The sequence below is a fragment of the Nicotiana tomentosiformis genome, chromosome 5 (assembly GCF_000390325.3).
Source record: "Nicotiana tomentosiformis chromosome 5, ASM39032v3, whole genome shotgun sequence".
NCBI classification, from domain to species: Eukaryota; Viridiplantae; Streptophyta; class Magnoliopsida; order Solanales; family Solanaceae; genus Nicotiana; species Nicotiana tomentosiformis.
Window position 1 is genome coordinate 97,874,094 of NC_090816.1, and position 72,089 is coordinate 97,946,182.

A 72,089-nucleotide genomic window follows, 5' to 3' on the forward strand; every position below is an offset into this window, starting at 1 on the left:
CCTGCAAATTCATCCTTGCACTCCTACGCGCCCAAATGTGCATATGTGACTCCGCAGGTGCGCTCTGCATCCGCATCTGCGCTTATCGCATTTGCATAAAATTTCTGCATCTGCGTGTGTACACTCGTGCCTCTTCTGCGGCTCTGTGGGTGCGCTCAAAATCTAGCATCTGTGTAGATAGCCCAACTCCGACCACTTCACATGTGTGACCCTAGAACCGCTTCTACGACCACCGCACTTGAGTAATACCATCTTCAGATGCGGTAACACCAGAACCCAACCCAAATCGGCAATAATCAACATGTTCCAAAATTATCCGAATCACGTCTGAAACTCACTCGAGCCCTCCAGGACCTCATTCGAACATACCAACAAGTGCCAAAATGTAACACAGACCTACTCAAAGGCTTCAAACTACACATAACAACATCAAAACCATGAATTACACCTCAAATCAAACTTAATGAACTTAATCAACTCGGAATAGCCTCAAATGGCATAACGAACCTATTCCAACTCTCGGAACAATAACCCGAATCCGATATCATCAAAGTCAATTTTCGGTCAAACTTATGAACATTTCAAACCTTTAAATTGTCAACTTTCGCCGATTAACACCAAAACCTTCAAGAATATCCAAATGAAAATTTGTGCATACGCCCAAGTCCAAAATCACCACTCGGACCTACGAAACCGTCAAAACTCCGATCCGAGGTCAAATACACAAAAGTCAAACTTGGTCAACTCTTCCAACTTAAAGTTTCTAAAATGAGATTATTCTTTCAAATAAATTCGGAATCACCCGAAAACCAAAATTGATGTTACAGATAAATCATAATACACCATACGAAACTATTCGTGATCTCAAACCACCGAACTGAATGCAAATGCTCAGAACAACCGATTGGGTCGTTACATGTACTATATAAGCAAATGACACATAAACACATACATGATCTATTTTAAATAAAACTTTATTAATTAGAATAAATAAATAAATAATTACTCCATAAAGAATACTATAATAAAATACAGGATTTATAATATATTTTAACAATCTCCCACTTAGACCACGTGTCTACAACTTTAACACTCATTTTCTCTATATGCGTATAAAAATATTTATGTGGCAAGTTATTTATAAACGGGGCTGTCAAGTTATTATGTGACACAATCTTAGTAACTAGCACATAACCTCTATGCATTGTGTCTCGAATTAAATAATAGTTACGCTCAATGTGCTTAGCGGGAGCAATATTTGGCTTAGATATGAGAAACAAATATTAGTTTCTAAAAGTTCCTCCTGACACGGGGGTGCCCTGGAACATGTTCATGAGGCTGCAAGCTAAATTTTGATATGTATTCGTGCAATGCAAAATATAAAAGGAAAAGTATGGGAAAGAGATTTAATTCCTAAAACTGAAATCCATGACGTCTTCCTCAATCCCAAACCCCTCGATCCCAAATGAACTAGACCAATCCCCATCATTCAAGATCAGTTTTCTATAAGGGATGTAAGATAAAAATGTTAGATTAGCATTATTTAACACTTTAAAACTTCAAAATCCTTGATTTTTAGCAAGGATACAAAGTACCTTTCAAGAACTCAAAACCTAGGGTTTCTGAGAACGACGTTAATATACTTTCTCTACATCCTATGTCACGCCCCAAAACTGGGGTGGGACATGATAACGCTCAAACTACCTTACTCGTTGAGCAAGTCTTGTTCTAACTAACTGAAAATTTTAAACAGAATATCTTTTCCATGAAAAATTATTAAAATTCTTAAGACAATAACGGTATGAAAGTTAAATCATAATGTAAAACTCAGCATGTCTGACAACTAAACCCACTTGTAAAGTCATAAGCCTCTAACTGATGTCTGAATACATAAATCTTCGAGGCATTCCCCTGAAATAATATAAATATCTACTAACAGCTAAAGGTCTGGAAGGACATTGACACCGCTGGAAAGAATCAACGGCTCCCCACTGAGTCAGTTGAACTCGTCTCTAGTCACGTGCTTTGTCACCTACAAACTAAATCTCTGTCACACAGCGTGGAAGGCCCAATCAGGCTAAGTACCACCAAAGAATACCTAGAAAGTCTCGTTAACAACCCCCTAAGCGAAGGACAAGACCTGCATGGGCTAAATATATAAATATAATAAAATACAACAATTAAGGCATGCAATTCACATAGGCACATAATAAGTAGTCTCAAAACTAAAACTCATTCTAGAAATTTTATTCAGCAGTTATAACTTAAACTGAAAACTAAATATGTATATAATAACTGAAAGATAAAGTTTAAAACTGAATTTTGTATCTGGTAACTGAGATAAAAATAGATAGCTGAGTCAAACTGATAGTTGAAACTAAAGCTGAAAATTGAGTTATTTTTAAAGAATTACTTTTCTGAAAACTTTACACATAGTGACCCTGTGTACGTGAGCATTTGAAAACATGCACGAGAGACTGTCGGTCTATCTCCCTAACATACAATTTGGCCTTACGTACGCAAGCATCTGGGAACACGCACGGGGAGTGTCAGCCTATCTCCCCAGCAAACAATTGGCATCTGAAAGTATGGGGTAGCTAACCCTGGCCACCATAGAACTCATACTCGAGGAGGTTGACTACTTCTCTTTTTCTTAATGGGATCATATTTATCTGAATCAAAACTGAAAGTTTGAGCCGTACCAGCAATTGCTCAAAAAGAAGCAATCACAGCACATTAAAAATTAATCATCTTTTGTTCTAAATCTGAATTGAAGGTCTGAGAAATACATGTAACTTCACATAATCAAACATTTGTACGGAAGCAAATAATGGCAACAAGTAATGAAGTCTCATCATTCTCTGTCATATAGGTATTCAAGTTGTATGTATAGTTTTTATTCTAAAAACAAGGCAAGTAAACAAACAACTACTTTGCACATTCTAATCTAGCCCTTAACTTAGAGAAGAAGCCTCAACTCACCTTGAAGCAACTGTCTAAATCTTCTCTCAGCGACCTCGCGTAGTCAACTCTTCAAAACCTACCATTTAAGGGGTTAAAATCATTAGTCCAAATATGTTCATAAGATTCTATCTTTTACTACTCCTGTATCAAAGTCTTATTTAGCTATCTTGGGCATAAATTTAATTTTTACCTCTAACTCCATTAATTCTTATATTCTATGATCCTAATATGTTCATAAGATTCTTTACTTTAATACGAAGGAGTAGTAAAATTTACCTTTGGCGAAGTTCCCACAAAATTCTAGGTATTTTTCTCTCTTTGAGTTCTTGGAGATGTGTTTTTTAAATCTAAAAATTTGCCAAGTGATTTGATGTTATGAGTATGATTACATGATGAGAATCCATGTATTTACCCATTAATTACTTACCTTTGAGTGTGGAAGTTTTCCCAACTTCGTACTTGCTATGCGGAGAAGACCCAATACTCAAACAACAACAACAACCCAGTATATTCTTACTAGTGGGGTCTGGGAAGGGTAGTGTGTACGCAGACTTTACCCCTATCCTGGGGTAGAGAGGCTGCTTTCGATAAACTCTCGGCTCCCTCCCTCCAAGAACTCTCACCTTGCTCTTGGAATGACTTGAACTCACAACCTCTTGGTTGGAAATGAAGAGTGCTTACCACTAAAGCAATTCACTCTTGTCGAAGACCCAATATAAAATGTATAACGATATTTGGATGGTAAGAATGATGCAGTTTATGTGTGAAAACGACATGAAACCATTAATAGCCAAGTAAAACCTAAGTTGAGGGATTAGATTGAGTTAGTAGTTACCGCTTATTATAGATCTCAAAGGGATTAAATCTGCAAATTCGTGCTAGAGATTATTGACAGTTGATTGAGGTAAGTTGAGGTTTATTTCTAAGTCAAGATCTAGATTGGAATGTACATATTAATTGCTTGTTTTCTTGTGTTATATTTTCAAAATAGATTTTATACATAATAAAGTTATGTGCATTTGTTTATTAGACACTCAGAATGATAAAAAATAATTTTATGCGTAGAAATTATTTGTTTATGTGCAAGTGCTTTTACTACTCAGATTTAAATTCAGAAAGGGAGAAGTGACCAACTTTTCTATGTGTGAGTGTGATGGAGGACAATACTAGCAACCCCACACTCATGACCCTATAGTAACTTTGACAGTCCCCCAGTATATAGCAGCATGCTATCTACTTTCATTAGTTGTATTCATGATTTCAGATTTCATGAGTTAGTTTCAGTTTCAACTTTCGTTCTTGACCTAATTTTCAGATTCACTTTCAGTTTATAGATTTTCAATATTTTGTTATGTGAATTGCCTGCTTTACTTTGTGCATTTCATTATATTTATTTATAGCGTCGACTAGTCTTGTCCTCTGTTTAAGGGTTTGTCAATGGGATTTACTGGGTATCCTTTGAGATACTTAACTGGTATTGCGTGTGACAGGCGTTGAGTGTTTAGGTAACGAAATACGTGGATAGAGGCATTTTCCTAGACTCAAATTGTGCAAGCTCAGTTGATTCGTTCTAGTGGTAGCAATATTCATCAGTCTTTAATTTGTTTTAGATATTTTTGTTTATCCCTGGGGAATGCCCCAAAGCCTCGCGTACTCAAATTTCAAGTAGAGGCATACGACTTGGCAATATGTTAGTTTATAGGCGTTTTAAAATCAAATTCCTCGTTTAGTTTACTAGCAAAAAATTAGTAAAGACTTTGTTAATATTATTATAATTATTGAGAACAGCTTGGACCTTGTATTAGTTAGTAAAAGGTTCGCTCAACGGGTAATAACAGTTGAATACCTATCACGTCTCACCCCATTTTGATGGCATGACAGCTATATCGAATAGCCTATGCCAAAAATAAGTAAACGAATAACTTTTTCTTTTGGGATTGATTTCAAATGAACCTATTGTTAAACTATGTTTTGAGCTTATGTATAAGTTTGTATAACTGTTGGCTCGCGAGTTTAAGGGAGTTTGTACTCGGCAATAGCAAAGCTAATACCATAAAAACGAAGCATTTATTAGGTCTGTCTCTGCAATTGCTAGAAGAGTGCCGCAATCGTAATATAAATAGATCATTTTTTTACCTTTTATGTATTTGAATGGTAACACTTACCTTTTACTGTCCAGTGGGCAAGTAGTATCCTGCAGCAATTTGAAAAACACCAATTTTAAGTTTGCCTGATGTATTTTTCTACCGATCAAAAGGGATTTTTATCAATATTTGAAAAGGCCATCTTCATTCCATCCAGTAGACACGAAACCAAATACTTTGAGTGAAAACTAAAAAGGTGCAGTGTCTTTGTTTTTCCATGATCACCATATACATTAGTGTCACCGATGTTTCTAACAAGGGATGTCATCGAGCTACAAATTCATTACCAAATTACACAAAGTAATCATTAGTGTTTTAAGATTACAATATTGAAAGATTATTTTTATATGTTATTTTAAGACCACAAGATTCAAATATTTTCTTTATATTTAAACGTTGTGCTTAATTAAACTAGAACACATAAAATTTAACGGAAGGAGTAAATTTAACTCCAAATCCGAATTTAACCTTGCAATTAAATCAGTTCTTAGTCATTAGGAACAACTATTCTTGAACACTGCTATATCTAAGAGCAAGGCCTATGAGAAAGGGTAATACAAACAAAAAATGAATTTGTTTCACTCCTTATTGCGATTAGACAGTAAGTAGAAAATGCTGCTGGACAACATCCTTAGCTTCAACCACCCCCACCCCCACCCCCCACCCCAGTTGAGTAATACGGGAAACAGAACCAGTGACACTGCTATTCCCATTATTTCAATTTATGTGAACCAATTTAATTGGGTTTGAATTTTTAAAAAAAACGACTTTCGAAATTTATAATTTTATCTCTTTGCAAGACTACAAAAACATATCATCAAGGTTAAATGACAAGTTTGAGTTAAAATGTTTACAAATTTAGAATAGGATCATTCCTTTTCAAGTGGATTAAAAAAGTTCACCAAAATTGAAACTGATGGCGCATTACCACTGATTATAGATAAATTAAAAAAGGGAAGCTGGAATACGTTAAACTGCACAAATTACTAATATACATAAGTTAAACCGCAACATTTATAGGTATGATTCTAGATATAATGTTGACGAAAATGAGCTCATAGTGGTTTGGCATCTCTGCGAAAAATGCAAAAGCTGCGTACCAAAAAACCAACTTCGCAACGAAAACAGAAAACCATTTAACAAAGATTATGTTCGCCAGCACACAGATGTAATTTCATATATTTAACAGTTTAACATCATAGCTGCTTTTTCCTTATAAAAAAAAAACATCATAGCTGCTTTTTTGTGGGAAAAGGGAATGTGAACTTTCAAGCGAATGTTAAGGGCTAACACGGATGAAACATAAATGATGAGGAATGAATTCATTTGAGGAAATCTTTATCCTACCATTCTTGAACAAAAGTCGTATATTTCTTCATACGTGAATAACAAGCAGAAAAACAGTTTTTCTGAAAGTGATATCTGCACTGTAATGGCATGTCCTCTCCAGAAATTAGAGGTAACAATAAAGTTTATACCTGAATTGAATCTCAATGAAAGGAGGTGTCCACCTTTCTTAATATACTTCCCCTATTAGTCTTTGCTTCTCTAGTCTATACTAGTAATCAGAGTGGATAAATTCGTAGCACAAAGGTTGCGCCACTGAAAGGAAAAATGGAGAGCATCTTGGTGGAAATAATAACGGTGATTTCCTATATCTGTAGAAAATTTACAAAATTTATACATGAACGCAAGCTCCCTTCCTCAAGGACTATTCAATTTCAATAATACACAACTACAAAAGGTAACGGGAAAAGCAACAATCCACTCGGTGTCAAAATTTGGCAAATATGAAACTCATCCTTATTTGCTTACGCATCTATGTATGTATGTGATGGTTGCTGTAAATATCAAATCTCAAGCAAAATTTCCGCTTCTAACTTCTTTGCCTCACTGACCTTAAGGTTAAAGTAATTTGAAGGCAAAAAAGTGCTGAACAGTCATAAGCTTGTCAGCCACTTGAGGTGTCATTGTCGCTATCTCCACTGTCATCACTGCATCAACAGGAAAACAGCCAGAATATCACGAGCCAGTTAATGGCGCAGCTAACCAACTACAAGAAGATAAAATAAATGCCAAAAGGTGCGCACAGAATAAATAAGCTGAGACAAGAACGACAAAAATGCCCCCGGGATTTGGTTCAACGTCAAGAGCCAAAAAACGTTATGTGTGTGCCTAGTACATCACAAGTTCAAATCTTGTTCTGGACTAAAAGCCTAGTATTTAAGTGGAAAAGGGTACAGGAGCGGGGCATTACTAGCGAGTTTTGAACGATTCGCAGTTGGATGATTTCTTGATTATAAAAAAAAATGACACAATTTTCACTCTGGATTAGAAGCAAAGGAAAATCAATAGATTGGTCTGTAAGGGTTGAGATAGGAACATTATACCGCCCCAAATAGTTAACACTAACTGCAATCCAGAGGAGAGCGGACATCAAATCCAGGAGAGATCCACTGGAAAATACATTACCTTAAACCAACGAAAGTCTAATCATTGTCTCTTGTACCACAAGATGCGAGCTATGTCAAATATTATTTCCTTACAGTCCAGGAAACACTACATGAAACATAAGTAAATAATATACCGATGGAGTGATTGTGAGAGCTTCTGAGAAATCATTTTAGATGTTTAAAGGTAACCTAGAAGAACTTGCAAAAACAGGGTATCCTAGAAGCACCTTTTAAACGAACATAAATAAAATTCTAACATTGACAGGCAAGCAATTCTTGCACAGGACTTCAGCAGAAAGATTTTCCAAAATCTAAAACTATACTAAATGCTCTCAGGTTGTCCTGATGAGCTAAAAATCTTTGATAAATTCTTGGCCAAATACATAAGCAGGCACCGAAACTTGGCACCGCTTAAAGTTGGGCTTGTTCCTATTAGACACTTCCAAGTATATTCAATGTGTCTATTGAACACCTCATTGACCATCACGAGGAAAAACAAAGTGAGTGTAATCCACTCACGGATGACATGGCAAATCAACGAATGAAATGAAGCGTGTTATTTTGACCCTAAATCACTATTAAAATTTGTTTTGAGAAAAAAAATATTTTCACTAAAATTCCTCCTCCCCCCTCGGGAACAAAACCCAGTTGCATCCCAATTATTCTTCCTTCACCATTGTTGTCAGACCACCAAAAAACCCATAGAGAATCACCAACACCACCACCATTTCACATACCCACCAGAAACAAAAATCTTCAACCAGTTATAACCTTAGCACTTCCTTCACATATTGATTTCAATAGACAAATTTAAAAACCCGCTATAAAATGCTTTTACAACCAGAGAAGAACCAGCAGTAGTGAGCGAGCAGCAAAAAAAAAAGTCCGACTAACAGCAACTGCCGGAAAACCTCGATCTTGGCTGAAAAGTTATTCTCCGACGATCTTGTACTACAACCTCCGACAATCTCTCTCCTTCCATTCTTATTTCCTCATTTCAGAAACACCTTAAAAATTACATCCTCCTTCAAAAATCAAATCAGATAACCACCGAGTTTGATGGGAAAATCTTGCCGACGATTTCATTTCTATCAATGACAATGAGAGCCTTGGCAGCGCTACGACCAAGAAAATTTGAGAGTAAGCAAAGGAAATTTTTAAAAAGTGATTCTTTGCAATTGTTCCCTTGGATCTTCTGTAAAGAATGGAATTGGAGATTTTAAGAAGTGGCCGTGGTGGATTTTTGATGAAGAATAGCTAAAAAATAAAATTTTAGTTAAAACTATTTAACTAAAATATTCTTTGACTCTTCACGCGCTCAAGAGAAGTATTGTTCACACAATATGACATGTCAGCTGTCTGTTAAATAGACACTTAAGAAGTAATTCGAGTGTCTAATAGGAACAGGCCTAAGTTTAAGTATCTAAGTGAAAAACGGTGCCAAGTTTAGGTGCCTGCTTATGTATTTGGCCTAACTTTACAGCTTACCATTTTTTCTCTCCTAGACATCATCAGAATAGAACAAAAAGAGCCCTCACAGGGGGAGAGGGGATTAAAAGAACAAAAATTCATTCAGCTTCCTCGATGCTTTTATTATCAGACTAACGAGCTGTTTCAATAACATAAAATGAACAGACTAACTCACCTTTTACATGTAAATAAAAACGTGTTAGTATATGCATTGGAATTTGGAAATTTCTCACAAAAAGAAAAAGGGTTTCAAACTTACTGTTGTTATTTGTTAGTCAAATACGAGCTTGATTTAATCTTTTTCATATAAAGATTCTCTAGATTCAATCTTCGAAGATGCAGAATAATATTTAAGAAACATTACTTTAGATGACCAGAGTGACATTCCTGGAGGATTATTTAAACAAATCCTCTCTTCTGAACTGTGGGATTTGAAGAGAGAAAGAGAGGCCAGCATAGCACAACACTTAATAAAATGGATAAATCAGTTAATAGCTGGATTATTGAGATTTATGCAGGATAAATCACAATGAATCTCAATAATACAGAGATGTTGTACTTGCAATGGTAAGACATTAAACCATAATGCAACAGATAAATTCAGAATAGCATCTCCAAAGCAACAATCTGCAAACAGTAGGCTACAGATCTGGAGTAATTAAAAACACTTCACCTGTGTTCAGGGAGCTTTGCTATTCGTCTAGCATCCAAGCCTGTCATAAACTTCTGCGCAGCTTGAACATTTTCTGTACCTGCAAACACCAAGAAAGGAACGTTGAGACGCTTACCATGGCAGCTCCAGAGAACTATTAAATTGAAAAGGATTAGCAAGCACTTGAAGCAGCAGATTTCTAAGCGTTACAACGAAAATGCCAAACACATGTAAAAGAATTAAAGTTTTGTACATCGTCAGTGTAAAGATTTTTTTACACTATCAAGTCACCCAAAGAATATCTACATACTACAGGTAAGCCTCCTTAAAATATAGGATTTGCTACAACACGTAAAGGTGACCTATTAATGTAAAAATTTCGTACACTGACGGTATACATTACTTAAAATCTATGTGAAAAGGATTAGCAAGTACCAGAAACAGCTTAACAAGCATTCCAGCAAAATATATGACCAAGAACAGGTATGAAGAGAGATTCATATTAAAATCAGAAAAGGACTACAGTTATCTCAATTTGAGATGCAACAGAACAGAAAATACAGAGGTAATACCCTTTGCCAACTGAAAGGCATGCAGTGCGCATCTCTCTGCAGCAAGTCTCACAGGTGTATTTCCATCCTTCAAGCAGTCAGCCAGAACAGGGCCAAATTTTGAAACATGGATGGCAATGGCACCAGGATTAGCCTGTAAGGCGGAAACCTCAATGTTTACTTCAAAAAAATTAAGGTTGAGCCTACTTAAGAATATATGAATGAAGTATGTCAGTTATTACAGAAGCACGAACTTTCGAAACTGCCTTCAATGCAGACAAAGCCCGTCTTCTGACTTCACTTGAATCATCCTGCATGGCCAACACTATGGATCCCAGAGTTTCCACATGTGAAGTAGAATTTGACGGGTCACTCTGGATTTGTTGACGTAGAAGCAATCCCAACGCTCTCGTTGATGTTTCACGAACAGGAAACTAACAAATAAAGAAGCAACCACAGAGAAAACCATCAGATTTCCAAATAAATTAACTTTTGCTCTTTCTGAAAAACTATACTAATCAAGCTTTTCCAGTTCTATTGCTTTCATCTGCAATTTACACTAGAATTGCTGGTCAGCTTAGAACTTTACATTTCTATCCTTAGAAATCTGAGTAGCACAGTTGAGAGGGGAGAACTGGGAATTTAGGTGATTAGTTTTTTCTTTTTGTTTCTTGCTGTTATAAGTCGGGGTCCTGTCCAACTTATGGTTTTTCTGTTTTGTCTGTACCTACATTTTCCCCTGGTAAATGAAATTTTAATTACCAAAAGAAAATAAGAACATGAAAATCTGAATCCTCTCGTGGATGTTTTCCGTACAGAAAATGGAAGAGTAGAGAAGTATCTCAATGGGAAAGAGATACTTCAGATAAAAAAAAATAAAAATAAAAAGGCATCTAAATGTTTCTGTTGGTGTATAACACTGATTTATTGATTTACTTAATAGAAAAAAGCACAGGTTCATAGATTTCCAGTTCAAACACCTTCCCTTCGGAAAAGGCAATATAAAATATGGAGAAAATGCAATGAAAAGTGGAATTCGTTTTGTTTCCACAATTGGATAAAACATATATATATGAAACAACATTTTTAAGTTTCTACAACAATCAGAATGCAGTTTTGTCCAAAACAAATTACATAAAGTAAAATAACTTATGTCAGACGTACCTTTTCATCATTTAAGGTGCTTTTGAGGCAGTTCACAATCAATGTGAATGATGAAGACGCACAAATTATGTCAGGATTGTGCTTAAGCATTGAACAAATGGTAAGTACTGCCCCATGCCTTGAGCACCAGTTAGATGATGAAGCTGATTTTGACAGCTCATCAAGTACTTCAACAACTTGTCCGTCTTCTAGGTACTGTAGAATAATAAAATGCAGGATAAATCACAATAAATCTCAATAATACAGTTTTAGGTCCATGAGACTGCCTCAAAATCAATCTAATAAGAAAATCAAGCCGTCCATAAAAGAATTTGGTTAATGATTTTCACAATCAGTTTGTCGTATATAAAGCTGTAAATTCAGATTCTCTTTCAAGAAAGCCATGAAACATTATCATCCACAGTATTGGTGCTTTATGTTTTCCCGCAGCAATCCACAATCACTTTTTCCCTCATTTGTCATTATTTAAATTTTACTCCCACCGTTTCAATTTATGTGACGTAGTTTGATCCGGCGCGGACTTTAAGAGAAAATGGAAGAGTTTTGAAACTTGTCACCTTAACAGCTTAAAAGATAAAAGCTTTTGTGGAGCCTTCAATTTGTGTGGCTATAAAAGCTTCTCATTAAGGGTAAAATGGGTAAAAGGGAAAGTTTAAAGTTAAATTGTTTCTAAATATAGAAATGTGTCAATTCTTTTTGAATCGGACTAAAAAGTGTCACATAAAGTGAAAAGGAGGGAGTACTAATAAAGGTCGGCAGAAAAGAAGACAAACAGATCCACTAAAAGTTAGCTCAGCTAAGGTGATGTTATGAAAGAAACCCATTGATTCAGATCAATTCCGATATACAAACACAACTTCATCTGGAAAAAAATCTCACAATATTTTCTCATTTTATCCTCAATTTGAACTACTTGCAATCTTTGCTTGACGTGGTCATTTCTAATCTTGTCCAATCTTGTATGACCAATGAAAAAGAATTCTGAAATAAAGAATACTAGAGAGAAACTTGAGAGGGTGATGCACCCCAACCAATTAGACAAGAGTTCCTCTACTAAAACATCTGAATTACAGGGTAGAAAAGCAATAGATTGAGCATTATCCCCTAGAGGAACATAAGAATATGCAAGACGCCACTTCAAAATGAAGCAGCCTGCTTTGGAACAAAAAAGGAGGCAATCTGCTATGATCTACACCCTGCTTTGTTCTGAACAAAACCCCACATCAAATAAATCACCAAATAACCTTTACCAGCACCTCAGTGATGATTAAAAACATGCTAAATACAGGACATAAAATCTTGATATAAAGGAAAAGAAATGTTTCCTGGGTAGAATGACCCTAACCTGCGAAATAATTCCAAATATGCTTGCAGCAGAACTTCTTATCTGATCATCATCGTTGTGTATTAAATCCTTCAGGAGGGTGTACACGCGTGTTCTAGAAGCAATGCTGACACTTCCACCAGCATGCTTAATCACACCTTTCAAAGCAGTCAGAGTAGCCTCGCGAATTCCAACATCTGATGTCTGTTGAACCATAACTCAATAGAATAACTCTGCTTCTTAAAAAGAGGCGAATTGCGACAATAGAGAAGTAGAATAAAGTACAACTATCACCTGCACACCAGATAACAGATCACCAACTAAAGGATCAACCCTGGTACTGAGAGCACTAAGCTTCCCAAGCGCAAGAGCTGCACTAGATCGTATTGTCCTATAATAGAACTTGTATAAGTTAAAGGAATAAAGATCACAAAGAACTGAAGTTATTGCTTCAAGAAGCAATAGATGTCATAAAGCAGACAGAGAAAACAGATCAGAAGGGCATCAGTTTCACAACACATCATTTCCCCTTCTAACAGCCAAAAATGGTACACCACTACAGAACCAACCTCGTGTTATCCTGTAGACACTTGACAAATGTTGTTTGAAGCTGGGGAAGAAAAGGCTTTAGGGCTATTCCTCCCCTTCGTATTATGATGCTCAGAGTTGATAGAATTGCGCTCTTTACTTGCCAAGGAAATCTGTCACCTATAATACGAATCAAGGGCCTGCAATTGAAAGCATAGTACGACAATTTCAGCGTACGCTGATTGACTTTAGAGTAAATGAAAATACTAAATCTAGAAAGTAAAAAACGTAATCCTCTTGATATCTGCCTATATGAATCTTCTTCATGCTGGTACAAACGTTGTATTAATACACATGGTACATACCCTGTGATAGGAATCACAAACTCCTTTAGTGTTTTCTCACTTGTCACTTCGATTAACTCCCCAAGACCCAAAGCTGCTTGCTCCCTTAATTCTGCTGATCCACCAATGAGACCCTGCAGATCAAAAAGAAAATCACACTGGGTAACAGAAAATCCAAGGAGCAGTGCAATAAATAAAATACCACATAGGAATATTAGGAGGTTAATACAATCTATAATTACCAGTATTAAGCAATAGAGCAGAATTAAAATGATGCCTCGCATCGATTAAGAAATAAGTTTGGTGCCTAGACTAAGGTTTTGATGCCTCGCGCCAGTCGGGAGCGTTGTTTTGGAGAAGAAGGAACTAAGAAAAATAGTATTGAAGGAACAGAAGCTTAGGTTACTCTCCAATTCAGTCTTTCTCTCTGTTTCTTTCTTTGGTATCCTCATGTTAACACCTTTTTTACAAATTTCCTTTATTTTCACTATGTACTATTTTCTCTTTCCTAGGATTACAATGGATATTTGTATAATCAACTCTGAAATGCAGTAAATCCCCATGTACCTCCTGCCACAGCATACACAAAAATATAAATGTGTTAAACTTGAAGACTGATACTCTGATGTACTCTCAGAAGAATTTTCCTCTAAACATATACAACTTAACACCAGCACCCCCAAAAACACCCACCAAAAAGAGAAACAATATCTACCGTGAATTTACAAAGAAATAAGCCAGAGTACCTTTAAAAAAAAAAATAATAATAATAACAACAACAACAACAATAATAATAATAATAAGCTGGAATACCTGGAGAAAAATAGGAAGCAATGGCTGAAGAGCTTTGGGAAGGCAAAATCCAGGTATAAGAACTGGTCCTCCCTACATGTTCATTAAGAAGAACGTTAAAATCTCAACACAGACTCATGAAACAACAGAAAACATTGTGACAACCATGCTTTTAAAACATAAAATAACAGCTGTCTGAAATAGAAAATTGCAACCTTTTTCTTCCTACGTTCCTTGTCTCTTGAAGTAGATACAGCATCACGAACCAACTTGATGTATGTTGGAAGAACTTCTTTAGGAACTGAACTCACAACACTAGACAGAGCTTGCCATGCAACCTGTCAATAAGTGGTCAGATAACCCACACAAATTAACATACAAAAGAAATGCAGTGATCCTGACATTACCACCACTGTATCAGAATCCGGATCACTAAGCAAAATAATCAGGGTGGATATCATGTTTGGAGCTTCATCACCAATATAGAAGTCGCAGTTTTTGAACAGATATCCAATAAGATACGCTGAACTTCGTCTAATCGAAGCCTGGAATTACAAGCATACAGCAGCATGAGAGAAAAGAATAGCAATAAACGAGTTTTAAAAATAACAAGAAAACAAAGAAAGATCATGCCTGACTATCCCCAACTCCTTTCAGTAGTTCTGACAACAAAGAGTCCATGCCTTCCTCGTCAACAACTGACACAACAGTTTCTGCTGCCTTCTTCGCTAAACTTTGAACTTCCTGTATTTTATTCCATAGAAAAATTAAAAAGTGAATGTGAAAACTACATAAACATATCCACATGTCTGTGAGGAGGCATACCGTGTCAGTATAACCCATTGCATTCAGTAAAGCAGGAAGGATAGTACTAAGGTGGGAATCAAGACCAGGTCCTGCAACTTCCGCTAAAGCTCCCAAAGCATGCGCATTGAAGGCACTGTAGGTGTGCGCAGATATTTGGTGAGTACTGCAGAACCACAAGGTACAGAAAAGATATAGGGAGCAGAAAGCATATATACGTACGAAAGTGGAAGATGAACGAGCTTTGGGAGGATGTGTGGCAGCACCGCTGTGGTCCTGACACTGAAATAAGTGGCAACAAAATTTAGGACACAAGGATAAGATAATACATAGAAACATGACTTATCTAGACAAACAATAGACTACCTCAGAATTTGTTTTAAGCCATCCAAAGCAGTATCTGAGGTCTCCTCATTCTCCAGAGCATGAAGAAGTGTTGGAACAATCTCATCGATTGCTTGCATTCCAGCATTCTACATTACGAACCACCAAGTGCAAAGTTTAGTGCTGAGAAGTTTCTCGATAAACATGAAATTTCTCAAATATTGGCAAGATCTGTAGGATTTACCTTGTAAAGAGTACTAAATGCCAGGCCTGCTGATTCACGAACCTCGATCATGCTGTTGAATAAGGAACACCAAAGAATTACCTCAGAATGGAAATGCAAAAAACTGTCATTTTCATAGTAATACAAGCAAAAGATATCACACCTATCACAAAGTGCTGTCCGAATTGTGGGGATAAGCTCATCCATAAAACTCAACAATTGACTCCTGCCAGCACTGGCCATTACTTCACTTAGACCAATGCAGACACCCTGAAATTGAAAAAGTATTAAAGATCGAGAAATGATAAGTGGAAACAAACTACATCTTGTTGGTAAATTTTGATTGCAAGTGCGAAGGAAAACCCATGTCAAATGAAAGAAAAAGGATGAGATTCACAGCTTCTGTACGAAAAGTATAAATAAGACTATTATTCATCTTACCAAAGACAGAAGATATACACTCCAGTCACCATGAAGTCACAACTATATTGTGCCAGTAAAAAAATAGGGAATAAGTCAAGCAACATATTTGGGAAAATTCAGAGTCTGAACTGCCTATTTTGAAAACATGAAGTTTCTTTTTATAGATGAGACACATTTAGTTACTTTAGCTCTACACAATGCCCCCTCACATGCAGGCCTAATTCTTTTTATTGGGCCAAGCACGTGGAAGTATTTTATGATAGGTAGTGATGACACTCAAATGCAGGACAATTTCCTATTCTAATACCATAATGTATTGTGTGAACTGTATCACTTACATGCTTAAGCTACTCTTTTCAGAAATATTAAATACGTTATATCAGTCCCTTCGGCAACATCCAATAAAATTGGAATGAGATTATAGCTGCATCACTAAAGAAAGTGCTGAAATATACAAGTGAGCAAAAACCAAAGAAAGAATCCTTTTCTAATCTTGCAGGGATCCTAAGAGGCTAAGTATTGATTTTACTGCATTTAAAAGTTCCTCTTTACAAAAAGAAACAGTGTACAGTTAAACTTTAATCTGTTGGATAGAATTAGCTTTGTATTCCAAACGTTTAGCATTCCTTTCCTTCCACATAGTCCACCAGCTTTCCTTCCACATAGTCCACCAGATGCATGCTGGTAACGGTGTTCACGGCTTGATTTGAGTTGGTTTAGCTCCAAAAAGAAATCAAACCAATTAACTCCGTTTTTAAAATATTGGGAACCAAACCAAACAAATTAAGTCGATTATTCATCGCTTCGGTTGTCGATTTTTTAATGCGACATACACTGCCAAGCACATATTCAGCGACTATATTTCAGCATAACACTATTAAACCAATTACTCTTTAAGAAAAAAAGAAATTATATATGTAATCAAGTTATATATGTAGCTTCAAATTTGGTTAATGATCAACTATATTGGGTTTTGTGGACTGAAAGGAATGCTGCTATGGAGCTATGTTGCTGAGCTATGGAGCTATGTTGCATGTTTTACTCTATTTTTGGACTTCACTGGGTCATTCCACAAAATGTGAAAGAAGCTTACACTAGTTGGAATCTATAGAGAGTTGATAATACAATCCAGAAAATTTGGTTAATGATCCCTGCAGCAGGTTTTTGGGTTTCGTGGACTAAAAGGAATCGAAAATGTTTTGATGGTATCTTAACTCCAAATCATTCCCTCAAAGCTAGATGTTTACTAATCTTTTTAATTGGGCAAGAGTTAACTCTTGTAATTAGTACTGACTGTTTTTTGGACTTTGTTAGCTCCCTAGTCATAGCTTGATATACTGTTAAGGAGCTAACTGTTTTTTGCTTTCTCTGTACTTTTGTACTATAGCATCTTCTCGATGCTTTCTTTTTTAATGAAACACCTTACTTCATTTAAAAAGGTTACATATGTAGCTTCAGCCAGAAAACCATACGCATTAAAGGGCAGCCTGGTGCACAAAGCATCCCACATTCACGCACGGTCCGAGGGTAACCGTAGGGGGTGTAATGTAAGAAGCTTACCCTAATGTTAGCATTAGTGGCTGCTTCTAGGGCTCAAACCCGTGACCCATAGGTCACACGGGGACAACTTTACCATTACTCAAAGGCTCCCCTTCAGAAAACCATACGCATTCTCTAAGAATTTAGCCATTTCCAAGAAACCTAAAATAACTGTTTACTGTGAATTTTTTTGTGCAAAAATTTGAAGTGATGTCATTTACCAAATATCTTGACGATAATTGAATTTAACAGAACGAATAATTGAAGGACTCAAAGACAAGTTGTCTTTAAAGTGAAATTGATTCTTGGACTAATCAAAATAAAGAATCAGTGGGTAATGCCAGGCACGGTTAAAGAAGTAATGTTCAGCTGGACTTACAGGAGGAGGAGAAGAAGACATGGGGCTTGGGATGTCGCTCCACTTGCACTCGTGTGGACTATTTGGAGAAAGAGAAATAGGGAAGCTTTTGATGGAATAGAGGACTTTGTACATTTGAGGAGTAGTCTTTTTTTCTCTTATTATGTTTCGGTGCACCCATGAGACTCCCTTAAGCATAGATGATTTGGGTGTCTTTCGTAGAGAACCATATTATATTGTGAGGTTTCTCTATTGTTTTGGTATACTTCTCGTATATGGGTATTTATGCCCTTCATTAATGAAATTTTATTACCTTACAAAAAATGTAAAGGTAAAGAATTAGATCTTAGGGTATTTAACAGAGCTTAGGGAAAGTGGTTGTGGAGATTCGGGGTAGAAGAGCATGCTCTATGGAGGGAGGTCATAGTAGAAAAATACGACTCAACGGGAGGGGGTTGGAGGACCAAGGCGATCACAACACCTTTCGGGTGTAGCATGTGGAGGAGCATCATGTAGAATTGGGAAGCATTCAGTGGCAACATCACTTACAGGGTGGGAGATGGAAGGAGAATCAGCTTTTGGAATCATAGGTGGTGTGGAGAGGATACTCTGAGGGTCTCCTTCCCCCACGTCTTCAGAGTTTCAAACCAGAAGGAACTGATGGTCCAACAGATCCGCAAGGAGCATGAAGGGGGGCAGTATGGAACCTCTCATTCAGGAGGAACATGCAAGATTGGGAGATTGCGGAGCTCCAAGTTTTGTTGGCACTCCTATACGGGCAAGACATGCTCCAGCCATCCTGCGACTCTTGGAGATGGGGCTTGCGTGGCGATGGTTTGTTCACCGTAAAATCCTTTTACCAGAGTATGTTGGTGAGAGAGGAGACCATTTTTCCATACTCCTCGATCTAGATTCCCAGGGCGCCCACGAAAGTGTGCTTTTTTGCATGGCTAGCGGCAAGGGGAGTGGTTTTGACTGCTAAAAATCTCCGAAAGAGGGGAATTACACTTGTTAGTTGGTGCTACATGTGTAAAAGCTCAAGGAAAGAAGTTGATCACCTTATGTTGCATTGCCCTGTGTCCTCTGATTTGTGAAGGGCAATCCTGAATCTTTTTGGTGTTCAATGGGTGATGCCAAGCACTGTAAAGGAAATGTTATATAGCTGGGGCGGTTTTCGTAGAAGAAGAAAGCAAAAGGCGTGGAAGTTCGCCCCGTTAGCTCTCATATGGGTAGTATGGGGGGAGAGAAATAGGAGAGTTGTTGAGGAGATTGAGTCTCCCTTTTCACATCTTAAGAATAGTCTTTTATCTTTGATCGCTTTTTGGTGCACTCATTTAACCCCTACTTGTATAGAAGATTGGGAGTCTTTTGTAGAGAATCATGTTCTGATGTAAATTCTCTATGTCTTTGGTATACTTCGTGTATACGGGAGTTCTCTCCCTTTTGATTAATACAATTTACCTTATCAAAAAAAAGAACTAGATTACTGTAAAGGCAATGAACTAGACTACAAACAGAGCGAAAAATAAGTACATACGATATAATTTAAAATTTCTTTCAATTTTTTCCGGATTTTTATTGTTTAAAACCAAAACCAAATTTTATCGTTTTCTAAAATTAAAAATCAAAGCCAAAAAATGTCGTTTTTCTGTATGATTGAATTTTCAGTTTGGTTTGATTTTTCAATTTCCAATGAACAACACTACATACTGGTATGGTGTTCCACAAAACTGTAGCACCTTCTACTGTCATAAAATTTTGGAACTAGAGGTGCAAGGTAGCCTAAGAAGTCTAACCCACACTTATTCTAGCTAGAAGCTGGACAGAATACACCCCGCTGCTGGCGACCGCCATATTGACAATATTTCCATCTTCACCATAACTCTTTCGTTGATCCCATATCTAACTCATCATCCATGACAAAAACTTCCAACCCACCCCTTCACCATCACCATGAATCATAGGACCTCACCACCACCATCCGAGAGCCAACCCTGTCGCGACACTACCCCAAAAAGAATCGACGGGATCTGACACCCCACGCGCCGTCACGCGCGGAAGATCTCCGACCACCCCTAGCCCACGCGCCGGCACGTGACACCTTTCCAGGCAAGATCCCAACTTTTTTCCTTCAGACAGTCTCTTCGCGAGGCTGTTCCGACCTCACCCATCCATCAACCTCCAACTTCCGACCACTTTTGCTATTTTCCGGCGACGAAGGTGTCTTTTTCCGGTCAGATTTCACTCCCTCTCACTTTCTCTTCTTCAGTCAGTCTCCTCGCGAGGCTCGTGGTTTAGCTATGACGGACTCTACAGAGAGAAGCTCCTACTTCTCCCTAGAATCTAGAAAATTGGAAAGCATGTCTTTTAACAAAGATGCATCTTGGCCAGCCCTCGAACTTGGGGGAAGATGCCAGCGAAAGCTTGACGTAGGGCAGGAGCCACACTTCTCACTGTCCGAGGAGCACACTCTCAGGCGTAAAGGTTTCTTGGACTCTTGTTTGATTGGGTCTTTCTCCAAATGAGTTGGTTCTCCAGAAGCTGTTAGGAACTGGGCAGCAGAGGCATGGAACATCAAGGACGGGCTGAAAATATCGCAACTGGGGGACACGCAATATCTTTTTCGATTTGTCGACGAGTCTCAAGCTTCAGAAATTCTTGTCAGAGGAAACAGGTGGTTCGACGGGAATTTTTTAAAGTTAGACAGATGAGTGGAGCACGATGGGTATCTCGACCCTCGTTTCGCTGGCGAAATATTGGTGGTAAAACTTGGTGGGTCTCCCGGTGCATCTCTGGTGTCTTGACCTATTAAAGAAGGTTGGGAAAATCTGTGGGGGGTTCATTGATGTCACTTGCAGCTTGCACGATCTCTCGCGCGTAAGGATTGTGGTGAGGAAAGGGGGCAGAATCTTTGTCCCCACTGTGGTGAAAGATGGCTACTTGAGCTACAGGGTGTGGTTGAGCCCTGAATTTCGCCTTATCTTTATGCCTGTGATTTTGGCGGAAGAAAAGGAAAGGTCAAATAGAAGGGAGGGAAGGGGAAATCAGTTTCCGAGGGGAGGGGAGGGCTCACCGGATCAGTGGATTAAGCTGGAAACAGACGGTAAATCGAGAAGTGACGGGAGGTTCAATTTTGGGAGAAGAAGACAACATTTTAACCGGAGGAAAAGACGTGAATAGGTTAGTGATGCGGGCTGGAAAGGTAGAATGGGTCGGTACTCTTTTAACAATCATAGCGTCGGGAAAGATTTCAGCAAGTATAGTCTTGGGCCTCCACACATGGGCCCAGCAACTTTTTCCAATTCTATTAGAATCAATCCAAAGGGCCCCAGTTTATATCAAGTTGCGTCCGATAAGGCTCCTAAACATATGGGAGCAGTCACTCCTCCTTCTGTCAATGATGCCTCACACAGTGTTATCTCTTCGCCAAGCACTAGGGACTTGCGCCCCTCTTCGGCCACTATTCCAGGGGCAGCACCGGCTAAAGCAAGCGGTGTTATTCCACGGCCCCCGCCTCTGATGGACCCAGCTCAATCACCCCTCATCTCCCACTGTGCTTAGATGTGCTGAGGTTACAATACAATCTCCTCCAGGAGAAGCATTAATTCCTGAGGTTGGTGCCTCTCAAAGAAACGACGTGATCCACCCGGCACCCAGAGATCCTATTACTAGCAATGCTATGGTCTTGCATTCCGCCGGTTGGGGCAAGGAAAAGGTAATTACAGAAGACGCATGTCCAATTTCGTCACGGATTGGAGAAGGGGATATGTCCATATGGATGGAGGATAAACTATTAAACTTTGGGAAGTTCTTAGGTGTTTCTTTTGAAGGGAAGGAAGATAGAGTGCTAGAACTGTTGAGAGAGATTGAGAAACAGCCTTGTTACGAAGGCGCGGGGAGGGAGTTGGGTAAAGGTGTTAATCAAAATAAAATAGGGGATGTAGTGGTGTATCAGAGAAGGGGTCGAGTGTGTGACATGGAGAAAGGGACCTCGGCTAGGGTGGGTGGGGAAATGGGGGCTATTGCTGCTTATGGAAGTTAAGATCCTTTCATGGAATGTCAGGGGGATGAATGACCCAAACAAAAGGGCCATCATCAAAGTGGGAGTTAGGGAGTGGGGTGCCAACTTAGTTTGTTTTCAGGAGACCAAAATGGAAGTTTTGTCAGATGCGATCGTGAGAAGTGTTTGGGAAGGTAGTTGGGTGAAATATGATTGGGTCCCAGCAGCGGGAAGTGCTGGGGGCATTCTACTTATGTGGGATGATAGAAGCTTGGAGGTAAAGGAGATTAGGAAGGGAGTTTTCTCTTTGGCAGCTCTCGTCAAAGATAGAGTGAGTGGGGATTTGGGGGAGTGTATGGGCCGGTAGAGGAAGGGTCCAAGGTGTCTTTCTGGGAGGAACTGGCCAATATTATGGGGGAATGGGATATTCCATGGGTTCTAGGGGGAAACTTTAACACTATTAGATTCTCGGAGGAGAGATTAGGGGGTAGTGTGACTTCGAGGGCCATGGAGGAGTTTTCTGACTTCATCAATGATCACTTTCTCATTGACCTTCCTCTGTCAGGGGAAAGGTTTACTTGGGCCAGGGCGGAGGATTCCAGCTCAAGGTCTAGAATTGATAGATTCCTGACATCTCCCTCATGGGATGAGCTGGTGCCGAATGTGATGCAGATTCCTTTACCTAGGTTGACTTCAGATCATTTGCCTATTTTCCTAGATGGATGCAGAGGGAGGGGGTGCGTGCTCCCTTCCGATTCGAAAACATGTGGTTGAAAGTGCCAGGATTCTGTGACAAGGTGAAAGAATGGGGGACAAGCTATGGGGTATCAGGGACACCTTCATACCGTCTTTCGAAGAAACTCAAACTGCTCAAGGGAGATATTATTAGGTGGAATAAGAAGGTTTTTGGGAGGGTAGAGGTTAAAATGAGGGAGCTTATGCATGAATTGGGGGATTTAGAAAGAGGGGAAGGGGCGGGGGAGCTAGACGAATCTGAGAAAGAGAGATTGGGGGAGGTTAAGAGGGAAATAGTTGAGTTAGCAATAGCTCAGGAGACTAGTTGGCGGCAAAAATCGAAGGCGCTCTGGCTAAAGGAGGGGGATTCGAATACCAAGTATTTTCATAGGGTGGCGGTCGCAAATCGAAAGAGAAACTTCATAGAGTCCTTAGTTGTGGATGGGGTGAGGATTGAGGAAGAGGTAAAAGGGGCGATAGCGAGGTTTTATGAGAACTTATATAAAGAGGAAGTTAGTTGGAGGGCCGACTTTGGGGGGGAATAGAGTTCAACCATATAGGGGAGGGAGACAGCGAGTGGCTAGAAAGGGTTTTCGAGGAGGAAGAGGTGCACGAGGCTGTGTCGTGTTGTGCTGGTGATAAGGCCCCCGGGCGTTTCTCCTTGGCCTTCTTTCAGCTCTTTTGGGACATCATCAAGGGGGAGTTGATGGAAGCCATTGAATACTTCCATACGAATGGTGTTTTCGAGAGAAGTATCAATGCTTCCTTTATTACTATTGTGCCTAAGAAAGAAGGTGCATCTTGTATCAGAGACTACATGCCTATTAGTCTAGTGGGGAGCATTTACAAGATTATTTCTAAAGAGCTTTCCAACAGACTTAAGAAGGTTCTTGACATGACTGTTTCGTCCTCCCAGAATGCGTTTGTGGAGGTAGGCAGATCCCGGATGCTGCCTTGGTGGCAAATGAACTTGTAGACTCCAGAAGGAAAAATAGAGAACTCGGCTTACTATGCAAGTTAGATCTTGAGAAGGCTTTCGACCATGTCAATTGGAAGTTCCTGGACTTCATTATGATGCGAATGGGGTTTGGGGAAAGATGGAGGGGATGGATAAAGTTCTGCATTTCCTCCGTCAGATTCTCTGTCCTGGTTAATGGTAGCCCGTGTGGTTTCTTTGGCAGCTCCAGGGGTCTCAGGCAAAGTGACCCCATCCTCCATGTTATTCATTCTAGTGATGGATGCTCTGAGCAAAATGATGGATAGTGCGGCGGACGGAGGTTTCTTGAGAGGATATTCAGCTCCGATTGGGGTGCTCGGTGCCCGAAGAGTCTCACATTTGCTTTTTGCGGATGACACACTGGTTTTCTGTGATGCCGATATGGATCAGTTGACCTACCTGAAGCAGGTCCTGCAGTGGTTTCAGTTAGTATCAGGACTCAAAATCAACATCGGCAAGTGTGAGATTTTTCCGGTAGGTGAGGTTACTAATATTGATGCATTGTCTGGTGTTCTCAGATGCAAGGTGGGCTCCCTCCCCACTACTTACTTGGGCCTCCCTTTGGGCGCTTCATATAAGGATACTACGGTTTGGAATCCAGTGATCGAGCGGGATGAAAAAAGATTAGCAGGGTGACAGAAACGGTATTTGTCAAAAGGAGGTAAGGAAGTGCTTATCAAAAGCACTTTATCGAGTATGCCCACCTAATACTTATCCCTGTTGCAAGGAACTTTCTGTGGGATGCGGCGGATGAAACTAGAAAGTTTCATCTAGTGAATTGGCAGACAATCACTTCCCCAAAGAAGTGGGGTGGACTTGGAGTGAAAGATCTTAGGGTATTTAACAGAGCTTTAATGGGAAAGTGGCTGTGGAGATTTGAGGTAGAAGAGCATGCTCTATGGAGGGAGGTCATAGTAGAAAAGTACGATTCAATGGGAGGGGATTGGAGGACCAAGGCGATCACAACACCTTTCGGGTGTGGCATGTGGAGGAGTATCATGAAGAATTGGGAAGCATTCAGTGGCAACATCACTTACAGGGTGGGAGATGGAAGGAGAATCAGCTTTTGGAATCATAGGTGGTGTGGAGAGGATACTCTGAGGGTCTCCTTCCCCCACGTCTTCAGAGTTTCAAACCAGAAAGAACTAATGGTCCAACAAATTCGCAAGGAGCATGAAAGGGGGTAGTATGGGACCTCTCATTCAGGAGGAACATGCAAGATTGGGAGATTGCGGAGCTTCAAGTTTTGTTGGCACTGCTATACGGGCAAGACATGCTCCAGCCATCCTGCGACTCTTGGAGATGGGGCTTGCGTGGCGATGGTTTGTTCACCGTAAAGTCCTTTTACCAGAGTATGTTGGTGAGAGAGGAGACCATTTTTCCATACTCCTCGATCTGGATTCCTAGGGCGCCCACGAAGGTGTGCTTTTTTGCATGGCTAGCAGCAAGGGGAGTGATCTTGACTGCTGAAAATCTCCGAAAGAGGGGAATTACACTTATTAGTTGGTGCTACATGTGTAAAAGCTCTGGGGAAGAAGTTGATCACCTTATGTTGCATTGCCATGTGTCCTCTGCATTGTGGAGGTCAATCCTGAATCTTTTTGGTGTTCAATGGGTGATGCCAAGCACCGTAAAGGAAATGTTATATAGCTGGGGCGGTTTTCATAGAAGAAGAAAGCAAAAGGCATGGAAATTCGCCCCGTTAGCTCTCATGTGGGTAGTACGGGGGAGAGAAATAGGAGAGCTTTTGAGGAGATTGAGTCTCCTTTTTCACATCTTAAGAATAGTCTTTTATCTTTGATCGCTTTTTGGTGCACTCATTTAGCCCCTAGTTGTATAGAAGATTGGGTCTTTTGTAGAGAATCATGTTCTGATGTAAATTCTCTACGTCTTTGGTATACTTCGTGTACACGGGAGTTCTCTCCTTTTGATTAATACAATTTACCTTATCAAAAAAAACCATAACTCTTTCAACTTCTTGCCTTGCGAGTATTTTGAATAGGAAATGTAGCCCATTCATTACAAAGACTCACTCTATTAGGAACTCTCCATTTCTGCTGCAGCCATCTTCGTCTCCCCGGGCAATGAGGGATTTCTTGATTGTTGTCTTCAAATCTTCCAATTATGCATGTGTTCAAAAGGTCTCTATGTTTGGGAGGAGACTTCCATAAGATTCTGTTACCTTTCTCTAACACCACTTTTGGGCTACTATCTATTGGTATCCTTGGGCAATAAAGGATTTCTTGATTGTTCTCTTCAAATCTTCCAATTATGCATACGTTCAAAAGGTCTTTAGTATGGGAGGAGACTTCCATTACATAAGATTCTGTTATCTTTCTCTAACACCACTTTTGGGTTGCTATCTATTGGTTGGCCATCTGCTACTTCTGATTGCTTCTGCGGAAGTGATGGGGTTTCTTATCTGGTAGTCCTTATTGGGGCTTGTCGAACTTATTTTGCGAATCATTGAATTTTGAAGACCTAAGTCTTTCCAGCCAGAGTTGAAGTATGTTTCTGGAGAATGATAACACTTCTCTTTCTTATAAACAAGACTTACAGAACATTTCTCACACAGAAGCTCACTCATATTATTTTGCTGTTACTATCCGGATAGTTACAGAAGCTCTCAAAATCATCACTGCCCCAAATACGATTTAGCTATAACTAAGTTGTCTCGCTAAGATAAACCCACCTCAATTTGCATTGAAATTGCAACTCCAAAATTGGAGAGATGAATTAAGATCGTCATAAAATACTGCATTTAACATAACTAAAATACTGATAATAAACATATGCAAGATATTTATAAACTGTGTGCTTGATGTTTGATACCAGTAAACTGGTAGGACTCTGACTAGCCCCACCACTGGGGTACCTTTTATTAAAATAAAAAGAGAAAATCTATTAACCACTCTATGACTGAAAACACTCAGAGAGCTTAAAGAAAACACCTGGAAGCATGTGGAGGAGGTAAAGTACTCACTTGTCTTCTACTTGGATTAGGATCCTTTAGACCCTGTGATAATATTGGGATAATCGAAGGAAGGACTCTTTCACCAAGCTTCCTAACAAGCTCACCCAATGCTCGTCCAGAAGCCTGCAAATTTTTAGACCAATGATTTCTTATTTCCAGAACAAATGTTTTACATTCTTGTTCACTATGAACAAGAGTACCAGCACACCTGTCTCCTTTCAGAGGATGAAGATGCTAGAGAACTTATCAATGTGCTCATCAGTACAGGCATTATCTCCTTCAATGTTTTCGGGGTATTTGCAACAATGGTCTTCCATACATGCAAAGCAGCCTGAAAAATAAAAATACAAAGTGGTTAAAGTTCATTAATTACTATAATTAGCATCTCAAAACAAGTCTGACCACCATAATTGAAGCATCGCATAGTATATGAAACAAATACTACCTGCCGCACGGTTATGCTGACATCAGTTCGGACCATATACAATGCAGCAAGGACTTCATTGCGTTTTTCCCTTCCAAGTACCTCAATAATAGCCCGTCCTTGAGCCTCAGTACTGGCACCCTCATCATCACTCCCGCCCTCAAGATGTGCTTTTCCAGATGTTCCAGCAACCTAGAAGAAAATATAACATTAACAAACCTGCTTCTTATATAATATGATGCTAAAGTGCAATGCTTACCTTGAACAAAAGGTCACCCAGCAACTCTACAGAACTCTGCCTGATACGCCAGTTATCATTGAAAATACCTTCTTCCACAGCAGGAAGAAGCAGAGGCAAAGATCTAAATTTATAGAACAAAAGAAGAGCAGAGAGTAGCAAATAGTCAGCAGATCAATTATCATTCAAACTTTAACTATAACAGCATGATTTTTCACTTCATCATAGCCTCTTTCATTGTGTATATCCAAATATATGGTTATGGTATGGGACTCCAAAGTAAACTCGGGAGACAGCTTAAAACTAGATGTGGAAGATGACAAACGCATACGTGGTTGCGTAATGCTCCACCAGAACATGGCCGGCGCTGAGTGCTGCCTCACGCACAGATTCATTCTCATCGGCCAACCCTATTGTAGAAAGTAATGTTAATTCAAGGAATGTCTCCACGCAAGTAAACATAAAAGACGCCCACTAAACTAATACTTCAACTAAATGCTAATTTTTTGTTTATCTCTGTGTGACTGCATGTGTTTGTGTATATGGATGGAAAAAGGGAGGAGAAAGAGAGATAAATTACCATCTAAGATCGCTGGCAGAACTTGCTGCAAATAGTTCTGGAATTGGATGCCTAAAGATCTTGGCAGATACTACAAGCAGCCAAATAATTCATATGAGAAAATTTACAGAAGAAGAAGTTATCCGTCTTTCTAAACACAAACTTCAAAAAATGTAAGTGCTTACCCTAAAGAGCGCCAAGTGCCCATCACGAACTGATGCCTTTTGATGAGAACAATTTCTTATGATCTCAGGAAGTATATTCTCAAAGTACTCTATTCCTAATGCGGCCAATACCTGGGAAAGAGGAGAAAACAATTGTAGGTTGAATGTGAAAACGAGAACCCTAAGCAAATCAAAAGCAGTCTCTCCGTTCTGTATTACTGGCTCCGACCCACCCACCCACAACTACCCCCAAAACTCCTTGATGTTGCACCCAAAAAGCACAGGCTTTTCCGTACTTGTCAATTATTTTTTCTTGGTCCTTGCTCTTCACGACAACCAAGTTTGAAAGAGAAAGAAGAGCCAATAAGATAAAGATGCTCAAAAACCATTTCAACTTGTTTATGCAAACAATGTCACTAACTTATTTTAGAGTTAAAATCACCATACTAAACCAAAACAAGACAAGCAAAGTGTGCACACAGCATAAAACCTTAATCTTGCCAACATGGAAGAAGAAATTTTTTTGAAGTCCAAAAAAGATCTATTATAGTTACCTCTTGATCAAAAAGCACAGGTAAGAGACCATGTTAATGCTAACTTAGAATTAAGATCCAAAATTTATTTTAAGTGAAAAAGCTTGAGATTGGGCCCCCCCACTGACAGCTTCTTCTAGAAATGAAAATCCTCAGCAAAGGGAGGTCTTCAACTCCTTATAACAAGAGAGAGAGAGAGACTGTAACCAAGTAACACCGAATGAGATAACTATACCTCACTTAGTCCTTGTGCAGCCCCAGAACGCTCAACATTGCTTCCATCAGACTTCAATGTATCTAACAACCAAGGCACCAGGTCTGGGAAATTTTCTTCTCCCATCCCCCGTATAAGAGAACCAATGGCTCTTGCAGCAACAGATCGAACTTCAGGAATTGGATCCACAAGTACCTGAAATCATATGTAAAGAAAATCGAGTCAACTTTTGGGCTCATCATAACGTGTTACTCCAATTATTTCCAGAAGTACCTTTTTAACTTCAGGTAGCAGTAGTCCAATGTATGGTATCATGTCCTTAGGTTCTGTCACTAATGAACACATATTTCCAGCAATTTGTGCAGCTTTCTTCTTGGTTTCAGCACTCCTTTCGCGAAGCCCACGGTGTACAATTGGTACAAGCAGAGCGAGAGAAGGAGCATCAATTGAATTCACAAAGGTTGTCTGCAAGTATTGGAATAAGAAATTAGCTTATCAGGAAGTACATGGAAACCAGATTACCTATCAAAAAAAGTACATGGAAACCAGAGTTATCAGAAAACGCATTTACCTGGAGGAGAATATCAAGGGAGTATTTTGTATACTCATTGGGATCTGTAAGACCCATTAGAAGAGTAGGGACAAGTGCAGATATCTCAGGGTTCTTTATAACACTCCCAACCTATATTCAACAAAAGACATAACTAAACAATAAATAGCAAGAAGTAGAACTAAGAAGCAAGAGAAACTTGATCGTGAGATTGTTTAACCTGTTGAAGGGCTGTCTGTCCAGCTGATTGAACCTTGGGATGAGTGTCAGTAAGCACCTGTACAGTATTACCAGAGCAGTATGAAACTGAGACCAGTATGGCCCTATAGTCAGAGACAGTAAGTTCTACGTTTGCATGCAGAAGAACAAACCTCAGTTAACTTGGGCACAATCTTAGGGAGACATTGTGACAATTGCTGTGGAGCACAGTACGCCATGGCACCAAGAAGTTGTACACTACTCTGCTTGGTTCTCCAAGCTTTATCTTCAAGGCCCTGACACAGAAAAGTAATAGTAAACATAGGTCTCATGTGATGAAGGCTAACTAATAAATGAGTTTTGTGAATCCAAAACACATTGTAGGTTTATCAACAAAGGAACTGAGGATCCAATCTGTCAATTCAGATGAAATATACGGATGCCAAGAGGTAGTACAAACCCACAATATAAGCATCCATGACATGTTAGACTTGTTCTTCAAAAATCAAAGAGCAAGCATGCATTACAGCTACAGTTTCTCTATTCCTACACAGGTAAACAGTCCTCAAGGTTAACCAACGTAGCCCGGTGTACAACAATTTCTCGTCATCAAAGAGCAGTCTCAAAACCTATAATTTTTCCTATTTCTAAGAGTATCAACAAACTACAAAAACATGTAGGAATAGATGTACATTGAAAAAGAATTTTGAGCATGTATTCATAAGAGTACACTCTAAGTGTGTGCATAAATTACATTCTGCAAGATTACTCCATCATCCAGTTAACCACATCGCTCGACCAATATATTACAGATAGCGTCGGTTGCAGTGAGCCGAGGTAAAGGGGAAAAGTTAAATTAAGAACCTTTAAAAGTGATGGAAGAATTAGTTTCACTCCTTGAGCACTAAGCTGAGACATCATTGCCCGAGCAGCACATTCAGCAGCATCACGCACCGCGACAACTTGATCAGAGAATGAAACCAAGAGGAAAGGTAACATTTGAATTACATACCTGAAGGAAAAACAGGGAAACAGGTGAATCATAATTGATTATTTTATTCCACATCCAAGTTCAAATTACATACGAGGATAAGCATTTCACTTGTATCATGTTACGGAGAAAAGAAATATAAACTGATGGGCATGCAGACATACGGTTCAAACAACTTCCCAAGCTTCTCACAGAAGCATTCAAATGCAAGCAGTGCACCTTCACGACTCTTAGCTGAATTCCTGCTAATAAAAATCGATTCAGATCCTGGAAGGAGAAACTTTCATATGCAGAGGTGCAGTTACTGAAATATAATGAAATCAGCAACCTCGTAACAAAGCGATATCAGTGAAACAATGTCAATGTCAACTATTGCTAGCTAAACTGCCAGTCAAGAAATAATCCTAAAATCCGTATTATTATAGAAAACAATCAACTACACGTCAATCCGAAATTAAATGCCGAGCTCAAACTTTAAACCTATAACGAAAAGAGGAGGCAAGCTAAAAGATAACAAAGTCACGTTTCCCCTTTTTTTGGTTGCGGGCAGGTACCGACTTGGAAAATTAATTCACAAATTAAGCCAAGAAAACGTTTATCTATTTTAACACCACACATCCTTGGACCACAAAGACATAATCACCGTTGATACAAAATGGTATATGTCAAGCGATCGTAACCTTGAGATTTCGCATCAACAATGTCTAGCACACAAAGATAAAGGTGATTAGAAGAATTAGTTCTTCTCGCTAATTCCATTATTTGATGTCTCATCTGAGTTGTTATTCATGACACTTCATCGCATCCTTGGAAAAGGACAGAAAGTCCCTTGAGTTAAAAACCATAACTCAACCTCAGCTTTTAGAGCGATTAAGACATGCCAGAAGACTAACCTGTCAGCAAGACCTTCATGTAAAGCTTTTACAATGCCATATTTCTTCAGGCAAGATATTCCAAATCCCTTAACTACCCCTGCAAGTCCAAATGCTGCACCCCGGCGTTCTCCGTATTTGTCACTCTTCATTAGCTGATTCAAAAGCCTAGAAACCAGAGATGGTGCATCCTCCTGGTGCAAGAGAAGAGATGGGCAAAAAGAGAATCCAGTTTCAGCTTGCAAATAAGGTAAAAACTATCAAAAGGTTTTGTTTGGACAGCAGAAAGAAAGAGAGATGACTAAGGAAGTAAGATCACAAACAAAAGATCTGGAAGAAAAACAAGGTCAAAGTTATAGAAACGAAATTAGGACACAAACTACAACAACAACAACAACCCAGTATAATCTCACTAGTGGGGTCTGGGGAGGGTAGTGTGTATGCAGACCGTACTCCTACCCTAGGGTAGAGAGGCTGTTTCCGATAGACTCTTGGCTCCCTCCCTCCAAGAACTCCTCACCTTGCTCTTGGGGTGACTCGAACTCACAACCTCTTGGTTGGAAGTGGAGGGTGCTCACCACTAGAGCAACCCCTCTTGTCAGGTCACTAAAATTAATAATAATATTTCCCTGACTTTACGCAGTACAGAACAAGAAGTAGAGAGAATGCTTCACGAACTAGATTGGAAGAGAAAGTGGGGATCATATACCACTTTCCTCCCCACTGTTACTTTTCATCCTTTTAAATAGATGTTAAGGTTGAAAAGAACAAAATCCCTTCCAGGAATTTGAAATTTTGAATTACAAAATACAAACAAATTTAAAAGCTAAGTGAGACAAGAAGTCCTTCAGAAAATCTCAAGGAACTATCAGAATTGGCATGGTAAATACATGAGAATAGGTCTGTAGTTGACCAAATAAGTCTCCAGTTACCACCTCAGAACACTGATAGCCTGAAGGAAAAAGGAACCAAAATTCAAGATAGCTTAACATATTGGATTTTACTCGCCATAAAACTGAAAGGCTTGACTGCAAGATTCATGCAAAGTAGGAAGAAACAGATGGTTCTAAATACTGTCACGGTGGTTCTTTTTACTTGCTTTGCTAAAAAGTAAGACCCTTCTAGAGGAGAGAAGTAAAGTTAGCACAATTCACAAGAATATATGATATATCATTCCACACAGTAAACCTATTTTATGTGGACTTAAATATGGACATGGACATGGACATGGACGTCGACATGGAATGGGTACAGGCACGTGTCTTCTTCTTTTTAATTGGTAGGGCACATCTAAATTTTAGCAAGTTGGCGTATTATGTAGGATTTAGACAAAGTAACCAAGCCAAATCATATCCTTGTGACACATGTATGTTACATAAAGTCTATGTAGCCTGGCAGCAAACAAAAGAAAACACCTTTGACTGCAATAACAGGAGTTTAATAACTGCAGATTGTTCAAGAATTACAGTCTTGAAATGTGGCAATCATTCGCGCTCGTTACAGTTAAATGGGAGTTTAATAACTGCAGATTGTTCAAGAATTACAGTCTTGAAATGTGGCAATCATTCGCACTCGTTACAGTTAAATGGTATACAGAAGCTTTTCTAGAATATGCTTAACTAACCTGCTTTGCTTGCATAAGTGGAGAAAGGCAGGTAGCGACAGCTCGCTGAACAGCTTCAGAAGGAGTGTTGAGTACATCCAGCAACTTCTCCACAACTGCGTGAACCTTAGGGTCATCCTGTTCCAAAATAGACATGGTATAAGGAACTAGCATCTTAAGACGTCACCATTCTTTACAAAGGACCAAGTTTATAAGAGGGAAGATCAGTTACCTTGGCCAAATGCTTTGCCAAAGCTCCGGTAAATATTACTACACCTTCACGGACCAGATCATATTTCTCCTCATCTGAAGCCTGCCCAATCAACAATTAGTTGGGCATTGTACGATATTTTAACATATGATATATATTAAAAGACTATAACTAGCTTTTAACATCCACAAACGGGCAATAGGAGTCAACACAAAAAACTCAACTACCGATAATTTAACCCCATCCCAAAGGTATAAAACCTCTAGACAGTAAACCAAATAGATGATGGTGGAAAATAAAATGCCATACCTTTTTGTTCAAGTAGTTTTCGAAAATAGGGAATAGCAGTGAGACATTGTCTCTTCCATGTTTGTCAATAATAACTATACCGGCATTTATCATTCTTCCTCTAACATCTGCATTAGGATCCGCCTGCGATTCCAAAGCCACATTAGTCAAACCCAAATGATATAACCTTTTTTATGAAATTTCACATATTTCTAAAAAGTTTATTTCGACGGTTTACAATACTAAGTGAAGCACGAAATTTCATAAAACAGAAACTTACGAGTGATCTGTGCTTTAAAACCTTAAATAAAAGGAGGGAGCTCCTTAAAAGCCAAGGAAAAAAATATCTCGGCAAGGATATTTCAATTTTAAGAGAGTTGTCACGTTTAGTATCATGATAGCAAGACAAACTCTTGAAGACCTTCATTGCCAAAATCAGCATGCGTCAAAGTAAATAAAAACTCCCATGCACCTGTTAGTGATATCATCTAGAAATCTTTTGAGAGAGAGACACACACACACCGAGAGAGAGAGAGAAAGAGAATGAAAAGAAAAAATGCAGATCTTAGGTTTTAACGAAAAGCAAATTTGCAGATCTTAGGTTTTATCATCTAGTATGATATATTAAAACTTAGACATGACTAACAACACCTTTTATTCAGAAAAAAGAAATTACTACCAGTGCCCTTGAAATTAGGAATGTCATAACAACAGGAAGGTCCTTTGCTCTAAGAACATCTGCCACAGAAAGTAAAGCCAATGCTATTCCTTGTCTGCCTATCCAGCCAAAATCGATGTTGTCTTCACCAGAACCAACATCACGGATGTACAAAGAAAATAAAGTTGAAAGACATTCCTGAAAGCATTGTTTATCCAAAAAACTTCCACAATTGTCAGTGAGAACTTTCAATACATTTCCAGTAAACAGAATATAGAAGCTAAAAAAACCTGTATCGTATCTGGACTTTCATCTAAAGCAGCAGCCAAGGCCTCAGCAGCAGCCACTCGCACATTATAATTAACATGGGAAAGAGCTTTGAAGATGCCTGAGTAATCTGTCCCTAAGTCATATCCGTAATGATCCCAGATGTCTTCAGCAGCTTCAGCAACACACTGAATAGATAACACACAAAGTTCATACTGTCACGATAACATTTTGGACAGAGAATAAAAATATTGAATCAGAACAATTAGTACCAAAATTTTGAAATGAATGTCTGAATTGCTGCTACATAGACAACCCAACTTAAGATACTCAAGCTTATAGTTGATTAACTAATTCAGCAAATATCATAAGACCAGACTGTTCAGATACGAAGTTATTAAGGTCCTAAGATTTACCTAAGTTCAAATCATTGCTTTTAGTCACTTTCAACTAACAGGAAGTGCGGAACTGTATAATGTGGGCAGGAAGATATTGTTAGTCAGGTAAATGCTCAAAAAGTGACAGATGGGAGGAACCAAACCATAGGACCAATACCATGAAAAACAGAACCCAATATATTTAGCTCCATGTTGGTTTTGCACTTTTGTTACTGCAACACAAGTTGGAGAACGTTTCGTAGAGTACTCATATCTCTTCTAATTTCTTTGTGTTCCTAGTTTATGTTTTGTAAATTGGACTTTCAAGTCCTTCAATCAGACATTAGAAAGGACAACATATCTGCCACATATTCCCCCAGATAAATGATACAGGAGCTGTTAAACAATTTGAAAGGTGGACAAGGGATGCTTTATGTCACAAGAATAAATGATAAAATTAATAATCCGAAACTCACAAGGAGAACCGAAATAGCTTTCCAGGAAAACAGAAGAGAAAGGAAGTAAATCCAGTTGCCTCCTGCCCTTGACAAGCACATATTGGAGCTCATTAATGATGTGGAATGTTAAGCTAGACTAAAAGTCTAAACTCTTTTCTAACGTGAAATCTTGAATTTTTATTACTACTGATATTTGAAAACATATTGTACTTGATGGCAGACACTAGTGCAACCATAATAAAAATAGACACTTAACCTATGTGCGGGAACTATACTTGACCAAAGTAAAATGCTTACGGGTCATTGTGCAGATCTGAATAACATATCATATTAATATTTAAGGAACTGAAAATCTAGAGTTAGAGCAATTATCACTAGAAAAGGAACTTTTGCAAGAATGTGTAATACCTTTTCAGGATCATGTAAAGCAAGCCAGATGCAGGTGGCAATTTCACTACTTTGTGGGACAGAATGACGAGACACAGCAGGAATGCATTTCACAGCATTTAAGCAAGCCATCCTTACATGGATATCTTTAGCATAAACACCAGATAGAGCCTGCAAAGAGCATGAAACACAAGAGATCATAAATCTTATGTGGAAACTCACAGAAGAAATCATAACCACACCACATACAGGTGCCACTTCAGCTGATCGCAGCCCAAGGCATAACTCATTTAGTGCCGGTCCAATAGATGCTTGATAAGCAGGAACAACCCCCAGGACATGGTAAAGAACCTATAAAAACACCAAGATAACCCGTCAAAAATAGATACAGGAATGTTTATCAAGGTATAAACAACAAGAAGCTATAATGATCGTAACTGAGAGCATTTGAACTCTAGGTAGGGGTAAAATCGGATCCAAATGCAAGAATATTATCTTGAGAACATCATCATGAAGTCTGGTCTTCTTGGGAGATAACAATATTCTCTCCATTATCTAGGCATGCAACAAAAAGGAAAAATTAAAAATATATATATCAGAGAATGTCAATGACAAGGAAAGAATAATTACCACCAGAAAAGTAAAGTTAGGGGAGTATGATATACATGATCAGATCATAAACTTACAGGGAAAACAAAAGTAAATGAATCCACAGGGATAGAACCGGTTTTGCAAGAGACAGATAAGCCATTTGTCACGCGCTCAAAGAGACCAGGCCTTTCATTTGATACCTCCTCACCAGCAGAAGGAATTTGACCCCATAAGACATTAACATCCTCTGACATAATTAACCTTAATGCTGTTGCAATTTCAAGAGCCCAGTTACAAAGAGGAGCAGCAGTACACTTTGAAAGCTTCACCAGCGTTCCATAAGCCACATCACCAACTATTGGTGACCGTAGAAGAGGATTGGTAAACTTCACCTAAAGATCAGATCAAACAAAAGAGTTAAAGACAGCAACATACAAGGGTATGACCCTCAAAAGTACAACTCCGATACACTAGAAAAGTTACACACCGGCCCAGATTTCTTTTCTATTGGCATTATAGGCACATGGAATTATATCATTTTGATAAGACAGAAAAATCCAGAAGATAACTATTAGTTAGGGTAAAGTCTCTAACTTAAGTTCACGAAAACACAAAGATACCAGTCTACCAAAATAGAATCAGGGTAGAACAGGGTCAAATGAACTATTCCGATAATTGAAGTCGGATAAACTCAACAAAGATGAAAGAAATGTTTACTATCCGGCTCAACACCCCATAGCTAAATTAGTGTTCCTAATTTTCGCTTCCCCTAGTACAACAATCAACATCTATTTTCCAGCTTAACTATATAGATGTTTATCAGGCAAAGTAAAGCTTAATAAGCAGCACCAAGAAAGTGCTCTGCAGCAAAAGATTGCACTGGACTTCCTTATATACTAACCTACATAGTCTGCAAGGTTCTGGGCGCGTGGATATTTACATGAGGACAAAAGGAAAACTTCCTAGTCTTGTACAACACGGATGAACTTTATGAGCTTTTCTGTTCTCTATTAGTTCCTTTTTATAAAAATTATGCAGTCAACTTGATTTTACTGATGGGCCGTTGCTCTATTTCGGAACACCTGACTCCAGTTTCTCTCCTTCCAAATTATCCAGCATATGCATGCAGGGATTTTGTTCCACATCCTTCTGTTCGTGGTGGTAATTTTTCTATTCCATCAAAATAGTAGCTCTTGAGATTATAGCATTGCCCATTTCAAGTTTAGCATATTAAGAAGCATATCCCAGAGTTTAGCTCTCACCTTGCACTGTACGAATATGCCGCAGTTACTTCCATCTCTCTTTAGCATGGATAGAACTAACTGAGTTGTAGCCTCTCTTTTGCAAGTTGTCTTGCAAGCATGATTGATATATGCAGCTTAACTATGTACAGTTTTTGCATATTTTAAATGCAAGAATAATATTTCACCTGTCTAATTGGCCCATATGTTCATTAATATTAAATAAATCGAGCAATATCAGGTAGGTCAGGTGTTCAACCACCAGCTGGAAATATGACAATTAATGTTTTTACCGAGGGCCATCAAAATCTAACATGTCTGAAGTCTGAACTTCAAAGTATGCCACAATAGGTTAAGAAAGAGTTGGTGCTTTTCTGAGAAAAATCCACCCTCCTTAGAGCTATGATAAAATCCAACTTTAGAGACAAACCAAACTTAGCTCTACTTGCACTTGTAGTACAGATTTCCTCAAAAGACCCACTTGTGGTCCTTTTTGCTGACCGTTTTCGTCTTTAACTAACCGACAGAAAGTTGCATCAAACTGTTACCATTTAGTAGCAACATTTTTGCACGACATAATAGGAACAATGAAAAGATACTCTAAGATGCTCATTCCTCACTATATGATTTACCATAATAATAAGACCAGCAGAAAATCATAATCCAGATATTCCCCTCTGGACAGTCACAGACTTATAGTGATCAAACTGAAGAGAATAGTTGAAATTTCCACACCTCACTGATATTTCTTACATATTTCCTTAGGAACATAGGCCTTTATTTTATGGATGGGGGTGGTTTGGTTGAGTAGAATATATATTAAATGACACCTTCTTAATGTACAGACGATATTATGTTGGATAGCGGAGAGCATAGAGCACACTAACCAAGGAAGGTAACTGACTGTGAGTGAAAACAGGATTAGCTATGGCCATTTCTCCCAGAGCTTTCAACATTGAAGAAAGATTCTCTTTTACAACCATGACCTTTTCACGTATACATGCTTCCTCCCTTAGCTGCACCTCCCGTGCCTCTTCCTTTGCACTTTTTCCCTTATCTTTATTATCTAAAAGAAATAAAATATCACAATGGAATAGATGATTAACAAAAATATCTACTATAATTAAAATAAGTTCAACAGAAACGGAAAATATCAAAAAGGTACCAGCTTTCTTTGATGATTTTCCACCATCTTTTTTTGCCACTCCGGTAACCTCTTTGCTAGAGGGCTCACGCCTTACAGTATGATTAGAATTCATTTGGTCCTGTATGCAAAAGAAATCTCTTCCTTAAGAGAAGTAAATACAGAAGATATTTAATTCTGGACCTGGGAAAGATAGATTGTATGCTCACAGGGCCATCACTATTATCGTAAAGCCTAAAACGGCCTTTTGGTTGTTTTGTGTTCTTAGTTGCAACAGATTCAGCAATGTAAACCCCTTGTTCAGTAGAAAGCAACCCTTCAGGAGTTTGAAAAATCTAAATGCAAGAAGCAAAATCAGAAGATTAGTCAGTAAATAGCTATTAAGAAAATAAAAAGAACCGGTGAAACAAAGCCAAAATAGGATATAAATCAAATAAACGGCTAATGACTTTAAACACACTTATTAGGAAGCAAGAAAACAATAGCTCTATACGATATCGGAGAGAATAATGAATCTCAAAAAATATTTTGAAAATTTGGTAACTTACTACCCCTTCCCCTCCTGCTCCACCGAAATACTCAAGATAAATGAAAAAGAAAAAAGACAGAAAAGAGGAGCCATAGAGTTGGGTGATTTGAATCTGAGATATGACCACTGACATTCGGCTGTCAGCATTATAATAATAATAGTTAGCATTAAAACCTCTGCTAGAAAATCTAGCAGGCAAAACATATGCTTCTTTGATAGGATCTCAGAGGTAAGTTTTCCAAAGGCAAAGAGTTCAGGTCAGTTAGAGGTCAATGCTTCACCGGCATATTTTCATGGGCAGTAATTCCTCAGGCTTTTAATCTACAGGGTAAAAGAAAGTTTAGTGTCTCTTGCACAGGCCTGATTCAAATGATTAGGACCATGGTTTAACAATCGGACTTTACTGTTTCCAAAAAAAATATCCTTAGCCATTTATGATAAATAATTAGCAAATTTGTTTTCATTCTATATAAAAGTCTGTGACTTGCAGATGAAAGAGCATCAACAGGCTTATTAGTCTTACAATATCTGATTAATGAGAAGATGTTTCTTTGCAGCTAATTGAGTTGGTTGGGCAGGATAAGAAGATTAGGCATGTAACAAAGTATAAACAAAGAAAAATAGTTACAACCTGAAACACAAAATTAACTAAAATATAGCAAATAAGTTACAAGCAAACCCCTTAAGGGGACTAAAAGAGCTTGTCATCATGAGGGTTAGTGAGGGCTGATCCAGGCTGTGGAAAAGTATCAGCATTAATTGGGGGGAAATATTTACAAGATCACAAGTTCAGAGGACCCATATAATGTCTCTACCTCTCTGTCTCTCTCTCTCCAAAGCTCTCATACAATTGACATGTACTAACTTGAACATGCTTAAATGCCAGATATAAGACATGAAGATAACATACCCAAATATAGATCAAGTAACTTGCATTAAATTGCACACATACTCATTATACGGTGTATCCAAGCATATGATTGTTAACTATCAGATACATCCATAAAATTCTAAAGATCATGAGTTGCAATCATCATCGAATCTAGCAACAGGAAAGGTAATGATATTACCTGAATGTCATTTTCAGATAACATATCATGCGTGCTACGGTCTGGAAGATTGTTGAAGTGCTGGCGAGGAGAATTAAAGAATTTATAACCAGATTAAGCAATAACAAGTGACAAACAATAACTTCAACAAAACCATGCAAATAACCTTCTCAAACTCTGTGTAGGTTTCTTTAGGTAACATGGACATCAAAGTTGATAAGGAGTTTATTGCTGCCTCTTGCTCAAAATGATTACCACTCAGCAGACCCGTCGATCCCAACAAACCCTGAAAGTTAAAATTATGGGATAAGTTACTGACCGTATGTCAATGAGGGATGATTCCCAGTTGAAATAACATTCTGTTTGGCTCCAGGAAGGAGAGAGAAATGTGAAAGGGAGTATTCATTTACTTCATTTATGCGATTATTGATGATTTATTTTTAGTTGTTTGATGCATTTGATAGGAAGTAAAAGTGCTTCAACCTTCCCACCCAGTTATGGAAGGATTATAAAACTGGCATGGAGGGCTTGAATATTCCTACACTTTAACGTCCTCTCGCTCTCACTTCCTTACCAAGTAAGAGAAGCAGCCCATAGCCTCTACTTTTACTTCCCCTCGTCCAACTCCATTTGAAGTTATCAGGCAATAAAAGAGGGGAGAGAAAGAGGTAAGCATGATTTTGACATGATGCAGAACTATGTGTATAAACAATATTGTTTTCCAAAACTTTCCATCTCAGCATTCCTTAATGATATGTAGATCTTTCTAAAGACAACAATGTTCTTCCACAAAAATAAGGAAAATAACAGCAAAGAAGTTGCAGTTCACCTTGCACAAGCCAACCACATTAGTTGTGACAAGACCAATGACATCAATACCATGTTTTAGCAAACATTTTTGCACCCTCTGACAAAACAAAAACAAAAGAGGTTTAGCCAAGTGATTAAGTGAAATATGCATAAGATAATTTCTCAACTAGAAGGAAAGTTAGAAATTAAAGGCAACAAAAGAGGGGGAAAAAGAACAAGTTCATATAAACAAAACCTGATAAGACCAAACACTATGCAAGAAAAAACCCTCATACAATTGTCTGGTAAAATACCTCACTTATTATATTCATAAGAAGTTCCAACTATATGTGGCAAACAAACATGTGTGGTAACGAGAAAAGCTAAAAGTAAACTTTTAACTATATGTTTCAAAGGACAAGACACTTTCAAGTACACAATCGTTACCATTCTCGTCAACTTTCCTAAGTTTAGATGGTTAGGATAATCTTCACAAACTTCGAAAAGATACAACTGTAGTGGCACATATGGCAAACCTTATATACTTTTCAGCAATATTTAGCTAAAAGCATTAAAACCTCCTAAAGTATGATCATCAAAAGTATTACAGAAACATAGAGTCAAGAGTGTTGTCTGTTGACATTACAACTATTACCTAATTGATTATCAGAGATTCTAGTGGATTTAATCGTCCTACTTGTTATCACTGTTAAGAGCAAAGTGCTAAATTTCATCACAGTACACACCAAAGTATGTGTACTCGAATTTGTACAATTGTTAAGAAAGCTGTGTCATCATTGGTAAATGAATTAAATCCTATCCATATATTAATATTTTATCCTTTGGGCTCATCCAGCCAGAGTCAGGAAATGTTTGCAGTGATTGAGGATGAGAGGAAGTTGGATCATATAAGTTCATACAAACAGGGATATGACCAGGTTTTAGATATTGTTTAGTATATTGTAGATTTATGTTACAGTGAGTATTTTTATGACATTGCTTCTTTTCCCAAGCTACTCTTCCTCCTTGCTTCCCAAACCAGAATAAAATTAAAGGAAAAAAAGGAAGAATTAAAAGGAAATATTAAATCATTTTAGGATGCATCAGGTAAAGAGCAGCTTAATATTTCTTTTTTTTCTATTTCTTGTTTGGAGGTGTCAAAGAGAAATCCAATCTAATCAACAGATATTGAGAAGGATCCAGGCACGAGCAAGAGTAGTACATTACCCTCCACACAGAATTTCTTTTAGCTGTGCCAATTAGGCATGGATGATGCGAGCAAAAAACAACTTGCAAACACGCACTTGGTGCAGCAGCCAAAGTAGCAGACGACATTACAATCAAAGCCTTCACCATAACCTCAACAGATGGAACAAATGGAACTTGAGCATCCAATAAATTTTCATTTTCGCTGCAAGCAAACCATTGGTCCGATTTTTTTGAATCAGAAGAGATCTTTAAGTACATGAACACGAAAAAGTTAGATATATCATTGCTAATTAAAGTATGCTTCAGTTTATGCTAATAAATCACATATTAAAAACCCAAAAGATAATTCACGATCAGTAGTTCAACAAGCATACTGAGTAGAGCACAAAAGGTATTTGGACTTTAAGTGCAAAGCTTAATTAAAGCGCACTTGTATGCAGAATAAAGGAAAAATATATATGCATGAAAAAAAAAGTATATATATATATATATATGATCAAGAAAAGATTACTCATAAACCACAAAAGACAAGTAAGAAATCAAATGAAATATATATTGTAAAACCATTTAAAAAAAAGGGCAGAGACTAATAGGACATGCCTGTGTACTAGTTAAGAGAATGCTATTTTGCCCCGGGGCATTGGTCGAGTGGTAAGAATTCAGCTCATGATGTGTGGGTTATGGCACATCACATTCAAACCTTGCCATTGACAAAAGTTTGGTATTAAAGTGAAAAAGGGTAGAGAGGAGGGCCCATCATACACCTAGTCTAGAACTGTGTGCAACTAGCTCTCGGAGATTTCTCGGTTATAAAAAAGTTACCAACTGCAAAGACTACCTTAAATTTTATTGCAGTTATTATTTTCTAAAAATTCAGATTCAGTGACTAGCTCTTTTTTCCTTGATAGGCGATTTAGAAGCTAGCTTTCTTATAAATTAAAAAATTTCATACTCCCTCAATTTCAAAAAGATTGTTTTAGTTTGACTTGGCACAAACTTTAATAAGAAGGGAAAGACTTTTGAGATATGTGTGGCTATAAAACTTTTAAAACTTGTGGTCTGAAACCTGTCATAGCATTTGTGTGGTTATAAATGATTCTTATTAAGGAAATATTGAAAGGCGTCAATCTTTTTGAAACACACTAATAAGGAAATAGTGCCAATCTTTTTAAAACGGAGGAAATAATTTATTATCCCTACGCTAGATATATTAATCCATCCATACTGTTTTATTTACATTAATATTTTATTTTGCGGGCTATATGTATTGGTTACTGCTGCCTTTTTTCAAGTCAGAGGCCGTGAGTGTCATAAAGTAACCTAAATTTTTGCAAAGAAGTTATTGGTTGGGTAGTTTTTGCGGATGTGCAAACCTTAGCGCTTTGGCATCTTCACTGAAGCACACTAAAAGTGACACATTGCACATGGCCTATGTTGTACTTTGCTTCAAGCCGCATTTGACACTACTCCCAATAGGTCTAAATCATTCTCTTTTGTGTATAAAGATTTTTTATTTCCTTATTGCAACACATTTGAACTCTCTTATTAACATACGATGGATATTTCTCTCCTTCCACAAGACCCACATGGGTGCTAATGGTGCAACATCTGATGCTCTCTAACTTCACATCCTTCTTCTGAAAGTCCAACTAGATGAGTGCTTCCTTTAATGTGCCCAGCATTGTCATTGCGGCTGGAACCATCTCAGCATCTCAGACACGCGAGTTACCACCCGTAATGTGGGAGGAAGGTGTTTCACACCTTCATCTCAACATTTGCACATAAAGCGCCAAATAATATATTTATCCTCTTTTTCCCAAATTCTCAACCGTCAGGTTAGTTCCCCCTCACAGCTAATCAAGTAAACAAATACACCTTCTTTCTTGCTCTAGGAATCCAAACCGATAAGTCCAAAAAAATCGATTCCTTTCTCACCAAAGCTTATGATAGTATGACTTAAATGAAAAAAATCCATCGCTTCCCATTCCCCATCTCCATAAAGTTCTGACTAATATTTGATATACTTTACTTGTAAAGCAATTCAACCAAGCCTTGGAATTCAACTACTTCTCAATCTTGAAGATTCCTCCAAATACTTATATCCCAATGAACTCATTCCCATCCCCCCCCCAAACCCCAACATCCACATGTGTCATATTGTCGACTCCTTCAAGCTGGAGATAATGTCAGGAATATGTCTTAAGGTCTCTTCTCCACACCACATGTGACTCCAAAAGCTTATTCTACTTCCATCTCCCACTCTGAAAGTTATATTGCGGATGAAGTCTTCCCACCCCTTCATAATATTCCTCCAAACCACACCCCAAATGAAAGTGTCATAAAAGGCTAGAAAACTAAAACCAACGGATCATCATACTATACATCTCCAAATTTAAACTTCATTCAGCCATACTTTCACATTACCATCCAAAACTACTCTAGCTCTCCATTTTTCGGGAAGCATCTTCATAAAACTTTGTATTCTCCTCAACCTTCCCACTCTTTATAGCATGCACTCCACACGTAGTCTCCTTCCCTTCAAGATGAACTAAGCGGACACATATTTGGACAGCACTAAAGGAATTTGGATATTTAATTTGGTAGGTAAGCTTTTTCTTCAATTTCAAATATGCTTTTGTGTTGAAAATACAAGACAAATGACTACAAGTATGTGGAAAACCTCCAAAATGTTTAACACAGGATAACCTAAATGTTGCTTTAGTTGGATCACCCTAAATTGTGCATGTTTAACACGGGATAACCTTATCAGGAGAAGCTTTAAGCTAGCCAACAAATGGAACATATGCCTTAGCAATTCAGAATCTATCAACCACTTATTTCTTCAGTGCCTAGTTGCAGCTGATATTTGGAATATGTTTGTGTCACCCTTATGGCTGCAATGGTCTATGCCAGGCAATATCCGAGAGGAGTTTGTGAGCTGGAGCTCATGGTCCTGCTTGCATTTTGTGGTGCATATGGACAGAAAGGAACCAAAGATGTTTTGATGGCATCTCAACTCCCACCCATACTCTTTAAGGTTAGACGTTTGGTTAATCTTTTTAGTTGGTTTAACCACACTCATGTATTTAGTATTGATACATTAGTGGAATTCATCAGCTCACTAGTTTTGTGATAGTTTCTTTGTCTTTTTTTTAGCTGAGAATTTCCCTCTTTTGTAATCTTTGCATTTTCTTGATGCATATTAATGATATATCACTTATTTCAGCTAAAAACATCCAACAACATACCGAGCGCACAAGGAATTTCATCTACACCAAAAGTTAACAGGAAAAAGAGAGTCTTGACATTTAATACTTGAGTTCTTAATTCTTATGATCGCATCTCTCTCCATACTAGCACAAGAATGCATAAAAGAGTAATCTTCCATAACTTTTTTCTTCCAATATCCAATTTGTAGGGTTTTTTATGTAGTATCCAATTTGTAGGTCTTCTAACTTTTACATCCTCTCCCGAATTTTGCACAAGAAATAACAACCCAGTATAATCTCACTAGTGGGGTCTGGGGAGGGTACTGTGTACGCAGACGGCAGACCTTACCCCTACCATGAGATAGAGAGGCTGTTTCCAATAGACCCTCGGCATTCTTCCCTCCAAGAACTCCCCACCTTGCTCTTGGGGTGACTCGAACCCACAACCTCTTGGTTGGAAGTGGAGGTTGCTTACCATCAGAGCAACCACAACAACAAGAAATAACAACTAACAACAACATCGATGCCCACATTGCACCATGTTAGGATTTTCTTGGGTACCTTCAGTCTCCATGTAACATCGACATTAGTCTCGGATCACCTAAAATCATGACTTCATAGTATGATGATGACGAACCCTCCATGTCATTTTACCAACCTTCCCAAATATTTTAGAAGTATATACTTCCGCTAGAAATCTCTTCAGTTCTTCATTCTCCCAAACCACTATGCTTCTTCTAATGCATGCTCAATGCATGGTATCCTTCATCCCTTTTAAGAATTTTAAATGCTATGGGAGAAAGGTGGGAAATCTCATCTTTTAGAGCATATCGCCACACCAAAATCGAGCCAACACCAAATTTGCTTCCCATTCCCCACCGAGAATACTATAACTCTTGAAGAATATATTCTATTGCATAATCCCTTTTCATGGAGTTGCATCATACGGTGACATCTCTTGTCTAAGAACCCCCTATATTGTTTTACATTTTACAACATACTTCAGCTTAATTGCTTTCCTCCATGAGACTTTTTCCTTCTGTGAGACTTTTTCATAACTAATCCTACAAGTGCTCAATTAAATGTGGTTCATCTTCGGATGCCAGTACTCTATTCCAGAGTCCAGATTGGTGTCATAACCGATTCCCAGCTCACTAAGCAGATTTTTTGCAACCATTCAATCCATCCCATAATGTCCCTCATAAGTTTTTTAAGAATATTATTAAAAGCCATGTGAACCAAGAGGTTCTCACTGACGGAGAAACCATACGCTATAAAGAAATATGTGCTTCGAATGATAATGCGCAATTAAACCCACCGAAAAGCAGCTCATTCGTTCAATTTCAACTTTGAGGAACAGCGTTAATATTGGCATTATTGTATTGTTTTTTATAAAGTATCGGCATTATTGTATATTGGATGCTGAAATTAATTCTTCTAGTTGCAAGTTGATTATTATAGTACTATTTTATTATTTTTTTGATAAGGTAAGTAATTTTATTAATGGAAGGGAAAACCACATATACAAGTTGTAACCAAATAGCAGAGAACCTACACCAAAAACTATATGTATAGTATTTTTTGTAATTTGATAAATTGTGTGCTTCACTTTAAAGAAGTATGCGCTTCACTTCTCGCTTTTCAATTCAAGCCCATGAGCCAGTATTTTCTGCCTTTTGCTTGTAAAAACACTACTAGAAAGGGTTAAATTTGATAATGAAGTATTTCTAGTAATTAATAGCTTATTGAAAATTTGAAACTAAATACTTATAAAACTGACTTGCGCTTCCTTGATTTCAACTGTCCTTATATTTTAGAGAATCAAAATTTGATTATCTTCAACTAATGTTCTAATTATTGTTTAAGTATTTTTAAGTGAAGAAGGGTAGAGGAGCGAGCCCATTACCCACTGAGTTTCAAACTATCCGCCACTAATCATCGGGGATTTCTCAGTTATCACATAAATTATTACTTAATTATTTTTAAAATGTGAGAACATAGCTTGTTCTAATTTAAATGGCGTGTTCAAACATATAAGTATTATTTTTAAGGAAGTTAATTAACCAAACTTCCAATCTCATTCCAAAAATTAGTCGAGTAAATCCTTAATAACAGCAATGCAATATCAATCTGAAACGAAGATATAAAATAGTAAAAGACAAGTACGAGGATAAATTTGATGGGTTCTTCATACTAGTATTGACCCTTTAACCTAGCGGAAGATTTTGAAGCCAATATACATTTACTCAACCACCAAACTCAAGGAAGACAAGTCAAAAGTACACAGATAATATGGTCATGTGCATGTGAAGTTGATCGAGCACAATTGAATACTCAAGCATGACTTAGATATGTTACCTATAATTTTCAATCATGTTTTGTAGCTAAGATCTAGGCATCCTGGACCAAAATGGGTCATATGACCCACATTTCCTATAGAGCATCTAATCTCGATAACCTCTATTTTTTCATGGCTACAAAGCAAACAAGGTCCATTCTAAGACATTGCGGGTTCTTTTTCTTTTTCTTAATTTTTTTTTTTTTGGAAATAGTAGACAAAGTGGGTTCTTTTAACTTCAATTTTCTTTTAAATCCCTTCATCTTTAGGTTCAAGGTGTAAGTATGTGTAGAAAGTTCACCTCATCTTCATTTGAAGAACCTTTTCACCAACAACAGAGAGGTAACATGAAAATTCAACCATTAAAGTTTCAGATAACTGCGGGGTAGCAGAAAGTATCCTCCTCGTAGATTTATAAGCTACTCTCCGGATATCCCAACTTGGATGGCATTGTAAAAAGAGTATAAACTGTGAAAAATTAAGCACCAGTTAGAAATAAAAACAAATTCATTAAAGCATAATGACACCCAATTAGATAAACTGCCTCGCCAATTGACCTGCATTAATGTCTTAACTTCAAAAGTCTCCAATACCCTGCAGAAAAGGGAGATTCAACTTTGATCATGATACTTCCTGGCAACACTAAAAAAATATACACAGATAGCAAACTGAGAGTAGGAACCTTCTCAAAAGTAGGATTCCTATGTGCACCATAAAACTAACCTTCGTGAATGATCCACCAGCATCACCTCAAAAAGGTCATGACAAGCCAAACAGTCCTCGGTTGATAATTTTGAGGCCTGGAAAGAGAATAGAAGCAAGTTAAGAGAATCTTAACGAAAACAGAACACAAACTTAAGGATTTCACATGCATCTTGTATCAATATATAGGTCCTCCTAAGAAGGCATAGAAGTATCTCTGTATAAAATATTACACCTCATACACTGTTGCAAACTTCTTAAGATGTTTACGAGCTTAAACAACTTTAAAATGTCAAAGGGGGAATAAACATCCCTGAACTGCCGGGGGATAAATGGTGGGGAAAAAAACACAAAATTTAAGACCTCCCAAGAAGAGCAGAAGTAAGAAAGAAGGCCGTTGAAATTTGAAGAGATGAAGCCTAGGAAAAGAGCATCAACTTCAAAGCCGAGAGTTTTACTTCATTAATTGTTTGGACTAAAAGAATGCCATGAGAAATTGCATATTCACTAACAACGCAGACAACCGCATATAAGTGGGCAACAGAGAGAATATCATCTTATGCTTCTCGTGTGCCAACTGAGAAAAACAATCAATCAAGATGACCAAAAATAGCTCAGAATATTCACCAGAGGAATTGGCACAATTGACGGCTCGTTCTGTGATACCAATGACCAAATTTTCTCCTTTATTATAGTTTCATCTAACAACAGCAGCAAAGTCAAAATTAGAATGTATAATAAATAAAAAATCATATGAAAAGAAATTACTGAATTGTATCACAGAACCCAAAATCTAGGTCAGTAACCATTTTTTTCTTATCAATAGGTCATTAACCATTATTCATGCACCACAAAAGTGAAAAGTCCTAATACACCTGCTTTAACATCTACTGCAGCAAGTTTTGCCACACAGAGCAATGCATAAATTCCATCCAACCGTTGTGCTGCTTTCGTGTAACCAGATTTAACAAGTTGTATAAGAGCTGCCAGCAGAGAGGACATCTGTGGAAGAGCATCAGCATTTTGGCACATTGCTCGCAGGCAGCGAAGATGACCTCTTCTAAGTGCTTCCTTCTCTTTGAGCCCTGATGCAATGAGAGATATGACATCCGGCTGAATAGCATCAGCACATCGTGCGGTCCAAGCAGCCAAACAAGATAAACATGCAAGCTTGGCCTCTTCATTACCTGGATAAGCATAAAGAATACAACACAGATCTGTAAGCTAAAGAAGACATTGCAGAAAAAGGAAGTGCACGAGAGAAGTTAGGCACACACATCAACGAGATAAAGATTCCAAAACGTACCATCATCCTTGTAACAGGACAGAAGGAAATTACAAATAGTCTTTGACAAGCTGTTAAGGTGTTTTCCTTCTGGGGCATTTGATAATTCTTGCAGTGCATTTATCATGCCAACTCTCTGATAGGGAAATGTAAGCCTTCCTTCCGAACCTGTCAATATTCCAGATCCAGTAAATTGCTAGCAAATTAGTAAAACGCCATATTAATAAGTCAAAGAAAACATATAAAGTCAGAAGCACAAACCTCCAATAACCAATTTGACTGCATTAAACATCGCTTCTATAGCATCTGGACTGCTAGATTTTATGCTTAAGCACCTTACGATGGATAACGCAGCAATCCTTCTAGCTTCATCTGCATGTCTCGCCTGTGTCAATAAAACTGAAAGAATCTCTACGGCATATTTACTCGAGTCGAGTTTGGAAGATTGCAAAAGGATTCCAACTGATTCCAAGACAAGCTCCGGATTTCGTTTCAACATCTTGACAGATGAGGGAATGACAGTGTTCTTAAAATCATCATGTGTCAAACGAGAAAATAATGGAATGAAAGCATCACTGAGGCCCTTTGGTGGTTTTTCTCTTGCATTTAGAACAGCTTTAACATACATCTCAAGAAAATTTTGCTGCAAGACAAAAACAACACAATATGTAAAGATAAAGCATAGAGGCCTAGGAGGATCCTAACATCTTTGGCTTCACGTGCCATAACATTTACATCACAAGAGGCATCATAGCTGCTAGAAAACCAGTTCATACCTTCCATTGATCAAATGAAGGTGGATTTGTACTTGAAAATTCTAGCATCAAGAGTATAAGCTCAGGACAATCCTTGTAAGTGATCCTTGAATCCCTTAGTTCCTCCATGAAAGTTTTGTAAATATCTGGTGCCTGAAAAAGAAACACGTTATAATGAAATTTAGGACCTCTAAAACCATGCTTCAATCAGGACCTGCATATTAGTCAAACGAGATGAAACCTTTGAAAACAAAAAGAATAAGCTTTTTTTGCAGGTCCTTCTGACATGGGACGATCCTTGCATGCCAATATGCAAGACTGATGCTTGTGCTTGCGCTAGTCGACAAACTGCGTTCTTTGATACAGAGGAAAACTGGCTATTAGTTAGGAGAAGACAAGACCAACTTAAGAGCCTGTGGCACCCTATATAGGATTGGAAGTTGAACTGTTTTTCCATGAATTGTACAAGGGTGCCAGCAAAAGCTTTCATAAAAGCAATTTCACCCAATGCTTTGATAATCACATCATCCACTGCGGCCCTTGATCCTCGATCATCATAAATAAATACTGTTTTGAAAACTACTTCTACCAACAGGGAAGCAATTTCAGTTGTCATCTCTGTAGAATTCAAAGTCAACAGTGAGTTTAACATAAAAATTACATCCTAAAATTAAAAAGAGTAAATATTTATTCAATTTATAATAGGAATACTTCACCAAAAGAACTTCTAGAAATGCACCACAAAAGAGTGTTTACCCGCAACCCATTCAAAAACAAAAATGTTTATAATTTCTATCAAGAGTCGGATATGTCACATAAGCAACATTGCACTAACTCTACCATGTCCATATGCCAACCCTATGCAATCAATAGTTATTGCCAACAATTTGCTTGTAGAGGAGTGGCCTAACAACCTTTATACCCATTTCACCTTATAGTAGAGGAAAGACATAGATTACCAGCACTCATGTGATTTTATTCACTAATTTGAACATGTATGAGTGGGAATTGAAAGTGCATACATAATGAATAAAACAACAAGACAGATTACTCTATCAGCCCACCCCCACCCCAAACCAAAAGAAGGCTACAAAGATGATGTTAAACGAGGTAAAGTAAACAATTCTATCCTACAGCAAATTGTCTGATTTTCCATAGTAGTCTCTGATTTCCTATCCTGTAATGGTTGCTAGTTTATCATGCTATCATAACAAAACATTTTCCAACTTGTCCAACGGTAACATAAGGTATATTGTATCCTGATTCTCTAATATGATCAAGGACCACTTAATTTGGGAAAATTATCTCCATTTATATGCATTAGTCTTAGAGTAGACAAGTCGGTACTTGCTATACAAACCATAACCAAGAAAAGGTACCAAGCACCTTCAAAACGTCATGTTGAAGTTCTCAACAATTACTCTATACCTGATGTTAGGTATATCATAAATAGAATCTTGGAGAAAGTGCGCATCTTGTTGATACTGTAATGTAGGAGAATTGCATGATTCACAAGCCTAGAATTGAAAGACCACAACAACTTCAGAGCTGATCAAGCTTAACTGAAAGTTGCAGGTCAAAGAGGGATTTGGCGGGATGTGGTGGAGAATGCTTGGCGAAAAAGAATTTAGGAACCAAGACTGAAAGCATAAAGAGTGGTAAGACCACTCAGGCAGTTATCTATAGGTGTTGCACGAAAAGAAAGGGTAAAGCCGTAAAGGAGGAGGAGCAAGAGGAAGAAACCAAAGAAAGGTCTATTATTTCCACCTAGCTTCATGTAAGGTTGCATAAAGCACCAGAAAGCAAGAATAATATCACTAAAAGCCAAAAAGCATCAGATCTTTTTTTATAACTAAGAAATTCCCGGGCACCAATAGCGCATTGTCCGAGACTCGGCGGATAATGAGTTCTCTGCTCTACCCTTCTCCATATAAATACCAGACTTTTGTCAATGGCAGGGTTACAACCTGTGACGTTAGTCTTACCCATGCATCAAACCATGTGCTCCTACCATTAGAATTTAGACCAAAGTTTTAGGTGTAAGAAATCAAATCTTTTCTATAAACAAGAATATGTCTACTACATTTGCATCAGGCTCCTTCTTTGTTTTGATGGTCAAAATTTCGTCGACATTGCACACCAAGATGGTGCGACAAAATATATACAATGTGAACTTATGGCTCAACCACATCTATCTCTTCAAGTCAATAATAGCATTTTTGATACACCACCAGTCTCATATCAGTATATTTGTAACATTTACTTTTCTCCTTCACACTAACTCTCCCATGCATGATCACTCATAACTCCTTGCTACTCCTAATCACCGTAAAGCTCGACATTTTATTTATCGGTTCACTAGTTCAAAAAGAAGATATGCATATTAACATGTCTCCGAGACTTCTTTACTTAAACTATCCCCGGATACAACTACAATTTGTCGTATATTTATCTTATGCATGTTATACATTGTTTCATGTTAGACAAAATAAATAGTTTCTTTAAGCACATAAATGCTTTCTAGCCATCCATCCATTATATCAATGTATTAACAACTTTATACGCCTCTCTAGGCACCTACAAAAGGAAATAGGTGCTTAGAATGTTCATTTTCCGAATCACCAACTAGGTAATAGCCCAGCCTAACAAGGCCTCTACCATAAGCAAAATTTTCAAACAAAAACGACTAATCGAACTCAAGCAACTACACTCCAGCTCCATCACCATCGCCTAATTCATTGAGTAACTTTTTGTTCAGATTCATTCAGTAACTCTTTGTTAAACTACTAAGCTAATAAGAGTTGTATCGTCGAACTTCATTCAAAAATGAAACTTGAATTTATATACAATCAAATTCCAAAATCATTTCTATTTGATCATTCCATTCTTTCTCCAGTGGTCTATCGGAAACAGCCTCTCTGCCATTCTAGGGTAGGGGTAAGACTGCGTACATCTTACCCTCCCCAGACCCCACTTGTGAAAAATCACTGGGTTTGTTGTTGTTGTTGTTGTATCTCTATTTGATCATTGTTTAGATTTCGCTGAAATTCAGCGTGGGTGCTGCAGTGAGTCATCTAGGTGTCGGAAGTTTAAAGACTTGATTGAGGAATGCAATATTATCCGACAAAAGCCCCGGCAGGACTTGTTCAAATAATGATTCAGTTACAATTCAATTCTATGTGGAGATCCTAACAATGCATAACATGGAACGGATGTGAAAACAGAAATGCTAGTTTCCTCAAGCATTCCCCTCTTCTATAACACCTGTAAGTTGAAGATGCTTCAAATGTCACATTGAAGGCTAAAAGGAACACATATATATACTTAAAATCTGCAATACAATGGTAACATAACCATATCCCATACTACTTACTGCATTAAGCTTCTTAAACCATGGTCTATTTTCCAAATGTCTGAACCCAAATCTAACGTAAAAGAGAATGTTATGACCCTTCCATCTAAATAAATATGAGCAAATAATTAACCAGGATGAGCAAATAACCAATCAAACCATCAAATGTACGCACCAGGCTGGCATTGGTGTCCCTTTTTTCATTGATAATCTCAGTTATAATTAAATGTGCCAAACTTTTCCAAATATAGAAAACAGGTGCTTCCATCACACATCATTTGAATCCTTAGGGCCGCTAGAAACTGGTGATTCATTTACTTCACATGCATATAACTTTTCAATTGTGACCATGAGGAACAAAAGAAACAGCAGAGCATTCAGTCAACTGAGAACACTTTCTAACAGATTGTTGAAACCTTTTCCCTTAATATATTCTTATAGATGATTGGTTGTTCTTTGTAGGGATGCATGTTTCAGTCTAAGGATTATCAGAGTTAGATGCCTCTTGTTCACACATTCCCATTCAATTGTTGAACAACAGAACTTTTACTCAACAAAAAAGCAGAAATATTAACTTTCATAAACTATTTTAGCACTCAAGGGTGTGGCCTAGTGATCAACGAAGTGGGTTGAACCATGGAGTCTCGGGTTTAAATTCGAGCCGAGGCAAAAATACTAGGTGATTTCTTTCGTATATTCAAGTCTTGGTGGACAGAACTAACAGGTACCTGTGCTGGTGGGAGGTACTGCATGGATTGAGTCGAGTTGCACCCAAGCACGCCCAGATACCACGGTTATCAAAAAAAAATAGCTATCAAAATACTTTGACAAATTTGTGAAAAGACCATATCTTTCTCCTCTATGGGTACACCGTTATGGAGAAATGTTCCCCATGGAAAATAGTCTTCCGTGGAAAATATTTTACCTTGAGAGAACATTTTCCGGATTAATTTTCCAGTGTTTGATTATGTAAAAAGCAATGGTGAAATTTAGAGCGTACAGGCAATGTTTTGATGATACTTTCGATTGAAAATACTGTCTTACTTATTATAAAACATAAGAGAGAAAATGCTGACCAGAATTACGGAGAATGTTAGGAATCTCATTTCGGAAAATCTGAATTCGGCGTTTGGTGGATGATGTTGAGATTGACGAAGCAATGGAATTTAATGATTCGACTGGACTCGCCATTTTGGAGCTGAAGCTGATTTCAGATTGACGCAGCAGTCTCTCGCTCCGGCGATCCCCGAGAACGGCGGAGTTGGACGTAGTGGCGAGCTCAATATGACGGAAAATAGAGAGAGAAACTGTTAACGATGAAATTTTCGGAATAAGATTTTAGGGTTTCAAATGGCTGTCAACAAAGATGGCTGCTAATAGTTTTGTTTTAAAAGTCTCCAGCTCCCGCAAGTAGGACTGTAGGAGGGTATTTCCTGTGTCGTCCTTGTCCTTTTCTTTCTCCCTATTAATATTAATTTGATTTGATGATTTGATTTGATTTGATTGGACCATGAAGATCTGAAACTCAGTACTAGTTTGCAAAATAAGTGTTTTTAAAATTCTTTTTCAAAGTAGAATTAGCAACAAAAAAAAACAATTAGGGTCATTTGTTTCACATATTAGCTATGCAGTTATTATAGTACTAATTATTGTGCAAGATCATATTTTAAAAGAACTAGTATTGGGATATGCTTGTGTATATTAATAAGTGCATAGTTTTTAAGAATTAAATAAATAGTAATAAATAATATATTTAAGTTATAAATTAAAATTTTAGAAAGTGTAAGTTCCTAAAAATGATGAATATTGCTTCAATTTAGCTAGCTCAATAAAAAAGAAATATTGCCCTTTAGAAGTCTTTCATATATTATTATTGTGATTTCTGAGGACTTATGTGGGAATACCTTATGAATTTTATTGTTATATATATGTGACTTAATACTGAAAACAAACAAGTGACACAAAATAATTTTATCACAGTTATTCAAAGATTTGTTAGATAACATGAATAAAAATATTTTTTTCTTTTAAAAATTTAGGAATTAAGAGGTTGATCATATAGCTCCTAGAAAAGAATTGATAAACGTGAAGTCAAAAATGACTAATTGTAAGTTACTTTTTTATTTTTTTTAGAAACATAGCGAGTCAACTTATTGTTTCAAGTTTGAGTTAAATTGGATTTTTAACTAATTGCTTGATTCAACAACTTACTTATTTATTCTCAACAGCAATAAAAAAATTATTAATTTAAATTCTTAATATTAGTTCATCCCAAATTTTACATGTTTAGTTGTAACTATAATAATATTTGATTACATTATATTTTTATCCAATAAGAATTCTACTAGTATACGTACTCGTCCGATGCGCGGATTATTTCAAAAGAAAAAATTAATATAATATAAACATGTCTATATTACAGACTAAATTTAGTGATCACATTGAGAAGAATTAAACTAAACCAAAAAACTAATATTTGAATTTCATACTTTCATATCAGTCTTATGCACTCACGTAAAGGTCAAGAATAAAACTTGTCTCAAATTCAAAATAAAATCAGTATAGATAATCAAATAAATAGTAGTCTTACATTTTCTCTTGGAGTGATTGAAGTTTCTTTCCTTCATAAAATAAGGATAGTAAAAGCTTTTATGTCAACTTATTCAATACCCTTCTCATCGTCCAAAGCATAACCAATCATCGTTGTTCCTCTTGTTTGAAAGACCCAATATTTTCATTAACTTTTGCATTAAATGGTGCGTCTCGTCCAAGATGTCATACTTGTGCAGCTCCCCAGCTAGTAACTACTACTTTTTCCTTCAATGTTTCAGCTAATTTCCCTCCATATCGCATTGCACTTTAGCAGTTTTTTTCTCAATATAGCTTGTTGCGCTCTGCTCTATTCTTGAACATTCTGTTTTGCAATTGAAGTTATCTACTCAGGGGAAGGAGTTTTTGTTTCACCAGTTGTACTAATCTTCTCCTTAATCTCCCATGTTTTGGGGCAACAAAGAACGGAAGGGAAAAAGATATATGATCTGTCAAGAGAAAAAATAATTGTTTAAAGTTTGAAGAAAAATATACCTCTTATGTAAAATTGATTACAAATCTGCCCAAAGGAATACTGGTATATAATTATATATGCCCAAAGGAATAGTGGTATCATGTACATGTGTCATAATTGTCCTTGAACACAAGATGAGAGAACTATTTTTTATTGCTTGCTTCAGTTTGTCAATCCATCTCGCACCAAATATCACGATCCGAAATTCCCAACCTCGGGACCATGATGGCGCCTAACACTCACTTATTAGGCAAGACGAAGTTAATAAAATAATTAACTAATTTTTAATAATTAATAAAAAGTATTGTCATTTAACAAGAAATAAACTTAGAATTTAACACATTGTGAATAAAAGTAACGCAATGCTAACGACTCCCAAAGATCCGGAGTCACAAGTATATGAGCGACTAAAATACTACATATATGGTATGAAACAAAGTACAACTGTTTGAAACTAGATAAACAGTAGGATAAATAAAGAAGGGAACTTTAGAGTTGCGAACGCCGTGCAACTATACCTCAAGTCTTCAAATGTGGCTGAATCCGAGCAGAAAACCACTAGACGTCGCTAGGATCAACACCAGTATTTACACAAAAAGTGTAAAAGTGTAGCACGAGTACAACTGACCCAATGTACTATGTAAGTGTCGAGCCTAACCTCGACGAGTACTGATGAGGCTACGAGGCTACGACAAGACACATGCATCAAAGCCGGAACAATATATATATATATATATATATATATATATATATATATATATATATATATAGAGAGAGAGAGAGAGAGAGAGAGAGAGAGAGAGAGAGAGAGAGATAGATAGAGGGGGGAGAGAGAAAAAAAATAGCAAAATAACAAGTGGAACAATAAAAATATTAATTAGGAGGGAGCATGCGAGAAAAGGAAATATCATAAGTACGGCAAGTACGAAATCACCAAATAACAACTTCCGAAATAAGAAACAATGTAACCAAGTAATTCACCAATCGAGAAATCAAATAAGGCAATGAAATAAAGATGGCACGGCATCACCCTTTGTGCTTTTACTCTCGTCTTCACCATGTAATATCATAAATAAAATGGCACGATATCATCCTTCGTGCTTTAATCCTCACAACCTCTCAACATATGATAATAAATGCAAATAAGGCACCGCAACACCCTTCGTGCTCTTCATTCTTCCTCACCAAGCAACAATACAAATACAAATTAACAATGCAAGGCGAAAAGCAATTTCACTTCAATTATAGAGCCATGGTAACCAATTCAACCTGCGAAAAATTACCAATATCTTCTAAAATAAAACAATAAATACTAAGCGACTAATTAAAGAATTAATAATCTAATCTAAGCATGGAAAATATAATCAATGAAACAATTTAGAACAAAGAATCAATTTTCACTCGCATGCTTTAACCGAATAACAACACATATGTACTCGTCACCTCACATGTACGTCATTCCCACACACAATACACGTAGCAAATAGGCCAACAAGTCATAATCCTTAAGTCAAGGTTAACCGCGATACTTTTTTCACTCCGCAACCAAAGCAATCAATCAACCACGACTTTGCCTTTTGAACAAGCCTCTAAACCAACCAAATCCAGCAAATTATCGATCAAACGGTTCAAACTAAGCTTTAGAAACTACCCATTTATGAAAATGAAAAGGTTCAGTTTTGATCATTTTTTGAAAAGTAAAAAAAAAAAAAAAAGAGTCAACCTCGGGTCCACTTGGTCAAAACCCGAGGCTCGGACCAAAACTCAATTACCCATTCACCTTGAAGCCCGATTATGTGATTTATTTCAAAATCCGACCTCAATTTGAGATCTAAATCTCAATTTTATAAAATTCCCCAATTTCTATCAAAATCTCTTATTTCTACCATGAAAATGCTAATTTTGATATGGAAAACACATGAAAAGTAATGGGTAATTGAAAAAAAAAAATGGATTAAAGTTACTTACCAATAATTTTGGGAAGAAAGTTCTCTTGAGAAATCGCCTCTAGAGTGTTTAGGGTTGAGAAATAGTATAAAATGAGCTAAGTCTCGACTTTCCCCTCTTTTTATCCAGCTACGGATATCGCAATTGTCAGCATTGCAAATACGAACCCTACCTCAGAAGCCCAGATATAGCAAATGAGACATAATGTTCGCAAATGTGGACAACCACCCATCGCAAATGCGGCCAAAAGCTTCGCAAATGTGAAGTAGACTCAAGTTGCCTGTGATCGCAAATGCGACCACTTCCTTCGCAAAAGCGAATGGCCACAGTTCGTAAAAGCTAACAAAATCCTCGCAAATGCGAGGTTACTCAATCTCAGGCCTTGCTCGCAAATGCGAACTTTTGTCCGCAAAATCAAAGCTCGCAAATGCGAGATATGCAACAGAACACCAAAGCTGGAAAGACACCAGCACACTTCAACCTTCCAAACTCATCTGAAACGCATCTGAAACTCACCCGAACCCATCGGACTCCAAATTAAACATGCACACAAGTGTAATAACATCATACGAACTCGCCCGCATGATCATATCATCAAAATAACACCTAGAACTATGAATCGGATATCAAAATGCATGAAATTTTCAAAGAAACTCAAGAACTTCAAAAATTACAACCGGCGTCCGAATCCTATCAAACCAACTCTGGTTTGCACCAATTTTTGCAGATAAGCTTCAAATAGCAAAGGGGCTTATACTAAGTCCCAAAATTAAAATTCGAGCCCGGTATCCATAAATTTAACCTGCGATCAAACCTAAGAAATTTTTAAACCTTCAAGTTACTAGCTTTCGGTAAAAGAAGTCAAGTCAAGTTAGGAACTTTCGAATTCAATTTTGTGTATACGAACAAGTCCAAAATCACGATACGGACCACCAGAATCATCAAAATATTGATCCAGAATCGTTTACATAAAATGTTGACCGTAGTCAACTCAAGTTATTTTTAAAGCCAGAAATCATGTTTTCTTCAAATTTTCGCATAAATACTTCCCAAAAAGTGACACCGACCATGCACGCAAACTCAGAAACATCAAATGGAGCTAATGGGGGTCTCAGAATACCGAAATAAGGACTAGTACTCAAAATAACATATCGGATTGCCACACCAAAGTAGCCAAAGATGCAACCCAATCTCACACATATATTTCGAACCACTTGGTTCCCTTCGCAGCACAATGTCGAACATAATTGAGCTTCACATTGGAGTCTATAATTTTTTGTAAACTTTCTCTACATAAATTTTATTGATTTGATTTATTTACTACACAAGCAGATGCATACAAAAACCCAAAGTAGCTACTGTCAATTTATTCCATATACCTGACAACCACGAAAATTAACTTCTGGTCAATATGTTTCCCCACCACATTTGGCTACTGGCAATTTGTTTCACATACCTCACGGTTTCCCCAACTGTATCACCAATTATGTCGCATGCTCCCAAAGGTTGCCCCAATTGTGTCGCTTGAAAGCCAAAATTTAGCTTTGGCCTATAAATTGCCTTTGAGGTCGGGGGGAGAGAAAATAAACTCCCATGCTAAAAGGCAAGACCCTAAAGATAGAAGCTGTCATCCAAGGATAGTCAATACACTTCAAGGTTGGTATTTATGGTGCAATAATTATTATGTAACATCATTTAATGCAATAACTAACACCATAATGGATCAAAATCCATAGAAATTTCTCTAATCTTCAAGAATTGTTTTTAAGTTTTCAAGCTAGGGTTTTGACCCCAAGAGGTAAAATCTATATTCAATGCTAGAAAATAACTGGGATAAGTACTTGGGATGTATTATGAGATAGGTATCACCATTTGGTTAAGAAATAATACTAGTTTTTAAAATAGGTAATTATAAACTAGGGTATTTGAATAAGGATGAAGATGAATGGTTATTGCACACCTCATATTATCTTAAATCTTGTCCCATTTCTTTTTGAAAAAATGATTCCTGATTCTTACTAGGTATGTGAAGCTTAGGCCCTTTGGTCACATTTTCATTTTCTGTTCCAGGGACTAGACCTGAGCTGAGCCCTATGGATAGGACAACTCCATCTCTTATCGCTATTTTTTGGTAAGGCTCCGCACTTATACTCGTGGAGAACTTTGCTATTATTCTTTTATGCCGTCGTTGCATGCCCCGGTGGACTATCTCATTTTGTGTCATATAGATCCCCGTGGCCGTTCATGAAATGGGGGATGGACATCGTCGGACCGTTGCCCTCGCTCCCGGAAAGGTAAGGTTTCTTTTAATTTGACTGATTATTTTTCTAAATGGGTGGAAGCAAGTTTCTATTAGAAGATCAGAGAACGTGAAGCGGTCAATTTCCTGTGGGAAAATATAATTTACAGGTTCGGAATACCAAAAGAGATAGCATGCGACAATGGACCACATTTTATCGGTGCAAAAGTTACAAAGTTCCTCGAAGGCTTGAAAATAAAGAGGATCACACCTTCTCCTTATCATCCGAGCGCGAATGGTCAAGCAGAGTTAACGAACAAAGTTATTATTCAAAACCTCAAGGAAAGGTTGGAAGCAGCAAAAGGCGAATGGCCCGTAGAATTGCCTGGAGTTCTATGGGCCTACCGAATAACGGCCAAATCGAGCACATGAGAGACTCATTTTCCCCTTGTTTACGGTGCTGAAGCCCTAATCCAGGTAGAAGTGGGTGAATCCACTTTGAGATATTCTCAGACAAATGGAGAAACGAACGACGAAGCAATGCTAATCAACTTGGAACTGCTCGAGGAACGCATGGACTTGGCGCATGTAAGAATAGTAGCTCAAAAACAGAGAATGGAGCGATATTATAATTGAAGAGCCAACTTCCGTTATTTAAAAGTAGGAGATTTGGTTCTGAGGAAAGTAACCCAAAGTACCCAGAAGCTCAACGCGGGGAAGCTAGGTCCAACATGGGAGGGTCCAAACCGGATTTCAGCTATTTCTGGGAAAGGTTCATACGAGTTGGAGAACCAAAATGGAGACAAGTTGCCCAGCAACTGGAACGTGGTACACCTCAAAAGATATTATTGCTGATAAACATTATTCAAGCGGAAAGTATGTGCTGCACTCTTTTTCCTTTCATTTAGTTTTTGTCCCAATTGGGTTTTTTTGGCATGGTTTTTAATGAGGCAGCGACAGAAAGCATGCTACAAATACAACATCAAAAAGACCTTTGATAGCAAGGCAAATAAACAAGCTTCCACTCAGGGATGATTGGATAATCTTTAGTTTGATAGAAAATTCCCACTGGGAAGTTAAGTTTGCTATCGAAACGGAGGTTACCCGACCGTTCACGAGCACAAATCACTAGAGGACTGTTAGGTATTCTTTCACTCGATATCATGGATTCCTAAGGGGAAGTAAGGTATGTTATCGAGTGAAGGATTACCTAGCAATTCATTAGTGGAATCTTCAAAGATACAAGACTTCAAGTGTTCGAATTCGCACTCTTCGCATTCGAACACTGGGGGAGATGTTATGAGGATACGACAACAATGAATGCCACTTTAACCGGGGAACAAAAATTCGGAAACTAAATGCATCATCGGGACCGGGTACTGCACAGCCAGCCCCGCAGAAACAAGTTGTACAAGATAGCCACAAGTCAATTTCTTTTCTGCGTAACAAGATGCTTATGTATTTTTGAAATAGAAGGAATAAAATGAAATCCTTTTGATTTTATCTTGTTTCTTGTCCGAACGATGAGTTAACTTTGTCATTTGAAAGTTAAATAAGTACTTCAAATGTTAGTGCCGGAATGAACAAGAGACGTCCTCTTCAAGAGCACCGTAAACATAAGAGGGCCATCTCTTATAAAAACCCTCACGTTAAAGGGTTGGTTCCGGAAGAATCAATACCCAGAATCTAAAATGCCATCGGGAAAAAATTCACCCGAAGCCGTATATGAAAAGGACGCAAAAGCAAACTTGCGCAAATATTCACAGAAACCCTCATGTAAAAGGGAAAATTGCTCAAATATTCATAGAAACCCTCACGTAAAAGGGAAACTTACGCAAATATTCATAGAAACCCTCACGTAAAGGGATAATACTCGAAACCAAAATGCTTTGAAGTAAAGGCATCCGAGACTACACATAGTAAAGTGCAAATAGAACAACATGCGTAGAATGCTTGAGCAACTACAAAAGTTAAAGACTTACATGGATATTCAAACAAGAGTAAGACTCAAACGATACTTGAGCAAAAATATGTCTTTATTTACAAAAACAGACCAAAATGAGAAAAGAAAGAAAAAGCTAAACTGCAGCGTCTCCGGAACCAAGAGCAAGATAAGAATCTGCATCCCCAGGAAAAGTAGGTGTTTCCACCGATGGCTCAACGTTTTCCCCAGTTTGCTCTTCGGCATCATCGCCTTCCGATCCCTCTTCAATTTCCGAAAACTCGAAACCGGAATTGGAAGAACCTGGAGCATCAGACTGCACCGGGAGTCCATTATTTGCAGCTAACTCAAGCTCTCGGGCCTTAGCAATTCGGCATCAACATCAATGATACTAGCTTTGGCCTCTTCCAAGTTTTTTCTCCTCATGCTGCATATGGAATAAGTTTTTCAATAACGAGGGAAGCCACTCGACGCTTAAGTTCTTCTTTGAGTTGGGAAACCTCGGCAGAAAGGCTTTCCCCGGGCGAATCTAGTAGACTTGAGGCTGACATCAAGATCGCAAATAGTTGAACTAAAGAGCTTGTTATGCTCAATTGTTTTCCTGTACTTCTCTTCTAGTTGGGCGTGTTTCGCCCCCACATCAGCAAGCTCTTCGATTTTGGAGTTCAAGGCTACTTCTAAGTTGGTTACTTTTTCGGCAGCAGCAGGCTCGCACTCGGTTGCAGCAAGAACGGCATCCTGAACTTCTGCCCATTTGGCCTTGGCTTCATCAAATCTAACCCTCGATGCCCGACTTCTTGGCTAAGGGTTACCACTTCTTGGTCACTTTTCTGCAAACGAGCCTCCAAAATAATGGCCTTAGTAGCTTTGGTTTCCAGTTCTGAGAGGCGGAGAACAGTTTGCTCTCGATCCACCAAATGCTGATTCTGTTCAGAAGTAAGTTCTTTCTTTTCACGAATCAACCTTTGAAGGCCTTCAGAAGCAAGAAAGTTGGCCTGCAAGACAAGAAGAAGTAAAACTTAGAATACATCCATACAAAAGTAAAAGAAGTAATGAAAGGAGAAAAGAATGTACTGCTGCGGCGTTGTGCATGGCATTGTTCAACAAGCACTCTCCCGAGAGTGCCTGAATCTTTTCCCAGTCTTTTTTTGAAGCCAAAGGCTTCAGATAGTTAGCAAGCTCCACCGGCCAGGATAACAAGTTGCACCTGGTAGAGACCAAAAGTGTAACGTTCCTCCTCATTTGCGGATCTTCAGAAGGGGCAACATAATTTCCCCCCAAATTCCCATGAACTAGGGACTGTGGAAGAGGAACGCCTTCTTCATGGTCAGGTGCGACCGATGGATGATGTAGAAACTGTCGATGGAAGAGTGGATGAAGATGGAAGTGACGTAACAGTTGCTGGTGTTGGTGAAGGTGGAGATGAAGTTGATGGAGTTGAAGAATAAGAGGTAGTTGCATCAAATGCACCGCCGGTTGTTGGATGCTCGCCAATCAAAGATGGTAAGGACCTGGTATTCTTCCCCGCAGCACCGGTTACAACAATTAGGGTCTGAAAACGGGAGTTGGCATATTCTACCAAATCAGATTCTCCCCAAAGTGCTGAGACATCATCTTTAGTTGGCGTAACTATCTCAATAGGTCGAGCATTATGTTGAGATGATGAAGATCGTCGCCTTCTATGTAAAGAAGCTCCCTCATCAACAACTTCTTCATCAGCATCAATCATCACGGTGTCTATAACCGGCCCGGAAGAAGGTCCAATCGCCATCGCCATCGCCATCGGAGAAGACTCGGGGGCATCGGTCTTTGCCCTCTTATTCTTTTCCCCAATAGCGGAGGAACGTTTTCTCTTTAGTTGCTTATCCTCCGCCCGGGGACTCCGCAAAGAAGAGTTTGCACCCGAAGCAGGCCCGGAGTTACCTATTCGAGGAAGTGCTTCCTAAAGCAGCCTCGCTGCATCAACGGGATCAGCCAAAGCGTCCTCCTCGGGGATAGCAACAGAGCCCGCATGTAGACCTAATTTCGTGAACAAGTCAGAAGGGTTCAACCAAGTTCTTCATAATGGAAGCAAGGTAAATTAAAATTATCATGATTTTTGGCCTTCCACCCGTATTTAAGGGCCAGTTCTTTCCATAAATGAGTTTCAGGCATAGTGACGTCCAAAATCTTTTGAACCCACCGGTCCAAACCTACTACCACCGGTGGGGTCCATTGAGTTGCTGAAACATACGAAGGGTGAAGAAATGATATAGCCATAAAAGAATATCTAGCAAAAGGGAATGTTATACGAAGAACTTACTACTGCGATTCCAAGTGACCGGAAAGGATGAAGCCGTTGTCGGAATGATGTCGTTGGTGGCAACTGCAACGAACCGTTCCATCTACCCATAGTCATTGTCATCATCCGTGCTAGACAACAAAGTATGGTGGCCACGCTTGCAAAGGTTTATCATTCCCCCATATAAGATTTTGGGGGAATAGAGATTCATCATATGAGCTAAGGTTAGCTCCTCTCCAGTTTCTTGGCACAAATGTCAAAGGCAGGCGACTGTCCTCCACACTGAAGGACTTACATGTGCCAAGCACACTTGGTAACGAAGGCAAAACTCCGCAATCACGGAATCAAGCTCTCCGCTCAAAGAAAATGCACCTAAAGTAAAGGGATACGTAAAAAAGCATGTAAAACCTTCCTTAGGAAGGGTCACTTACTCCGATAGATCAGGAGCAATAATATCTAACTCATGGCAGCGGCAATCCTCCATCATAGCAGGAATACTGGAACGACGAATGGAAGAAGGGTACCTACTAACAGCCCATGTGCGAGGGTTAGCAGTAGGGAATTTCTCTTCAAGATCCTTCGAAGTACTGAGTCTTCTTGGGATGATGGAACCCACTGTTGGAGGAACAGAGTCCTCGGTTTTGTTCTTATTCTTTGTAGAACCAACACGCTTAGAGGAAGAAGCCATTGAAAAAGAAGATGGAAAAAGTTTTGTGTTTGAAGAGAACTAGAGGAAGAATGGAAAGCAAAGATGTAAATCAAGAGTTCGAGAAATTATGAAACGAGAAGGAAAAGAATGTGGCGTATAAGTAAAATTTTGGCGGCTAAATTCATGGCCATGATTACCTCAATAATCGGCAAACGCCATGCTGAATCATGGGATGACGCGTGTTTGTGGCATTAAATGCGGAGAGACGTGCGTCTAATCAACTGTTAGGGACTTTCAGAGGGAGTTATAATAATTCCAGCTAAAAAAGGTGTTTCTACCAACTTCCCGATAACATAAAGTTATGTCACCGGAAAGCAGCGAGACTATCTGTATAGGGTGAAATATGATATGACACATAGTCGCCTAAAGGGAGGACACGTGAAACCCAAGACATGGATGACCGAAGACCGAACGCAGCCATTCCGCTTGTCACCGGAAAGGATAACGTTCATATATGTGTATTAAATGCTCTGCGCCCGGTAACATTTAATAGGAAATATTCTGCATAATTAAAAGCGACGGTCCGTTATAGAGAATTTGGCATTTATGTTCATTGTTACGTATTCATCAATAACCCTCATAATTGACATTAAAAGAGGACATGATCCTAGGACTTCCTTCCCTAGAGATAGCTATAAATAGTGAGTTGAGTTATCATTGTAAACGACATGAAATTTCTAGCTAAACTTACATTATATTCTATTCAAAGCTTTATACAATTTTACTTCTTGCTTTTTGATCTTATCATCGCTGTGCCCGGAAACACTGTCCCGGAATTATCATCTCTGCTGTTTTCATCCATATTTCAAGGCTACGTGTCATACTTTTCTTCAATTATTGTATTATTTCAGGATCAAATTAGTTCACCTGTCTAGAAACCGCGTATAAATTTAACTGTATCGTTTTAGGGGTAAGCAATCACCAGAAAAATAATAATTGTAAATTGAAACAAAAAAAAGTTGTTTAAAAAATAATTAGATATCTTAGACTCAATATCTACTACTTTTGAGTATTGTTCAAACTGGAGTACAAGTGGAGTATAATGGAAGATGATCAACTATGCCTTGGTTACTATGTACCTCACTTGTAGTAGTCACAGAAGACAACCAACGCCTGTCTGTGGAAAATATTTTGGAATGAAAAATACCAGAATGGTTACATGTGTTGTCAATAATTGTACGCTTATTTACCAAAAAAAATAATATAGAATAATTGTACGCTCTTTTTGGTACCGTTTGAGCATTCATTCATCAATTAAGAATGTAATAGCGGAAATATATAGGAGGTTAACAAAAGTCATGGCTTTTGTACCATCTCTCCGTCTCACAAAAATCCTAAGACATTTTTTATAAAAAATTAAATAATACTCAACAAAAAAAAAATCACTTGCATATGGAATCAAGTTTACTGCACACATCTGTAAAATCTGAAATAGTAAAAGATAATGAATAACAAGTTCTCATATGGAAATATGCTAATGATTGCTTCCAACTGCTTCAATGGTGTATCCTTGTGATTGCTTCAATGGTGTATCCTTGTGATTGCTTCAATGGTGTTGAAGAAACAAAGATGCTGCAAAATTTCTACGGTAAAATTAACGAGGATGAAAACAAGAACGGTGGGAATTCTTTCTAATTTTGGTAAGCCAGGTCATAATCCTAATTAAACAATTCGATAGAATAAATTTAGAGTCCAAGTTATGTTATACCAGTATAATATTTTTCTTGTTTATAATTTAAATATTAAAAAGGTGAAAATAATTGATAATCTTACGGTGGGTACTAGTTAAACTAATCGAAATAATACATCATCCATTTACAATTGTCCTCGATGAATTTTCATATTTTGAAAACGGTCAATAATAATTTCTAGTTATAATCTTACGGACAACTTATATTTGCAAATACTTTATGATCTATATATGTAATATATTGCATACCTTTTTAATAGGTTTTTGCAAATAGATATGCAGGAATTGCTCTCCTAGAAAAAAAAAGATTAATTTTCTTTTATCAATTGATAAATTAATAATTACATACATAATAGTGCAACGTTGAAATAGGGCAAAATTTTCTGAAAAAAGAAGAAGAAAGAAATGGTGCTGGAAAATAAACAAGAGAGAAACTTATGGTTACAAAGTCGTTGGACGCTGGCGGGCCGACGAAAATTGAACTGGTGCTTGGCGGAAGGCTGGTGTAGCTGGGAAGGTTTTTTCTCCTCAACGAGAGAGAAGATTTGTAATTTTTTTGGAAAAGAAAATATTACGTTATTTTATATACTTAAACGAAAAGAAAGCAATTTCTTTTTGTTCAAGAATCTATATATATATATATATATATATATATTAGGTTGTTGTAGCGTATCTCTCGTTTTCATAGAACACTTAATTTATAGGCGTTTGCGGACTTCTTCCGAACTTCATTTTGCTGGAAGAATCTTTCTTTTCTCTTGTTCACGTGAAGTTTTCAGAATATGTCTTGCATTATTGTCCTTGAGTTACTGTAGGTCTTGCATTATCGTATATAATTTATAAAAGGACGAGTGCATCATAATTTACTATTCTTAGAAACCTTTGTAATTCTTTAATATTATCTAGTTTATTTTTTAAATTCCTCCCAAATTAAGAGGATCTATAGTGTTTCCATACTTCCCCTCCAGCGTGACTCGAACCTAGGACCTAACAATCGTGGGTGGAGGTGCTTTACCAACTGAGTAAGTTTCACTTGTCAAAGGCTTTCTAAGGCATTTATCTGGCATTTCTAAGGCTTTCTTAGTAAATGCGGAAATATTAGCTATAATCTATGGACTAAATAGTTTCAGACTATATATATTAAATAAACCATAAATATTAATTAGAATTGATTGTGAAGCTATAGTTAAATTCCATCAAAAAATAAATGAAAAGAATAGCAGTAGAAGAAGATGGTTGAAACTATATCAATATATAACTTAAATTTGAACATATTAAAGGAAAAGATAATAATTTAGCAGAGCAGTTAAGTACTTAAGTAGGCTAAAAATTATTGTCAACTAATAGACATAACAGTAACCAGTAAAGACTTATCAAGGCACAATAATGCAATGAAAAGACAACGAAAAGGCATCTCTTACAGTAACTCAAGGACTAGGAAACTTATTCTTTGAATTTTTGCTATCTTACAAAGGGGTTTATATTACAAGGTTTGAAAGGTGAAAATTGAATTTTGGCATTGGTGAGGAAGGGAATATGTTAGTTTTCTTAGGTTGTTGTAGTGTGTCTCTCGTCTTCATAGAACACTTAATTTATAGGCGTTTGCAAGTATCTTTATTGTATTTAATTTTTTATCTGCATTACATACCAGTGCATCATAATTTTCTATATTCATTAACTCTTCATCGTGTATGAGTTTTGTTGTATTTTCTTCACCTATTTTTCAAAGAAAAATGGACAGTATATTTGGAGAATATAAGATATTTGTTTTCATAAATTTCTTAGGAGTAGTTTTAGGGGATGGAAAAATTAAATTACAACCCTATATAGCTAAGAAAGCCTTAGAAATGCCAGATAAGCTAGATAATATTATGGAATTATAAAGATTTCTAGGAATAGTAAATTATGCAATAAATTTCATAAAGGATAAATCGGACTAGCTGTATATCCATCTGATACAGTGGATTTTATTGCATTCATTGGGGAATGCACACCCTTCTCATCCATTTTATTTTGATCAAGAATTGGGTAAAACATTATTCAATAAATTACCATGAGTTGCATTCCGAGAAATGAACTCGGGACCTCTCACAGTGCATCATAAATAAAATGGATGAGAAGGTTGTGCATTCCCTAATGAATGCAATAAAATCCACTGTATCAGATGGAGATACAACTAGTCCGGTTCAAACGGTAACCGGTAAAGACTTATCAAATCCGTTTATGGCTAAAAGTGAAAATGAAGGTTCATGAAGCTAAACAAGACGAACACTACCAGAACATTAGTACAAAGAGAAGTATTGAAAAAGAAAAATATAATCTCTAAATAGAAAAAAAAAAGAGAAAATCGAAGATATAGTTAAGCAAACATTGAAGGGCTGGAATATATATATATATATATATATATATATATATATATATATATATATATATATATATCGAAGGCCTTATCGAAATATCGTTCGCCTTTTTTACCCTTTAAAAATAAGTTTCATATTGTATAAAATTATAATTTAATTATTTTCCTAAAATACAAGTTAATTACTTTCCTAATATTTAGAACTTTCAAATCAACTAAAATTTAGTTATTAAATCTTTCCTTATTTGAACTATATAAAAATTTCTATTATTTAAGAACTTAATTCACCGAAGGATTTTATATCTATACTTCTTTTTTTGGTAATTAGAATATTTCATTAATCACCAAGAACAGTCATTACAAATCAGCTAAGTCATCCTCTACTTGCTACATTCCATATACATTCCTATCTCTGTACCTATACTATATGTAGTACATAAGTCAACATATTACTTTCTAGTCAGCTGGTCTATGTATAGTTGATTAGTATCAGAAATGAAGTTGTTGCACCCTTTTACTCACTCCCCCCTTGAGCTCTGATGTTGCATATGCATGCAACTTCTATAGCAAGTCATTCCACATTCCTTGTCTTGCCTTCAACAACTCTATTGTTCCTCTCTTTCCAGATCGCATAAATATATTCTGCATATATAATCTTAAGTATTCTTGCCTTCAGTGACTTTCATTTGGAGTGGATAAGCATCTATGTAAACAATTGTTGCCAAGAATTGGTTTGAGCATTTGATAGTTGGAGCCATCTCAATAATCTCATCGATACTGCTATGGAGATGGTGATGAATTTCATCTTCATTCATACACAAAAGTGCAACTTATGTTCACTTGGATTCCCCATTTAGCCAGTCGATCCACAGTTAACAATCTTTCATGACATTGGAGCCACATGGTAAACAAAACTTTGAGTCTAACCTCATTGAGAAATAACATGCCCCTCTATTCAACTTGGTTACGAACCCCCAAAAGATATAAATACATCTGCTTAATGAAGCCCTTCTTCTGGTTTAGGATAGATAATTATTATGCTTTATCTCTAGCGTCCAGGATTTTCCTCACCATCCAACTTGCCTATTGTGGAGTAGCCATATCAAGTATGTTTTATCCCTTGATGTAGTATGCATGGATCTACCTTATCCATACTTTATCCTCCTTATGTGCCAAGTCCCAATATATTTTAGTAATTGTTGTATAATTCCACACTTAAAGATTAGTTAGGTTATAACCCCCTGCTGATTTAGGGAGGCACAACTTGTCCCAAGTTATCAGTGCTTTCCTTGTAATTGTGTTGGTGCCAGACCATATGTAACTCATGCAATATACCTCAACCAGCTTCATAACCTTTGCTGGCATGATGAACAGTTGTGCCCACTAGGATTGGACGCCAAATAGCACAGTCTGCACTAGCTGCACTCTACCAGCATAGGATAGTTTCCTAGCAGTCCATGAAGATACTTTTGCTACAATTCTCTCAATCAAAGGCTTCCATTGGAGTGTAGTTTAATTATTTGTGGCTAAAGGAATCCCCAAGTATTTGAAAGGCAGATCACTTAGTGAGTAGCCTGTACTCTGCAGTATTCTCATTCGCTCTGATGTTGCCACTCCTCCAAAATAGATAGCACTCTTTGTTAAATTTGCTTGTAAACCAGAAGCAGAAGAAAATGGCCTAAAATAGTGATGAAATGCTTGCACAAAACCATTGTCACCCCTAGCAAATATAAGTAAATCATTGCAAAATTGAGATGTGTGATGTTCATCTTGCCACATCTTGGATAATATTTATACTTCTTTATCTTCTTAGATCCTCTAAGTTGTCTACTCAGATATTCCATGGCAATGGCAAACAAGAATGGTGATATGGGATCTCCTTGTTGAAGCCTTTTAGCTGCATTAAGTGG

General features: G+C 37.7%; 1 protein-coding gene across 2 annotated transcripts; it reads right to left on the reverse strand.

Moving 5' to 3' along the window:
* Positions 1-6,734: 6,734 nt before the first annotated feature.
* LOC104085492 (protein ILITYHIA) lies at positions 6,735-55,448 on the reverse strand. Of its 2 annotated transcripts, none has more exons than XM_009589547.4 (59): positions 55,025-55,448; positions 50,838-51,214; positions 50,618-50,749; positions 50,103-50,484; positions 49,863-50,009; positions 49,432-49,743; positions 49,184-49,257; positions 48,578-48,654; positions 48,412-48,448; positions 48,156-48,322; positions 42,326-42,509; positions 41,139-41,216; positions 40,476-40,595; positions 40,331-40,390; positions 38,941-39,066; positions 38,753-38,852; positions 38,475-38,653; positions 36,442-36,738; positions 36,194-36,310; positions 36,005-36,106; positions 35,777-35,926; positions 34,557-34,721; positions 34,288-34,464; positions 33,630-33,752; positions 33,342-33,422; positions 33,131-33,247; positions 31,528-31,700; positions 30,799-30,876; positions 30,508-30,655; positions 29,817-29,939; positions 29,666-29,722; positions 29,467-29,577; positions 29,169-29,360; positions 28,917-29,090; positions 28,170-28,280; positions 28,006-28,075; positions 27,757-27,835; positions 27,447-27,549; positions 27,209-27,379; positions 26,972-27,094; positions 26,773-26,886; positions 15,901-16,007; positions 15,759-15,810; positions 15,557-15,663; positions 15,413-15,472; positions 15,212-15,326; positions 15,020-15,130; positions 14,794-14,931; positions 14,602-14,724; positions 14,408-14,479; positions 13,616-13,728; positions 13,292-13,450; positions 13,017-13,113; positions 12,744-12,926; positions 11,399-11,593; positions 10,489-10,668; positions 10,256-10,388; positions 9,705-9,783; positions 6,735-7,102 (listed from the first exon to the last, which is right to left on the reverse strand). In XM_009589547.4, the coding sequence occupies exons 1-59, from the start codon at positions 55,137-55,139 to the stop codon at positions 7,060-7,062; spliced, it is 7,890 nt and encodes a 2,629-aa protein (XP_009587842.1). In that variant the 5' UTR covers positions 55,140-55,448; the 3' UTR covers positions 6,735-7,059. The 2 variants fall into 2 exon arrangements, with proteins under 2 accessions (XP_009587842.1, XP_009587833.1); XM_009589538.4 differs by having other exon boundaries at positions 10,477-10,668.
* Between the last annotated feature and the right edge of the window lie 16,641 nt (positions 55,449-72,089).

What these genes read in the sequence shown, in the direction of transcription:
- LOC104085492 (XM_009589538.4), bottom strand. Translation starts at nt 55,139, where the DNA reads ATGGCGAGTCCAGTCGAATCATTAAATTCCATTGCTTCGTCAATCTCA. An exon ending in ACAGTCAGTTACCTTCCTTG is followed by an intron (nt 36,739 to 38,474) that starts GTTAGTGTGCTC and finishes TCTGATCTTTAG; the next exon opens with GTGAAGTTTACCAATCCTCT. An exon ending in CTTGGGAAGTTGTTTGAACC is followed by an intron (nt 30,656 to 30,798) that starts GTATGTCTGCAT and finishes TTTTTCCTTCAG; the next exon opens with GTATGTAATTCAAATGTTAC.